The sequence below is a fragment of the Humulus lupulus genome, chromosome 2, assembly GCF_963169125.1.
Source record: "Humulus lupulus chromosome 2, drHumLupu1.1, whole genome shotgun sequence".
In the NCBI taxonomy this organism is placed as follows: Eukaryota; Viridiplantae; Streptophyta; class Magnoliopsida; order Rosales; family Cannabaceae; genus Humulus; species Humulus lupulus.
The window spans coordinates 15094513-15166601 of NC_084794.1; the positions used below are offsets into that span (position 1 = coordinate 15094513).

The 72089-nt window shown below is 42.0% G+C and overlaps 1 protein-coding gene across 1 annotated transcript; it reads right to left on the bottom strand.

Moving 5' to 3' along the window:
* Positions 1 to 39820: 39820 nt before the first annotated feature.
* On the bottom strand, positions 39821 to 40380 carry LOC133813949 (uncharacterized). The gene is made up of 2 exons (XM_062246976.1): positions 40228 to 40380; positions 39821 to 40063 (listed from the first exon to the last, which is right to left on the bottom strand). Exons 1-2 carry the CDS (start codon positions 40378 to 40380, stop codon positions 39821 to 39823), a joined length of 396 nt encoding a protein of 131 aa, XP_062102960.1.
* Positions 40381 to 72089: the final 31709 nt, after the last annotated feature.

Here is a 72089-nt window from a genome sequence, read left to right on the forward strand (position 1 = left end):
AGTCCACGAGTCTATTGTATTAAACTTTAGAGAGCTTTTGACAATGGAGTTTTCTAAAAGCTTTTGCAGAATAATTTCTTACAAGAAAAAAATTGGGATCCCCGCTACCGTGCACAATTGGCCCTGTTTATAGGCAGTCAAGTGTAGTGGGCTTGGGCCAGACTAATCCGGGCCCAATAGGGATGTAATCACAGTTTACTCACTATTGGAGTCATAATACAAAGAATGTTATATAATAAAATGTAGTAATTTGGGCCCATTGGGTCGGCTCGGGCATGGCCAAGCCTTACAGCTGCCCATAGTACTTAGCTCAGACTAGTCCGCGTAGGCTTCTAAGGAGATCTTGGGGACAGGATCTGTCAGAGTAGTGGCAGTACTGTTTCCTAGGAACAGTGTACGTTCCGTGTAACGCCCTGCTACTTAGGGTCCGTTACCAAGTGTGTTTAAAATTAGCGCTGGACTTACTAAACAAGCCATTTGGACTAAATATGTGATTAAGCCACTACGGGTTCAAGTATTAAAATTTGGTCAAGTCATAAACATTTTCATTAAACCAACTTTGTTATTTACACGGGATCCCAAAAATACAAGTTTAAAAGTCGGTTAAAACACCAAGGTTACAAAATAAGCCGACCTAGGCGGCAAAACTGGGTTCAACCTTAGCTTCCTTGAGTTTCTTGGCCGTGGTGATCGAGTAGATTGCATATGTACACGTCACCACTATCGCTCTCCAACTCATGGCTGGCCAAGCTTCTCTTTACCCTTACCTGCACCACAAAGCACCCGTGAGCCAAAAGACTTAGCAAGAAAACATATTCAACAATTCACAAAGTAATACATCAGACTTAACAATCAGTAATAACTGAAACTAGCATAAACATTAAACAGATTAACAATCATAGAGTTGCACAAGTGCGTGTTGCACTCCCTTTTCAATTTGCTTGGCATCCGAGCCAGTCAGGTGCTTGGCGCACCCCCAAGGTGGCCCAGCCATAGTGGCCTGCACTCCACGTGCGTAATGCCAGTCTCATCTCATAAGCGCAATCTTACAAGTCCTCGACTTATGAGTCGAGCCTCACAGAACCCCGACTTATAAGTCGAAGCTTAAAGATCCTCGACTTATAAGCCGAGCTTCGGAGATTCTCGACTTATAAGTCGAGGCCCCTAAATCAAATATGCCCTCGACTAATAAGTCGATCTTTAACTAGACACAACAAAAAATCCCTGATTTATAAACCGAGTCCCCTAGTCACAGCAGACAATCACGTAATCCATTTATCACATACATACAGATACAATGCATTATAACACATTTAAACAGACATACATAGGCATAATCATAATTTTGCGCATTCACACGCCCAATGCCCAAATCAAGATTATTTCAGCATTCGGGTCGATCCCCAATCATGTATATCATATTTTGGGTGCAATTTTCTTATCTTCGGTCCAAGTGCAAGCTATCAATGAACAACTTTGGAGTACGATCCCTGATCCGAGCCCCTAGCGTTGACCTAGTCACAACCATGATTAAGAATCATGTTTTCCTAGCCTCTGGGGCATCGAATTCCACTACACACGGTAGTAAGATCGATCCCGAGCCCTTAAGGTTGAGTTCCTGCACTTGAAACCCTCTCGGGGTCCAAAAACCCCTTAAGAGTCGCGACCCCACGCCCTTTCACCGTGACCTGCCCCAAGTCAGAGGCTTAGCCTCCCCATTTAACTAAACACGTGACGCAGCCCTGCCTAAGAGGCACTGTGATGTGCCCTCGCAACAGAGCCTTCCTTGGCTCCTTTGGTTCAAGAGGCCCTCGACACCCCAAGAATAGAGCCATGACCCGACCCCTTCGAACCCAGAATTCCTGGGTTTTTCCTTTAGCTGAACCCAATAAAAATCAACCCAATTATACTTAAAACTTCAACTCAATCTTCATAACCAATTTAACACTTTTCCAGCAACAAAACCTTGCTAAATACTTGATTGAAAACCCATAAAAATCCAAGATTAAATCTTCAAACCTACCTCGCATGCACACTCTAAAATTTTTACAGAAACAACAAAATTAACATAAGGGAATTCGAGTTAAGATCCTTACCTTTGAGATATCTTCACTCCTGAGCTAATTCCTAAGTTCCACAAGTTAAACCCTTCAATTTCCTAAGTTTTGTCCTTCAATCTTCTCAAAATTTTCCAAGCTATCAAGGAGAGAGAGTGAGAGAGCTTTTCCTTCTAAGTCTTTCTAAAAATCCCAGTTGCCTAACCAAGCATATCTACTTTTCCAAAAGTCCAAAATGCCCTTACCACTAACTTAAATCCTCTAATAACCTCAAGGGAAATTCAGTCAATTGCCACTTCTCGTGAATCCCTGAGTGTTCCTCTAAATCCCCAACTATCTCAAAATAATAATCATTTAATCTCCCATTACCCAATAATCCCGGCAATGTACTAAATTACCAAAATACCCCTGTGTTCACCTCGAGCCGAGTATTTTACCTTGTTGTGACTTTTTTGATAACTTGCTCACCAAGATCACTTCGCGTCGAGTAACTCAAATATATCCACATAATAATGTGGTCTTAATCACAGAAACGCGTTTGCAATTAAACCCTCAACGGGTCAAATTGCTAAAATGCCTTTCTTATAAGAAACGGGACCACACACACATTTAATATTTCTAAACAGGCAAGAATAATTATATTATAATATAATTCACATAATGATACGCTCATACCATATTAACACATAATTAAAACAATTATTGCCTCCCGACCCCCTAATCTAGGCACTAAGCCATATTAGAGAATTTGGGCTGTTACATTCTGTGTGTACCCTCTTCTGCAGGGAAGTTGAGGAGACCCACTTCCGCGTTTCTCGGGGACATGTCAACATCAGGGAAGATCAGGCTTATCCTATCCAGATGTCTTGTCCAGGTTCATTTACTCGGGTTCATTTGCCAAGATGGACATTGTGATACTGAATATCTCCCATGGATTCTGACCAGGTCTATTTCCATCAACTAGTTAGTATGCCACTTCTATTGGCATCTCGGAGGATACAGGTAGGTTAGGAACAAGAAGATGAGTCGAGCCTACATCTTAGTCTCGGTTCCCTCATTACGGTTGCGCCCATCGAATGTTGTTGGGCTCGATGACGATTGGGCTATCAGGATTTCTTCCTTCCCTGTTCATTGGGCTCAGAATGGGCCTAGACCTCTTTAAGAGGGCCCATAGGCCCATTGAGTCATGCCACGTGTTACGGGTGGAAAATAAGGATATCATTTACCCCCAAGTCTTCATCCGTGTTTTCATGGTGGAGACTTGCCTTACTCTCCTGGATCAAATCCAAATATCCCAGTTTGTTTTCCAGAAGTTGGGCTCATTTACTTGGGGGCCATTTGGGCAGTCCCCGTCCTTTCACATTCTCGATGTTTCAGACACGTGTTTCCAGGTTGATGGTGCGTTTGTGCCACTTGTGCATTAAAGATCTGGAAATAATCTTTTGATTGTTCAAGTGACCGATGGGTGTCAGCGTAATTCTCGAGGCATCCCATCTGTACGAAAAAGGTTTATCGGGTACTTGAGTGGGATGTTTAATGCCTCTGCACCATCTGGAACCGTTGGATGGGGATAGCCTTGAGATTTTCAACATGGACCATTGGATGAGGTAGGTGCGGATCGTGGATTGACGAATCCACGATTCAGAGTTCGACTAGGCCAATTAAAGCCTCTACGTCATGCAGGATCGTCGGATGTGGATAATCTCGGGATCCCCATTGTGGACCATTGGATCAAATAGTGGATTTCTGCCCTATAAATACCTCAACAGACTCATTTTCAAACTTTACACATTTCGTATATTCAGAGTAGGGAATAAAAAAATATATGTCCCATTTTGCCGACGAGATTCTTCGGTGACTAATTCACCTCCATGTCCGTCTGTTTTCGACTAGCCCTCTTTCCATTAAGCCATCAGACAGCTTTATCCCAGTTCAACTTGCAGACGAACTGCTGCATCTTCTTCTCAGATTTAAGACTGAGATTCTGCCGACGTTGACATCTGAAACCTAACGAGTTTCAAATCCAGTACTTCTCAGTAAGTTTTCTGGTTGTTTTTTCATCTGGTTATTCCTTTTTTTTAGTTGTTTTTACTGTAATGCTATTCCTGCAACCATAAAACTATTAGGATCGTGACCACCATGTAGGGTGATTTTAGGTAGGATAGTGGTAGGCCTGAATTGTAGATTTTCTAGGTGATAACTCCGATTAGTCTAGTTGTCCCAGATCAATTCGGATTCCCCCAAATTGTTTTGGGCGAGTTAGAAAACCTTTGATTTTTAGTTCCCGACTAAAGATCTGGGTCCGGAGGGGGCCTCTCCAAGCAGTTTTAGGAGAACTCCCGTACCTCAACCAATTTTCTTCGGTTTTGGTGCTAACTGCTTGGTTTTTTTTTTCTTTGTCACTTATAGGTCCCTAACCATGAGCCGCAATATCACTCTTTATCCAGAGGGCGTCGTTCAATCGAGCCCCATAGTCCTGGAAGGGCACAGACTTCATACTGGAAATACATTGGAAATGGACAGGGAGAAGAACGAGTTTCGAAACTACCAGATGTTAGACCCTTTGCAGAAACACCTGGGAGTGGAGTCGACTCTGGAGCTTTTTTACAACCGACTAGCCCAAAAAGAGGAGAAGGCCCATACCAGCGTGGGTGAGTTTAGGGCCTGAAGCATAGGCCGCATCAGGGCGGGAGCTACTCTCCAGCTCCATGATTACTTCGCGCGGTTCCTTAAGTTTGTGGGGATCGCACCTTTCTAGCTTCTGCCCCAAGCGTACAAGTTGCTCGCGGGATGGCGCATATTCTGCATGTTGAAGGAGATCCTTGCGCCTACCCCCGCAGAAGTGCTATATTTTTACAAGATAGAGCCGCAACTTAATTCTAAGGATAAGACGCGGGACGAGTTTTACAGACCGAAACCCCGTGGTGTTAGTCTGGCTCCATTCAGTACTTGGAAGCACCCTCTAGATGTCAGACATTATTGGTTTATGACATCTGGGTTCCTCCTAGAGAAGAACCCCACATTGGTGCTGGACTTCCAGCGCGTGGGAAAGTCACTTTTCTTCCTTGTTCACCTAGCTCCTTAGTTTTGTTTATCGCACAATCATGTTCCTAGAAAATGCCCAGACTCAGCTCACCAAAACCATCCTAGACCGCAAGAAATTCTATGCCACTCTCAGCGCCGAGGAACTGGACGTGGGGGGCTTCGTGACCATGGATAATCTTCGTTTGGTCAGGTTGCTTGCCGCCCACCAATCAGTAGATGCTCCCAGTTTCTGGGGGCTACAATGTGAAAGGGAACTGACCTTGCGGGAGGAGTTGTCCCTCATTCACATCGAGGCAGTGGAGGTCGTGACCCAGGCAGACACAAAGAAGAAGAAGAAAGAGCATGCCCATCAAGCGGAGAGGGTCGCATCCGAAAAATTAGATGCCCTTCTTGAGGGGAGGCAGCCAAACAATGGAACTCACGGGGCTAGTATTTCGGGGCAAGGTAAAACACCTCTGATTTTTATGTATGCCCCTCATCTTGAGGAATTAGCTAGGAATATGCAACGGTACCATCATTATCTATTCAGGACCGTAAGCAACGTGGGGCTTCCTTGCGCTATTGTCATGGATCTATTGTCCCTCATGCATTCATCCCTGTTCCTTCAATACAGTAGTTTCTTTGTTCCGGATGAAATGGGGGATCAAATTCTTGCTCTTGCCCTAGGGGAGTTGAGTCAGGCCCAGTCTATAAATAAAGGTCTATCCCGGAGGGCTTAGACTCGCTTATTTTTTCTAGATTTGTTTGTGGTCCCTATTCATTTTCACCACTGATCGGTTGTGTTGATTCCTATTTCAGGTGATTCGGAGATGTCTGATCCAGTGGCCAAGATGAAGGAGATGATCACGGCTGGGCGGCTACGGCCGAGGCTTCGCCGAAGAAGGCTGCCAAGGGGTCGTCCTGAAAGAAGATCATAAAGCTGGTCCTCGAGGACTCACAGCCATTCCTAGAGGATCCCGAGAGAGTTCCTGCAGCAGTTTTCGTTCTGACGGCACCTATCAGACCAAGCCTGCCCCAATCTGCTCCTCTCCAAGTTATTAACTTGGAACATGAGCCCTCTGAAGGTGGAAGGTCGAAGAAGAGGGAAGCAGACTCAGTCGTTGTAGAGTCCACGAAGCGGGCCAAGAGGGCAAAGACCAAGGATTTTTCCTTGGCTAAGGAGCACTCTTTTTGGAGAGCCTGGTCATCACGTAGCAGCTTCTGGATGCGCCTAGACTTCCCGTTAATCCAGCCCTTCCCAAGGAAAGGGACTCGATCCTCCGGGAAGAGAGGATGAAGATGGTGTCCCAGTCTTAGGATGAAGGTCGGGACCAAAGGGACGAAGTGGCCCAAGCTTTACTCATCCAGCGGAAAATGGAGTTTGCCACTCGTCAGGAGGCCTTTAATGCTCCCCAACCCATTATGGACCGATTGGTAACCGAGATGGGGTTTCGGCCTAAACTGGGTTAGGACACGGCTCCGTTGGCTGCGGATTTGCTGGCCCAAGTGGAGACTACCATGTCCACCTACCAACTGAAACGGTACACTACCTTGGCTAGCCAAGATGCCCTATTCGTCTCCCAGGCCATTCATCATCAGGCCACCATGCTAAATCTCATATCCGTTTTGCCTTTTCTTCCATCATCATTATTTCTTGAGGATTTTTTAACTTTGAATTGTTCCAGGATGCCTTGTCGGCCTATAGGAATGCGGGTCTGGTGACAGAAATGGCGGTGAAGCTGGAGACGGCTCAGATGGAGTTGGAGGGGGTCGCTAACCAGCAGGAAGCTGCCTGGGAAGCCCTAGCCAATGAGGCTACCTGGATTACGACTAAGCGTGAGGAGGTTGCCAGGGTTCGGGCTCAGCACGAGGAATGGTTGTCTAGGAAAGACGCCAAACATAAGAAGTTGGTGGATGATCTGGAGGCGAAGCTATCTCGCGTCCGCGGTTCGAAGGCTTCGACCAAAGCTCTTCTGGAGGCGATTGAGGCCCAACTTTGCTAGGAGCGGGAAAAGATGGCAAACCTTGGGTCCTAGAACCAGGCTATGGAGGCCATGGTATAATTGGAGATGAAGCGGAGCGAGGATGCTTGTTTGGAGAAGGATAAAGCCGAAGAAATGTTGGCGATCACTTTAGATGGGACCATTTATATGGCCTGGCTCAAAGACAAGGACATAAACCTCTTCCTCTATCCGGATCTGGCTACGAAGAGGGCTGATTTCGAAGCCAAAGAGAAGGATGATACGGCGCTGCCAACTGGGGATCAACAGGATGAGAACGCTCCAGACGCCCCAAATCAACATGAAGCCTAGGCCTGAGCCTTTGTATCTTGGTTGTGGATTCTCTTTACTTTTCTATTTTTGTAATAATCATATTTATGGATGCAGATGCATCCAAGAAAATTTATATTTATCCATTTTGTTATATTGATTTTATTTTCTGTATAATGACCGGGACCACTAGAGAAATATTGTAGAAGGTGTTTAATCTGTCCTGACACCCACGTTCGGGTCTCGACAGCTTGGACCGTTTTGGACATATCAATATAACTTAACTGATTTACCCTGAATTTATAGTTGAGGCTCCAACGGCCTGGACCGTTAGGGATTTGATTTAGGTATGACTTAATTAGTTAACTCGTTCTAAACTTGATGTTCAGGTTCCAACGGCCTGGACCGTTAAGGAGTTAATAACTGTCGTCTGGTTTATTTATCTTGACTCTAGTGTTTAGGTTCCAATGTTCTGGACCATCAGAGATTAATTGATTATCTTATTTCGAACCTGGGGTTCAGGTCCCAATGGCCTGGGCTGTGTATAAGACTAACTTTAAACAACTTAAACCTAAGACTCACGTTTCAATGGTTCTGGGCCATTATAAAGAATACATGAATATGGATTTGGTTATTTGAGACCACGTTACGTCAACAAATTTTTAGGAGTTGTGTTTTGAACCCCCAGACCATATAGGTCTGGGCTAGGACTGGGTTTAGCGTTATGTCCTATCGGGTTAGGACTGGGCTTTGTGCCTTGCACCCTATTGGGTTTTGAACCCCCCCGAACCGTGTATGTCTAGGTTAGGACTGGGATTTGAGCCTTGCGCCTTATTGGGTTTTGAACCCCCTAGACCGTGTATGTCTAGGTTAAGACTGGGCTTTGAGCCTTGCGCCCTATTGGGTTTTGAACCCCCCAGACCATGTATGTTCGGGTTAGGACTGGGCATTGAGCCTTGCATCCTATTGGGTTTTGAACCCCTCGGGCCATGTATGTTCGGGTTAGGACTAGGCTTTGAGCCTTGCATCCTATTGGGTTTTGAACCCCCTCGGACTGTGTATGATCGGGTTAGAATTGGGCTTTGAGCCTTGCGTCCTATTTTGTTGGGAGTTGGGTTTTGCACCCCCAGTCTATACGAGTTCAGATCAGGATTAAGCTCTGAGCTTTGCATCCTATTTTGTCTTCACTTCTGGACTTGTATAGATGGTCTTAATCCTCAAGTGACCGAAGAGTGTAGTCTTAGGTCACTTGTTTGTGTAAAAAAAAAAAAAGAAGACGGACGTGAACTTTTTCTTTCCTTACAACATTTCTTATGATGTTTTTTATACACAATTTTCATTAAACAAGAAATCACCCTGGGGCGTACATTGTAAAAAAAAAAAAAAGTTAGGAAGGAAAACAGAATCAGATCCCCCCGACTACTGATAGTACTGGCAGAGGTGTTCTGCGTTCCAGGCTCTTGGGACCTCTGTTCCATCTAATCACCTTAAGCGATACGTTCCCGAACATATTTTGTTTTAGATTTCATAGGGTCCTTCTCAGTTTGGTCCCAGAACCCCCACTCCTGGATCTTAAGTTGCAAGGAAGACTCTTCTAAGGACTAGATCGCCGATTTTGAACTTTCGACTCTTAACTATAGAGTTAAAGTGTCGGGCGATCTTTCCTTGATACATCTTCAACTGCAGTTGTGATTCTTCCTAGATCTCTTCGACGAGATCTAGGGATTCTTGGAGTAAGGCGTGGTTACAGATGGGATCGTATGTGTCCTGTCTGTAGGATGGGACCGTCGTTTCTACTGGGATGACTATTTTGTCTCCATACCCCATTGAATAGGGAGTATTTCCAATTGATGTTCTTTCTGTGGTTTGGAAGGAAGATGAATTGGATCCACATTTTCCTCTTCAAGAGGCTCCTCACGGACCATTAAGATTGGTCGGGCAGAGACATGATAACACTTCCGGGTGCTCTTCTGATCTCCTCGCACAATCCCTACTCCTCCATTATCGCATGGGAATTTCATGCAGAGGTGGCAGATGGAGATGATGGCACCGAATTCGACTAAAGCAAGACGACCAAAAATCTCGTTGTACGCAGTGGGGCAGTCCACCACTACGAAAGTAAAATATTTGAACGAGCCCTGAGCCTTGTTCCCCAACGTCGCGGGTAGTTGAATCTTACCCATCGAGAGCAATGAATCCCCATTGAAGGCGTAGATCTATGTCGGGCAGGAAGCTAGATCTGCCTCTGTCAGGAAAATCATTGTGAAGGCTGGCTTGCACAGTACATTGATCGAGCTTCTGTCATCCACCAACACTCAGGATACCCTTTTGTTGGATATTTGGGCATCAATGACCAAGGGGTCATGATGCAGGAAATGAACGTTCTGGGCATCCTCTTCCGTGAATTTGATGGGCAGGTTCATCAATTCCGGGCGCTGAGTTGGAGTTTGGACCAAGGTGCATACCTCGTGGTCGTGATCGAGCTCCCTGATGTATCTTTTTTTACCATTCTGGGATGGTCCTCCTAGATGTGGGCCTCTTGATATGGTGGCCATGTGGACATCTACTCGTGAAGTTGTGGTTCCGGGAGGATATGGCATTCTGGGCCCATGTATTTGCACTATTGGGGCCCCTGTGGGGCCTGTGCTCCCGAACTTGGAGTGTACCCTCCCTGAGGAGGTTGGTATGATCCAGGTGCACCTGGGGTCATTTGTTGTCTGAGAGCTGCTGATAGTCCCAGAACTCCTGTCGGCATCCTTACCCATTGGTGGAGATGCCCTAATTTGATCAGGTTCTCAATTTCGTCCTTTAGCTGACGACATTCTTCGGTCAAATGACCCATGTCCTTGTGGTAAGCGCACCTTTTGCTGGTGTCCCTCAAATTCTTTCCCCCTTTGAACATGGGGGTTGGCTTCCGGTAATGGACTACATTGCCCGTTTCTAGATAGATATTTTCCTCGGTGTCAACCAGGATGGTATACTTCGTGTTGACTGCGTTTTTGGCCAACGACGTGAGAACGTCAAAAACGACAAACCTTCAAGAGAAATAAAACGACACAGACGGTTTTTGAACAGAAAGTAAATAACACAACAATTTTTATAGTGGTTCAGCCCCAATATGTTGGTAATAGCCTAATCCACTTAGAGTTGTGATTTATAGATCTGTACTCAAGATCAGATGAACTGAGCCAACTGATTTTCTTCAGTACAGATTACAAGAATACAAGAATTTTTCTAGATACAAGCACTTTCTCTCTCTAGAAAACTTAGACCCAAAATTTCCCAAAAGTCCCAAAAGAAGGAGAAGACCCTTTCTGATCTCATAAGCCATGTATTTATAGGCTTAGGATCATACATCTGATATCCCCAAGAATCGAGATATTTTATTATATTTATTACATTTAAATTACAAAAAACATTCAAAATGTAACAAAACCCCCAATTTGTGGGAAGAATGAGAGATTCCCGCGCGTGCCAAGACTGGTTCTTGTTGAAGCCGTTTCTGGGAATCTTGACTTAGTCCTCCTCTATCTGGTCGACCCATATCTCCTACTGACCACTCATGCAAGTGTTGGTCGGACACATGCATGCTGGACATATGCAAGTGCTGGTAGGAAATGCACTTGCTGGTAGGACATGTGCATGGTGGTAGGACATGTGCATGCTGATAGGACATGCACTCCTCTCGCCTAACATGGCACTCTCCTCTAGCATGCCATGTCTCTCGTCTAACATGGCACTCTCCTCTAGCATGCCATATCTCTCCTCTAACATGGCACTCTCCTCTCTTCGGACCAGAGTCTGACCACTTCTTGGACAACTCTTCGGACCAAGGTCCGATCACACTTCTTGGGGTTCCTAGGACCAAAGTCCGACCACACCCTCCTTGGCTCTCCTCGGATCAAGGTTCGACCGGACCTCTTGGGGATACTCCTCGGACCAAGGTCCGACCACACCTCCTTGGAGTGCTCCTCGGACCAAAGTCCGACCAGGCACACCCTAGCCCAAGTACTCTCCTCGGGTGCACTTGGCTTGGTCATGATATATCTCAAGCAGTCTAAACTCTTCACTGATGTATTGGGCTACTGCTAAGCCAGATCACCCCATCATTCCTTGCCACTTGTCATTTTTATTGCCACATCATCGATCTCCAATTTTTGGGGATAACACTTCGTGTATTGGGGTTCATAACCCCTCTTTCCCTTTTTTGAGGGCTCGGATCGGTTCTTACCTTTGCCCGATCTCTTTCCCTGGAAAGGATTTATGCTTGCCTCAGCTCCTACGGCTTGAGGCGGTTAGGCTCTGCCAGGAGCAGCACTGTACCCCGCGGATGCCACTCCGTACTCGGAAAATGGGGTTGACGGAGCCGAAGCATACCTTGTTGAAGTGGACCCATGGACCGTCGGGGTCATGAATGACATCCCATGGGTCTCAGCGGATCTGGACGCCACTGTCGGATAAAGACTTGTTGGATACTACTCTTCATATCTTAGGAAGGTTTGGGCTGTCGACTGGGCCGCTGGCTGCCACCCAAAGGCTTGAATTTAAGCCTCCTCCCAGTTGATGAAACCTTGTGCCCTCCTGATGAATTCCTCAAGGGATGGTCGCCTTGCTGTGCAGTATGTCGTCAAAGAGAGGGGATCCAGCTCTGATCCCGGATTGGAGAGCCACCAGGCACTGTCCGTCATCCACTTTAGTCTTTGAAGCTTCCTCTGTGAAGTGCTGGATGTAAGCCATAAGGATTTACGTGGGATGTTGTTTGACATTGTCCAGTGCACTGATTTGCATGTCCATCTTCATGGCAGCTATGAACTGCTTACAGAATGCCGACTGCAATCCAGATCAAGATTGGATTGATCCCGGCTTAAGTCTTTTCCAGCACTCTTCTGCAGGTCCAGCCAAAATGATCGAGAAACATAAGCACTTGTCGTTGTCACAAATGTGAGCCACGATCATTAGGCGATTGTAGCTAGACAAGTGATCCCTGGGGTCTGCGTTCTCGGTGTAGGCGGGTAGGTTCGGCATCTTGAACCCCTTTGGTTGTACCACATTCATGATGTGTTTGGTGCATGGTCATTTTCCTCTTCTTCAGAATCGGAACCTCCACCTTCTTGTTTCCGGACCAAGCAATCCGTGACCTTCTTAAGAGCGACCAACTGTTCCATGAACTGTTTGGCCATTCCATCATCCAAGGGGACTCTTTCGTTCCTCCATTCATTGAGTTTATTCCTCAAGTCGCCTCCTCGGGGATGAATCATTCATTTTGAGCATTAAGAACATCATGCAAGTCTACTTGGGAAGTATCTTCTCCCAAATTGATGGCTTCTTGTTCTTCTTCACGTTTGTGCCCTCCATGATCTTTGTTCACGGAGGCATTAGGATAAAAGCGTCGTTCCCGTTCATCTTGTCTAGGGATGTTTCGGGGCTTAGTACCCTGCGGGCGCTTCCCCTGCGGATCGTTAAGATGATCCCATCCTGGGACAAGATTCATCCGCCTTTTCCTAGGCAATTGCCCTGGGTCATCCCCGGTTCTTGTAACGGGATGAGCTTTTTTCTGAGGGTTTGTTTTTCCCACAGGATCGACCATTTTGGCTTTTCCTTTCTCCTAAGTAGGATTCGACGAGCCGACTCCAGGATGTGGTCCCGGAGGAGGGCTAGTGTTGTTAGGTACGCCAGTCCTGATAGGTGGGACAGGAAGATGCATTCCTAGAGGTGGAACAGTTGTAGGATTGGCTGACAATCCTTGGGCAGCAATGAAGGCCTGAAGTGCCAGGAGGGACTCTTGCATCTGGTGGGTGGCTTCCTTTTGTTTAGCTATCTTGACTTCTTGATCCAGGACTTTTTGTCTCAGGCGGACCATCTCTGAATCCTCCTGTTCAGGCTCCATGTTTTTTTCTTTAGGATCGACGGGGTTTTTGGCCTTGTGATCCTTGTACTCCCCTTCATCTTCCTCGCAATAACCTTCGTCATAGTCACCCCTATCCCCAAAGTTCTTGGAGTCATCGGGCAGAGGCCCCTGATAAGGAATATCCTCAGGTTGGTCTTGAGGAAATGGTTGATTGTGCAATGGTTCTCCATTGTCTTACTATTGCTGGTGAGCAGGATCAAACACAGTGGGCCTAGTGTTCACCATTTTCGCAAATGATGAAGTTTGATTCAAGCTTCCTTCAACTCTGAATGAAAGCACCAAAATGTTTACCGAGTTTTTCGGAAACTAGAAATAGATTAAGAAATAAGAGTTAGAAAGAAAGGATAAAAGATGAAAAAATAGAGTTTTTATGTGGTCGGGGCGTTAATGAGCCTTAGTCTACGAGTCTATTGTATTAAACTTTAGAGAGCTTTTGACAATGGAGTTTTCTATAATTTTTTGCAGAGTAATTGCTTACAAGAAAAAATCTAGGATCCCCGCTACAGTGCACAACTAGCCCTATTTATAGGTAGTCAAGTGCAGTGGGCTTGGGTTGGAGTAATCCAGGCCCAATAGGGATGTAATCACGGTTTACTCACTAATGGAGTCATAATACAAAGAATGTTATATAATAAAATGTAGTAATCTGGGCCCATTGGGTCGGCTTGGGCATGGCCAAGCCTTACAGCTATCCATAGTACGTTAGCTCGGACTGGTTCGCGTGGGCTTCTAAGGAGATCTTGGGGAAAGGATCTGTCAGAGTAGTGACGGTACTGATTCCTAGGAACAGTGTACATTCTCTGTGTACCCTCTTTTGCAGGGAAGTTGAGGAAGCCAACTTCTGTGTTTCTCAGGGACATGTCAGCGTCAGGGAAGATCATGCTTATCCTATCTGGATGTCTTGTCCGGGTTCATTTACTAATGTCCTGGTATATTTTACAGGAGTTTTGGTTCGTTCACCAGAACTCGGGTTTGTTTGCCAAGACGGACATTGTGACACTGAATATCTCCTCTGGATTCTTGACCAGGTCTATTTTCATCAACTAGTTAGTATGCCACTTATATTGGAATCGCGGAGGATAAAGGTAGGTTGGGACCGGGAAGATGAGTCGAGCCTGCATCGTAGTCTCGATTCCCTCGTTATGGTCACGCCCATCGAACGTTGTTGGGCTTGATGACGATTGGACTATCATGACTTCTTCCTTCCTTGTTCATTGGGCTCAGAATGGGCTCGGACCTCTTTAAGAGGGCTCACGGGCCCATTGAGTCATGCCACGTGTTACGAGTGGAAAACATGGATAGCAAATAATAATATATTTTCCAATTTTTTTACTAATTATATTAATATGAATTCAAATATTACAAAATATTATTATGATATTGATATAAATTTAAATATTATAAAATATCATTATTATAATAATATATAATACATAATCTTAATTTTTATTAAAAAAAATTATCATTTATGTTTAAAAGGTTATCATTTTATATATATATTTTTAAAATCATAAAAAATATTTTGGTTTAATTTTTCATTTAATATGTTTATGTCATGCTTTTATATATCATATTATTTATTTAATTTATATAACAATGATATACATTTAATAAAATAATTAATAAATTTTATAAATAAAACTATATGTAAATGTGCATTGTATGTTGCTTGTATCTAGTATATATAAAAAATGTATAGATAACAGAATTTTTTTATTTTAATTGATTGATTTGTTAACTTTAACGAAATATTTTGAATATTTAACGAAATATACATTTAAAACTAACTAAGAATATATATTTATTAATTATATTAATATAAATTCAAATATTATAAAATATATCATTATTATTATAATATTTAATATAAGACTACATATATAATAATTATATTAATATAAATTCAAATTTAAATGTTATAAAATATTATTATTGTAATAATATTTAATATAAGAAGCGATATTTAATAATTATATTAATATTAATATAAATTAAAATTTAAATGTTATAAAATATTATTATGATAATAATATATAATCTTAATTTTTTTACTAATTATATTAATATGAATTTAAATATTATAAAATATTATTATTATAATAATATTTTATAGACTAGATATTTAATAGTTATATTAATATAAATTTAAATATTATAAAAAATTATTATAATAATATATAATACATAATCTTAATTTTTATTAAAAAATACTATTATTTATGTTTAAAAATGTTATCATATTATATTTCTATATTTAAAAAAAATCATAAACAATGTTTTGATTTAATTTTTTACTTAATATGTTTATTTTATTATTTTATATGATAATAATATAAATTTAATAAATATAATTGATAAATTTTATAAATAAAACTAACCAAACGAATTTGCTTTTATCTAATATAGGTATATGTGTGTATATTTTTTGTTTTAAATTTAGAAATAATTAGGTACGATATCAAGCATGCACGTTTATATTGTTTTTATTTTATAGACATACATCATACATGAAAAGATAATTATTTAATCTTTAATACAATTTATATGGTGCAAGTATTCAAGGAGATGACAAAAATTCGTTGGGATGTCTTCCCTCCAAGAAAAAAGTAGGTAGAAAATATATAAAATGAATATTTTATTTGCATAATTAGGTTACGTCTGTTCCAACAAGGAAAACATTGTATTTACTATTCAACACATCAAATAAAGATGGCTCATCGTGTTTAACACATCAAATTAATACAGGTGGCTTGCGAGTCGAATTTATTTGCGAAAGATACCTTTAACGCCATTGAATGTAATTTGTGGTTTGTGAAGAGCCTATATTTATGACTATATATGTAGTTAGTTCAATTATAGTTGAAGGCTATTAATAAGGGTGCTACTATGATTTTTTTTTTTTTTGAATGGATATAATTTTTTCTTTTATTTTTACATCTTTTTCCCAATAAATTTATAATTTTTTTTAATTTCTTTTCATATACCTACATAATTTTTAAGTTTGAGTACAATTATTTATTAAGGGAAATTTGGGTATTTATACATATTGTAAGTCCATATATGAAACTTTGAAAATATGTACCTACAAATATGCACCTACAATATGTATAAATACCCAAATTTCCCTTAATAAATAATTGTACTCAACTTAAAAAATTTGTAGGTATATGAAAAGAAATTAAAAAAATTATAAATTTATTGGGAAAAAGATGTAAAAATAAAAGAAAAATTATATGCATTAAAAAATATATATATATAAGGGTATTGTTTTTTAACTTTGGTGTGTTTTCAAAATTTCAACTTCCCAAATGTGTGTTTACATACCTAAACGTGTAGATCTTAAGAAAATATCCAAATTCAAAAAAAAAAAAAAAATCACCTTAAACGGACACCCGAGTGAAAAGTTATGCAATTTCTATCAATTGCATTAATTTGCATCGAGACCTATCGAGGCCTATCGAGGCAGATTGTTTTTTTCTTGAAAATCATGATTTTTAAGGGCCTATCGAGCTGGGCATCGAGGTACATCGAGTTCTATCGAGTTATATCTTAACAATCATGATTTTCATGTAAAATACCATATGCCTCGATACCACCTCGATAAACCTCGATATACCTCGATGCAATTCATAGAAAGTGCATAATTTTTCACTGGGGTGCTCGTTTGAGGTGAATTTTTTTTTTGAATTTGGGTATTTTCTTGAGATCTACACATCGAATATGTGTACACACACATTTGGGAAGTTGAAAGCTTGAAAACACACCAAATTTCAAAATAATACCCTTATATTTTCAAAGTTGGGTATGTTTTCAAACTTTCAACTTCCCAAATGTGTGTGTACACATCCCAGACATATAGATCTCAAAAAAATACCGAAATTTAAAAAAAATCACCATAAACGGACACCCGAGTGAAAAGTTAGCACTTTTTATTAATTGCAATTATTTGCATCGAGGCATATCGAGGTCTATCGAAGCCTATTGAGGCAGATGATTTTTTTCTTGAAAATCATGATTTTTAAGGGCCCATTGAGCCGGGCATCGAGGTACATCGAGATCTATCGAGTTTTCTGCAAATATTTACGTTTCAAATCTAAAAAATTGTGAAAAAATTACAAAAAAAAACCAAAAAAAATCATGCACAGACCTATTCGAAATGCATAAATTAGTATCTTAATTGATAAGGGATGGATGGGTGGTGTCCAAAGAATAAAGGTGACCCGAGAGAGAAGACGGATGGAGGCTAAAAAAATGATAAGGATATTTTTGGAAACCAAACAAATACTAGCATTATTTTGGAATGATGTTAAAGAATGATATTTTTTTATATATATGCACCTACATTATGCATAAATACTCAAATTTCCCTTTATTAATTTACAAAATATTATGTAATTGATTTATCCCCTTATTAAGTATTAATTTTAAATTAATTATGCCATTTAATTATTTATGGAATTATTGCATTTATTTTTGGGAATTTTTAAAAAATATGGCTTTTATACCATCAATGTGCAAAAAATATGAGAATTATATTTTGCTTAATTTGTATGAGAAAATTTATTAAAGAAAAAATTAAACGATAGGAAACACAATTAGTAACTAACTAAAATATGAAAATACCACATTTTTTTTTTATCATAGTTATGTTTTCTTGATTTTGAAGGTAGTGTTATTTTATTTTTTTAATTTTTGCCTTCATTTTTTTATTATTTTTTCTTCCATTTTTTCCTTTTTTTCTTTTTTTTTTTCTACCAATTTTTCCTTCATCCTTTTTTTTCTTTCCATTTTCCCATTATTATTCTTCTTCTTCTTTTCATTTTTATAATTTATCTATTTTTTTCTTTCATTTGTATTGTTTTGTATTTTTTTGTTCATATTTTGTTCAGTTTTTTTTTTTCATTTTTGCATTTATTATTTTCTCCTTTCATTTTTTTTTCTTTTTTCACACATATGAGCTTATTTTCTTTCTTTTTTTCTTCTTCCATTTTTTCTTTTTTTTTTTTCATTTTTTTCTACCAATTTTTTCATTCATATTTTTTTCTTTTCATTTTTCCATTATTTTTCTTCTTCTTCTTCTTCTTTTCATTTTTATTTATTCATCTATTTTTTTTTTCATTCATCATTTCTTTTTTTTTTTTCTTTTTTTGTACTTATTCTTTTCTCATTCCATTTTTTTTTTTTTCACACATATAAAATGTAATTTCCCCTTTATTTTTATCATACATATAAATGTAGTGGATTGTACTAATTTTGTATGTTTATTTATGTTTTAATTCATGCAATATTTATTATTAGTATAATTAATTTTGAGATATTATATGTATGATTTTAGGGTTTAAATGCATGATATATATTCCATATTTGTACTTTTATGGTTAAATACAATTTACATAATGTTATTTATATTATGTAATTTATTATATTTTATGAGTATAATTAAGTGCATAAAAATTAATATAATGTGAAACTTACAACTCCCAGCTAAGATCGAGGACTTGGATTATCGACACGTGCTCGTGGGATGTAAGTGTCCACTGACGGGGGAGGATTTCTCCTACTACTTCCATGAACTAGAGCGTCTCTGTGTGGGCACAATGGTGTATGATGTCTAACCGGTGATGGCAAATGTTTTATCGGCGAGGCTATCCTCGTCCCATCAGGTCGGACTGATCTCCCGAGTTCTATGTGTCTGTGGTTCTGATCGCAGCACAGGTGGATTCGCTAGGGCATTTTGTCTTCATGAATTTTTCCTAGCTCGCCTTGTTGGGTTGTTATGAATATTTCTTGGAATTTGTGAGGAAGGCATGGAGCTGGGAGTCGCAGTTCTGACTGATTGACTAACTTGAGAATGATGGAACCTGTGATGATTAGTAGGCTTAACACTTCGTTGATTTCGCTCTGAAGGTACAGAGCTCAGAGTTGCGATTCTGACAGAACGACTGGGATTGGGTCGGTTATTCCTATGGGACCCACTTTGCCTATTTCTGAAGTTAGCATCAGTTGTAAGAGGGGGTAACCGAGCTAGGACCTCCCCGATCTGCCTGTTAGCCCGAGCGAGATGGCTCCTTAATTGGGCATTCTCCATATCGATGGCTGTTAGATATCCTGGATTAGGATTTGGTGGGAGTGACCCTAAACTCTCAGCAATGTCTTGGCCCACCTGTTACTTTCCAGGGTGTTGCTGAACGTCTGGGCCTTTTCAGTGGGGACGACCGTATAATGCGCCTCTTGCCCACCATGCTGCTCCATTTTTTTGTCGTGCATTGATTGAGTAACCACCATGATGAATGTTGAATGAAACTTGTAAAGGATTAAGCACTAATGACCTCTCAACGAAAGCACCAAACTGTTGACGTGGTTTTTCGCCAATAGTAGATTAAGAAATCCAATAGGAAAGTTATTACCGTTCTTTTCTAAGCCGTAATGAATTATGTAAAAAACTTCTCACACTCGCAATTTTACGTGTTTCAATGGTTAAAATCCACCTAGTCCATGAGACAATGTTATTACTCTCTCATAATTTTTGTAGAGTTTATGTATTACACAAAGCAGTCCCTTTCCCTATCCATTATCCCTGGTATTTATAGTGGAATTTCCTGGACAGGTTTGGGTAACCGTGTGCATAAATATGGTAAGCATTTAATCAAGATAATTCCTACTTACATAGGATACGATTTCCTGTGGGAATTACTCCTGTTATCTTGCTTAATAAATGTGCAATACAACCTGAGAATTAACGAGCGTATAAAGAGCCTCCAAGTCTTTCGGGATCCTTCATTGTGCGTCATGAGCAGGTTTCCACGTGTTGAATATCTTTATCGAACTGAAGATTAAAGAGTGTATGAACTTTAGTTCAGATTAAGTTCAGAGCACCCTAAAGGCGATCTGGCCATTACATGTCTCGAACTGAATCATTAACCTGTGAGGCAGTCTGAAAATTTTCTACATGTCATACTGTCGAGTCCTAACTCGAGCTGCTCATATGATCATTAGCTAGATGTTATACTCACCTACATTTTCCACGTGCTTATTTGCCAATTGTACCCCTAGCTGAGTGGTTGAATCCATGCTAATTTTTAGGGTACAACACCTTTAGATTTTCAGACAAACATTTTAATATATTATATGAATCTGAATGTGTTGGGAATGGTACAATACCTGATGGTCTTTAGTACATTAATCTACAAAAGAATACCACTCACAATGTTATGCATTGCATGTCCAAACTGACATTAAGAGATATGTTATGAATGGGGATTCCTCTACATTATGGCACCAGAGATTGGGACATATCTCCATTGATAGGATTAAGTTGTTAGTAAGGATTAAGATGTTAGGAAACAAATGGGAACTTAATACCATGGATTCTACTAACTTTGAAACTGGTGTGGATTGCATTAAGGGAAAGCACACCAACGAGTCTAAGAAAAAAATGGTGTCGATAAGGGTTCTGAATTATTAGAAATCATACATACAAGATATATGTAGTCTAGATATGGACTCTGTATACCCAAAAAATATTTACCTAATGACGTAGAAAAATTAACATACACATGGGATGCACGTGACCGTTTAGGTGAGCACGAACTGTTCGACCATCGACTAGAAGAGAATTCACTCAGCAGGCGACATATTTTGTGGGCAACCAGTCTGGTCACAGCATCTTAGATATTCACTATGGATATGTAATATCGCATTTATGTAATAATTGTGATTTCTATTCTTATTGAGATACGCTTGTATTAATTGTAATAAAGGCCCATCGGCCCAAGTAGAACTTCTTGAGCCTATAAATAAGACTCAATGGGCTCAAGAGAAGGGACTTCTTTTTTCTTTCTTTGGGAGGAGAATTTTGAGAGAGAATTATAGTGTTTATATCCGCCAAATTTGTATTCATCTCTAAGCTTGTGAAACTCGTGAACCCTGGTTCATTGATCACAGTTTTTGGGATTGTACATTAATAAGAACACTAAGTGGACGTAAGTTATTACCATCTTTGGGGTCGAACCACTATAAAACTTTGGTGTCATTTATCTTTTTATTCTTGAATTCATCTAGCTTTCGTCATTTTACTTGACTCCGTATTGTTGACCAAATCAAGGTTCAACATTTTGGTGCTTTCATTGAGAGCTGAGCTCAAGACCTCCAAGAAGATCAAATGGCGGAAACAACAAGAAAGACTGGACAAACCTCTGGTACTGCACCAACCCAGCCTCCTCCGCAAAATGTGACTGAGGATGAGCCATAAGTGCAATTGGAGGAGGAAATGGACTCTAAGACTTTGAGGACAACTCTGATTGTGTTATAAGAGGAATTAGCCAATATGGGGGCTAATAAAGAAAATGTGGCTGAAATGATGGTGTTGCAGCAAAGAGAGATTGATAGGCAACGCCAAGAGTTGAATGAACGGCAAGCCGACATGGATCACCGACAGAAGGACACTAATGCCGCTCTGAAGGCAGCCATTTAGTTGGCCCGAGGACAACCTGCATCGACTTCATAAACAGATCAACCACTTAATATGCCACCGCAGCAAGGTCCACATGCAGATCATCCTCAACATCACCATACTCCGCCTCAACCGACAAACCCTCAGAGATTGGAGCAACCCCCTTCGGCTCAACAGGATAGGGCGTTTCAGGATCCTGAGCAGCAACCCCCCTCTCACGCTGGTCGAGATAATCCTTAGCAGCAAAGGCAGAATAAGGCTAGGCAACCTCCTCGAAGTCCTAGATGCCAGACTGCAAAAGAGCCAAATCCACTGAGCAGGGGACAACGTCCTTCTGCAAGTAGAAGGCAGTTTGAATCAGGCTCTACGGTCAGAGGCCCTCCTCGACATAATAATGCCCAAGGACCCACCAACCAACACAGGCCTCCACCTGTCGGTCAAGACATGCCAACAAGAGGAGGGGGAATAGTGTGAATAGCAGGTCGCACCGTAGTCGGTCACAATTTAGGGATGGCCATGACTATAGTGAGGCGGATTCTGGCAGAGGAAACGCTGGTCGGTAGCAAGGAGAGAGGGGTGGAGAACAGAACCCTCCACCAAGAGAGAACCGACCGACAAGCCAGAATGCTGGGGGGCAGCCTAGACAGCCTAACATATTTGATCGATTGGGCGCGAGCGAACAAAGGTGTAGGGATGAGGATTTTAGGGATGTTCTCAATGATAGAAGAGAAAGACACGATGAGTATGCACCTCCAGCACCAGTCGCTCCAATAGTACCGTACGCTGTGCAGGTCCAACTCGATGCTTTGAACTAGGCCGTCCAGCAATTAGTGGGGAGTCGGACATCCCACATCGAATTTGACCGGAGAAGAGGTACTCTATTTGTACAAAGAATTGCGATGGCCGAAACTCCAAGAAAATTTAAGATGCCAGTCTTACCCAACTTCACTGGATTAGAAGACCCTGTATCTCACGTGAACAAATTCGAGATACAGATGGACATCCAAAAGGTGTCAGACGACGCTTAGTGCAGAATCTTTCCAGCCACCTTGTCTGAGATTGCTCAGGATTGGTTTTTCAAATTCCCTCCAACCAGCATAGTGTCTTGGGAAAAGTTCGTGAAGGAATTTTACGGAAAATTTTATGCTGGTCGAGTGCATCCTACCGAGGCCAATCAGTTGGTCGAGATACATCAGAAAGAGGGAGAAATTTTGAAGGGGTATGTCAGGTATGTCCAATGTTTCATGTGAGCCGCTGCTGGGGCTAAGACGGTTGGCGATGAAGGAAAGATGATGACTCTTACTGCCATTCATTCCTCTGGAATAGTTTGCGGAAGAATGGGGTAAAAAATACCCAAGAATTTCTGGACCGAGCAGATAGGTACATCAAGCTTGAGGAGGCCATCGCCAACGAAGGGAAGTCACCCGCAAACGACCAAGGTCTGAAAGAAGATCCCACCAAAGCCACCAGTGGGTCTGGGAAACCCCACAGCAATGGCAAAAATAATGGGAAAAACAGAGGAAAAAGGGCAAACCACGAGCCATCAACATCTGAGAATAAGCGCCCTAAAAGTAACAGATATGAGCTGAGGTTCACCAATTATACGACCCTAGTCAATAGTAGAGAAGAAGTGTATCAAGCCACTCACACAACTGCTCTCTTCAGGCGACCAGCCCCAATCAGGAAAGATATCTCCAAGAGAGGTACAACCAAGTTTTGTTGTTTTCATAAAGAATATGGTCATGACATCAACGAGTGCAACCAGCTCAAGGATGAGATTGAGTCCCTTATTAGACAAGGACACCTGAGGAGGTATGTGCAAGAGGCTGGAGGTTCTCAGCGAGAGGCTCAAGGAGGCAACGAGCAGGCACCTGTACGCCAATTCTCAACCCCTTTACAGCCAGCTCCAGTCGCTGGAACATTGTTGACCATTTGTAGTGGCCCACACCTGGCAAGTGATAGTGGGAATGCAAGGGAAAGGTATGCCCAAACCTTACGTCACGACTAGGACATTGAAATGCTGAACGTAGAGGAGCGAACTCCTAAAAAAGCTCAAACAGTGGAAGAGCCAATAACTTTCTCTGAGTTTGATGCTGAGCATGTTCGATTTCCCCATTCAGATCCTCTGGTCGTAGATGTCTAGATCGCTAATATGATGGTCAAGCGAGTATTGGTGGATATAGGAAGCTCAGTCAACATTCTGTACAAATCTTCACTGGAGAGGATGAAGTTATCAGTGCAAGATTTGGAGCCATGCAACCAAACCATTTATGGTTTTTCCAGTGAAGGGCTCGCACCAACTGGGTCGATCAGACTCCCAGTCACAGCAGGAGTGGCATCTGTGAATAGGACATTACTCGCTACTTTCATAGTAGTCGATTGTCCTTCAGCGTATAATGATGTGATTGGAAGACCTATTCTAGTCGACCTGCGAGCCGTGACCTCGGTCTAGTACTTAGCTATGAAGTTTCTAACTGACGCAGGAGTAGGATGCGTGTTGGGAACCAGGGTGATATGTAGGAATGTTATAATTCCTCGATTACCAAGGAAAAAAGAGGCGGATCAGGGGAAAATGTTGGGAAAAGGTTGATGTTGGCAAATGAGGTACAAGCCCAATTAGGTGAACAGGTCACCAAATAAGGTGTTCCCAAAGTGAGGATAGAGACTTAGATCCTCACTTTGGGGATTTTGAAGAAAATGTGGGACCCGTGGAGGACCTCGAGGAGGTCCAACTAGAAGAGGCAGATCCGACCAGTGTTTTGAAAGTTGGTAAAAACTTAGAGACAACAACTAAGAAAAAATTGGTGGAATTTTTGAAGGAGAACCAGGAGGTGTTTGCCTGGTCGCATAAAGATATGGTTGGGATTGACCCAGCAGTTATCAGCCATGTCTTAAATATAGACACAAATTTTCCACCAGTGCAACAAAAAAGGAGGCTGCTTGACAAAGACAAATCAAAGGCGTTAAAAGATGAAGCCGATAAGCTAAAAGAGAACAGGTTCATCAGGGTAGCGTTTTATCCATCTTGGGTCTTTAATCCTGTACTGGTTCCCAAGCCGAATGGCAAGTGGAGGATGTGCATGGATTTCACAGACCTTAATAAAGCCTGCCCGAAGGATTGTTTCCCACTCCCTAGGATCGACCAGCTAGTCGATGCTACATCAGGCATGAGATTTTATCATTTATGGACGTATACTCTGGGTATAATCAAATCAGTATGCATCCACCTGATGAGGATCACACTAGCTTTTGAATAGATACATGGCTTTACTATTACAAAGTAGTGCCTTTCGATTTGAAAAATGCTAGTGCGACTTACCAGCGATTGGTCAATCATATGTTCAAAGAACTGGTCGATGTTAACATGGAAGTATATGTCGATGACATGCTGGTCAAGTCGAAGAAGGTAGAAAAGCACATCGAGGACCTGCAGGAATGCTTCAACATCTTGAACAAATATCAGATGATGCTAAACTCGTGAGGAATCGATGCTAATCCTGAAAAGATCAAGACCCTGATCGAGATGCAGTCACCTACCAAGATTAAAGATTTTCAAAGCCTGACCGGGAGGATTGCCTCTTTGAGTAGATTCATCTCCAAATCAACGGACAAGTGCGTTCCATTTTTCAACCTACTCAGGGGCAACAAGAAGTTCGAATGGACAGAAGAGTGCGAACAGGCTTTTTCAGGCACTAAAGTCTCATATGTCATAACCACCGATCTTGTCCAAACCGGTTAAAAATGAAACTTTGTTCATTTATTTGACAGTCACAGAGTATGCTGCTAGTGCAGTTTTGATTAGAGAGGAGGACCATGTCCAAAAGGCTTTGTACTATATAAGCAAGAGGTTGGTAAGAGCAGAGTTGCGATGTCCACCCATTGAGAAATTAGCCTATTGCTTGATTTTGGCCTCCAGAAAGTTGCGACCATACTTTCACCCCATCGTGGTACTCACCGACGAGCCATTATGACAAGTCCTGCAGAAACCAGAAGTCGCTGGTCGATTATTAAAGTGGGTAGTCAAACTTGGCAGTTCGATATTTCTTATTCTCCACGAGTAGCTGTGAAAGGACAGGCTCTAGCGGACTTTGTCGCAAAATTCACTGGAATCTAGAATGTTGGACCAGTGGAGGAACCTGGATTCCAAAGTCAAACTCCTTTGTGGAAATTGTTCGTAGATGGCTCTTCCAACGGGCACAATGCTGGAGCAGGTTTGATCTTGGTCACACCCGAAGGACATTGATTCCATTGTGCAATCAGATTCGACTTTACAGCGTCCAATAACGAAGCTGAAAATAAAGCTCTACTCGCAGGATTAAGATTAGCCAAGGACATGGATATAAAGTCACTTGAGATCTACAGTGACTCCCAGCTGGTGGTTAATCAAATTATTGCAGAGTACCAAGCCCGAGGTCTCAAGATGGTTGCTTATTTAAACAAATCAAAGGACTTATTAGGACAATTCGAAAAGTATACCCTCCAGCAAGTACCTCGCGATCAGAACTCAAATGTCGATGCCTTGGCCAAGTTAGCAAGTGCGAAGAATGCTGACACCTTGATCCAAGCGACAGACACATGGATGAAACCTTTCATTAGATACCTTGAGCAAGGAGTGTTGCTAGTGGAAAGAAACAAAGCAAGGACCCTCCAGAGACAGTCAGCTAGGTTCATTCTAGTTGACGGAATTTTCTATAGAAGAGGGTACTCGATGCCGGTGTTAAGATGTGTTTCTACAGAAAAGGCCAATGAACTGATGCAAGAAGTCCATGAAGGTTTCTGCAGGGATCATGCTGGGGGGCAGAGTTTGTCAAAAAAGATCCTAATGCAAGGATACTTCTGGCCAACCATGAATGAGGACTCTATGGGTTTTGTTCGAAAATGTGACAGGTGTCAAAGATTCTCCAAAATACCTCGAGCAGCCCCAAATGAGCTCATACAGATGTAAAGCCAGTGGCCATTCATAGTATGGGGGATTGATATGATCGGGTCTTTACCCACGAGAAAAGGAAATGTCAAATATGTAGTGGTTGCTGTTGATTATTTTACGAAGTGGGCTAAGGCTGAGCCACTTGCGGCAATAACGACCAAGAAGGTTTTAGACTTTGTGGTCAAGAACATCATGTGTCGATATGGATTACCAAGAAAAATTGTCTCAGATAATGGCACACAATTCGACAATGATCTTTTCACTGATTTTTGCGAGACATATGGGATTATCAAAAGTTTTTCATCGGTAGCTCATCCGCAAGCAAACGGACAGGTTGAAGCTGTCAACAAGACCCTGAAGGACACCCTGAAGGAAAGGCTTGAAGAAGAAAATAGGGCATGGCCAGAGGAACTACCAGAAGTCCTTTGGTCGTATAGAACATCCCATCAAACAGCAACATGACATACTCCATTTTCCCTGGCTTATGGATATGAAGCCATGTTGCCTGTCGAGTTAGACCCACCATCGCATAGAAGGTTGGCAGACGATCAAAGTACTAATGATCAGTTATTGATGGAGTCTTTGGACTTGGTTGGTGAAAGACGCGAGCAAGCTCAACTTTGAGTGGCAGCTTATCAGCAAAAGGTGGCTCGATATTTTAACTCTAAAGTACGAGAAAGAAAGTTTAACATGGGAGATTTAGTAAGTAGACAAGTTTTTCTCAACACTCGTGATCAAACTGCCATAGTGCTTGGACCTAACTGGGAGGGTCTGTATCAGATTGAGGAAGTCCTTCAGCCAGGCACATATAAACTTACTCGCTTGAATGGAGATGTCATTCCTCGCTATTGGAATGAAGAACACCTGCGCAAGTATTATCAATAAACAGTTCTTTTTAAAGAACTGGCTTGTATTAATTTCACTTTTTACAAGTTTACGAATAAGGGCTGGTCAATTTTATGACTGGTCGCTTACAAGTGTAAGATCAATTCTTGATCACGCGTACAGACATGATTTTGTCCATTTATTACGAGAAATAAAAGGAACTATGTATTATATTTTAATATAATGTTTTGATTGATTAAATAAGTGTTACAATAGATGACTATTTAATCTAGTGGGGGAATGTTATATTATTTTATAATATAATGTAATATTATATTATTTTATAATATAATGTTTTAGATTAAATAAATGTGATATAGAGTGTCACATATTGTAACATATAATAGAGAGTTACATTATTTGGATATATGTGAAATATCCAAACATGTAACATATTTGGTGTTACAAATTCATCACAAATTTGTAACTCCTAAATATCACTCATTATTGTGTAGATTTGTTGTTACACAATATTGAGATGAATTTCTTAAAGCCATATAAGAAATGGCTGATAGAGATGTGATTTTAACTCCCATATTGTGTATGGAAGTTACAAAATCAAGTGGGAATAAATTGGAACGTTTTGGTAAAAACTTAAAAAATTGGTTGCTGAAACTGACCAGGGCCGCGGCGCTTGAAACAAGCGCCGCGGCGCTAGTGGCTGACAATTCATACTAAGTCGGTTTTTATCCAATTTTGAACGTTTCCAACAGCCAAGTAACTCCCAAATCTCTATTTTAATTCCATAAAACACCCAATTTATCATTGGTAACAGCCATGGGGGTTGGTGGAATTTGAAATTCAAAGGGTGTCTCTAAACTCTATAAATAGGAGCCTAATGCTCACTTGTAAGACACACCATTTTTTCATCCACAAAGCACTTGGCTGAAAAATACACCAAAAGGCTTGATAATTCCAGAGAGCTATTTCCTAGAGAGATCCCTTAGTGCTTAGAGAATAGGGGGAAATATGCTTTTGGACAAAGGTCTTGAACCTTGTTCAAGTTGGTGATCCCCACTACTCTACACTTTGGTTGTGTGAGAGTTTTTTTGTGTTTTTCATTCTTGTGTTCTTCTTATTTACTTGTATTGTTATAGTATTGAGTTTGTAATCTTCTTCTTCTACATCTTTTTATTTACTTGTATTTTGAGCAATTAAGTTGTAATACTTATTTAATAAATATTATCTTGTCCATTGTATTGTTGCATAGAGTTGTAATTGGTTTTTCCATATTTCCATTGAGCAATAATATATATTCTCTAACACTATGCACAGCCAGTTATTCTTGCCAATTATTGTATTTATTACAAGTATTTGCTAATTACGTGTGTTGTTCTGCTATATAATCATTTTTATAAATTCGCGAGCAGTAATGTTCGAATAGGTCTTGGTCATGGCAAGTGACCGAGGATCTTAAGCTCCTTAATCACTTGGGGGGCACATAAGGTACTAAGCAAGCAAAGCATATCAACAAGCATATGTAAACACATGAGCAAAATAAGGGAAAGCATACTACGACACTTAGATTATTTTTCAAAAATTTTCGATTTTGTAAGATAAAAACAAAGTGCTATGCTAAGTTCGGTCATGCGAGTAGATGTTATAATAAATAGCAAATATTATAATGTCAAATTGAATTGTTTTACACCGCGAGCAGTTACTGCTCGGATGTAATTTGTAATTAAAAGAAAGCTTCCCTACGCATCAAAAATTGTCTTGACATCATGAATCGTGATTCGTGTGTCCCAGTTACAAATAAAAAAAATATATAAATGAAAAATAAGAAGATAAATCATTGAGCAATAGGAGGATCTAGCTGAGATTGTTGGTCAACGATAGTCCTCGCCTCCTCTTCAACACCCTCGATGCCTATTGCCAAGGAGATTTTAGGAGATTCCCAGGCCTTCTCCCCTTCTAGGCGAGCAGCGCATCTCGTCAGTTTGAGTTGCCTCGCATGTTCAGGAAGATAGTCAAAGTTCACTTCTAGATTGTTCTTCCATAAGAGGTAGAAGTAGTTGAAATTCGCCCCCTTGAACTTCTCCAGGTTCCAAGCATTCGTTTCCTCGAGATGCTTTACTTGCCTCTCCAGCTCAGTGACTTCCTGTCACCTGGCCACCAGCTCATTCCAAAGTTTGGATGCTTCTCTGAAATTGATCTTCAAAGCTTCCATGAACTGATTTTTGCTGGCAGTAACCTTGGCCACCGCTTCTTGGCTTTTTCTTAGCTCTTCGCTCAGATGGGCGACCTGCTCCTTGCATGCTTTGGCATTCTCTTCACCTGCTTTGGCCCTCTCCTCGCACACTTTGATCTCCTCAGCATGCTTAGCATCAATTTCCTCAGAACGACGCCAACCAGTACTCATGGTCAGGACGCCCTGCGATCAGAGATAAAGTAATGTTGTTAGTATAAATAAAAGGGCGAGCTAGACAGCTAAAACGCACCAAGGGTTATAACTTACACTGAGTATTTCGTTCAATGCACGGATGAGAATCTTGTTGGTCTTCATAGAGGGGATGTTGCTGAAAGCTTCCTGGCTACCTCGATGTCGTGAAAATTTCTTTAGCTTATTATTAGCCGAGTTGTAAGCAGCGTTCAAGATAACCTCGGCCTGAGTTTTTTCTGACTGCTCGGGAGGAGGTGGGTCGTGAGGAGCTGGAGGAGTTGGGTTGAGGAGAGTTGGAGGAGGGGTCGTTTCCTTGGAGGGTGGTGGTGCTGGAGGGTCCTCTATTCGAACCCTTTTCTTGGAGGGGTCGCTACTGCTTTCCCCAGGGTGTCGTCTGCTTCCTTTCTTTCTGCTCGGAGGAGCTTCGACATCGATGTTGATGTAGATGTTGAAGGCTTCTTTAGAAGGCATGACTACAAAACAGAAACAAACGATCAGACAAGGAGATTAAAGAAGCAATAAAATTGTAATGACCCAAATTTCCTAATAAGATTTAAGACTTTGATTAGGAGGCCAGGAGAGCCATAATTGATTTATTATGCTATTAAATGATTATATGCATGTTTATGTGAATTATATTTTTATATGATGATAAATGCATGCATATGGGTCCACATTTTATTATAAGGGCATTTTGGTAATTTGGCCTGTTGAAGGCATAATTGTGTATTTTCATGCATGTTGATGAATTATGAATAATACTACATTATATGTGGATTTTTTCGAGCCATTCGACATAAGACGATCTTTAAAGACAAGTTATCGATATGGTCATAACGGGGTTAATTTTGGGGCTCAAGGTGAGTCTCGGGGAATTTGGTGATTAGAACATTACCAGGAATTAAAGGGTAATGATATATGATTTATTAGTATTTGACGATATTGAGAATAACGAGAATTTGAGGGCGTTAATTATGATTAATGAGATTGGCAGGAAAGGACGGTTTTACCCTTGGTGGCCTTAAGAGGATTTTAAATGACCTAAGGGTATTTTAGTCTTTTGACCCTAAAGGACATATATCACCCATTAGAAGCTTAGAAGGCTGTAGAAAACAGAGCGCTTCTTCTTCTTCATTTTTTCATCATTTCTTCTTGAATTTTGAAGCTCTTTTTGAGGAACCAAGCTAGGGAACCAAGCTTTGATGATCTAGGGTTATGTTCTACCAATGAAGAGGGTGTGATTCTCATATCGAGGTGAGTTTTTAGCCATTAAAACTATGGTTCTTGCTCTGTTTTTCTTGTTGAGTTTCAGTTGGGATTTTTGGTTGAAAGTTCAGAATTTAATGGGGTTTTTGGAAAAGTTTGGTTGGGTTATGATGCCTAGGACATGTGGAGTGGATATTTGGGTTCATTTGGGGGGTTTGGAAGGAGTTTGGGATCATGTTTTTTAGGTTGGAAATGGAAAACTTGAAGGAAGAAGAACCAGCGTTGTTCCAGCCTGGTCCTAGCGCTATAGCGCTCAAGGGAGGGCGCTACAGCGTTGTCCAGGGCCAGACTGCCCTGGTTGTAGCGCTGGGGCGCTAGGGGGCAGCGTTGTAGCGCTACCCTATTTTTCTTGATGCATATTTTGGGCATTTTGAGGGTTTGTGGCTCGGGGTTTCAATCCTATGGCTCGGGATAGAATCTACTCACCGTCTGGGTACGATTCTGGGTTCCGGAAGTGAGGTTTAGGTCAAGAACCTTTCATTGCTCATTTTCATTAATTGAGCACTAGTCGTATGGTATTTACTTATGAGTCAAGAATGGTATTAGCCGAAAACATTAGATCTAATCGATATAAGCATTATCATCAGAAGCATGAAATGCTTGACCGACCTTAAGTTTGATGAAAACCAAAAGCGCTTGTCTAGTCTAAAGGCTAGTTATTTAGAGCTAGAGCCAAAAGGCTAAGGTGACGTACGCGTCACATGGCTAGGAGGGTATGCGACCTCCGAGATAGACTTATCAGTCATTTAACCGAGATAGACTTATCAGTCATCTAATCGAGATGGACTTATCAGTCATCTGACCGAGATAGACTTATCAGTCATCTAATTGAGATAAACTTATCAGTCATCTGAACGAGAAAGACTTATCAGTCATCTAATCGAGATGGTATAGTCATCTCACCGAGATGGACTTGTCAGTCATCTGACCGAGACTTATTAGTCATCTATTTAGAGAGTGACTTATTAGTCAACTATTCAGAGAGACTTATTAGTCATCGACTCAGAGCACAGGACTCCACAAATATTTATTTGTACCTACTTGCATGCATGAGTAAGGTTATTACTGCTAGGCATGCCTATTAAGACTTAGTAACATGTCATTACTTGTTCATGAGCATATTGAGTTTTCTTGCTGGGCTTTGGCTCACGAGTGCTATGTGGTGCAGGTAAAGGAAAAAGAAAACTGGACCATCTTTGAGTTGGGGAGCTTAGGTGACGATGTGTATATATGCGGCTGCTCAACCGCCATGACCGATGGTTGACAAAGGAACACGGGTTAAACCCTACTTTGTCGCTTAGGTCGACTGGTTGTAAATACTTTGTTGTAATTAACCTTTAAATTGTATTTTTGGGATCCCAATGTATATGGTAAACGTTTTAGTGAAACGTTATATCTTAACCAAAATTGTTAATCCTAAATCACTAATCATACTTAGTTACACGATTATGACCAAATGACTCGATTAGTGAGTTTAGCACTTTTAAATGCACACCGTAACGGTCCCTAGAGATTAGGGCATTAAAAAAATTATAGAAATAGAAGTTCTAAGTAGTATACCCGAGCAATTACTACTGGTCGCTATATTATCTATGGAGCTACAGTTACACTCACTCTTTGTCTCGAAGAAGTCTAAATTAAAATTTCTGGTTGAAAAAGTAAGATTGCCATCTCTATCGAATAGATGATAAGGGATGGGCAAGGTATCTAAAAGCGAGAGATCTATATCATTCTCATCAAAGGATTTGGATATATCACTGGTGTATTCCGGCATTTTTTGTTTCCCCCTCCCTTGAGGGGTAAGGACAACAGCAGCTCGAGTGTTGCCTGATGATTCTCGATTGGTCACTCCTGTTGGTTGTCGCCTTCAGGATTGTGACACATCTTACTGCTGCTCGAGAATTTTTGGTCTGGTACCCTCTTCGGTGGCACTCCCCCCAGTGGACTCCCTCACTTCCTGGTGAGGTGCCAAAAAGCCTTAGGTTGCTTTCGATAACCAGCTCCTTGATGCTTTCTTCAATGTTCGTCATGCAGTATAGCGCTTCAGCCCTGATCTCCATCTCTGGAGTAGGGTCTGGTTGGTACCATGGGCCTAGATACAACATTAATGCTCTAAGGATAATGAAGGAAAAATCGAAAGGAAAATACACGACCAGAAATTGAGAGATTTACCTCTTCGCGTGAAACTAGGTCAGTGACCAGGTCTGTCATGAGGAAGTACTCCTAGAAGTATTTCCCCACATTGGATTTGTGGGTGACGTCACTCAGAAACACTCGGCCAGTTTCCTTGTGGCAGAAATGGAAGAACCCCATATAATTTTGGTTGGGGTTAGATTTGAGATCAAAGAGATAATTGATCTCGTGGACTGTTGGCACATGCCATTTTTTGTGGTTGTAGAGGATATAGAGTGCTGAGAGCACCCTATATCCATTGGGGTTATTTGGAAAGGGAAGACCTCAAAATAATTGGCCACCCCTCGGAAGTAGTCGTGCAAGGGTAGGATTGCCCATGCCTCGATGTGAAACCTTGACCAGGCGTTGAAGGCACCCCTAGGCAAGTTTGCTCATTGGTCGGGTGTAGGCTTAACTAATGTGACCCCAGGAAGGTCGTACTTCCTGAGATACTTTGTTACTCTCCTAGCCGATATGACACTAGGAGGTGCAATGTACCACTCGGCTTCGTTTTCTGCTCGAGTGCTATCGTGAGGCCTGACTTTGGGTTGAATGTCGGGCATTGCGAAGTTTACAGGTTGAGGGTTAGTTGAAGGGTCCTTGGTGTGAGTGGCAGGCTGGTTAGAAGGAGAGCTGGTTGTTTTCTTGTTTCTATGAGCAGTGTATTTCACGCGACCCATGTTCGGTTGACTGGTTGGAGGGTTGGTCGGTGGGTTTTGCTGTGAAAATGGGACTTCCAAAAATAACAGTGACGATTGTTCTTGGTCCTCGAACAACACCGCGAGGAGATCATCTTCTATTGGACTCTCACATCCCCAAGGATTGTGCATGAAGATTTGAGAAGAATAAAGGGGAATGAGAATCTACGACCAATAGGTAGAAGAAGAAATATTGGGATAATGTTTCTCGTGTATAAAAGTTAAGCTTTTATACGACCAGCAACATCCTAATATAAACAACCTAAACATGCGAGCAGTTTGGGAAAACATATTAAAAAGTGGAAGTGAAAAGTTTTTCCAGAAAGAATTTTTGACTCCAAAAACAGGTAGGAAAAACCCAGATTTTTTCAAAAGCATAAAACTTGTATTTTCACTTCGATTTTGGGCCCTAAACAGTATTCTTACTCCCCCCATCAATTCTAAGCCTCACTTAATGTTTTTACCACTTAAACTCCTATCCTATAATACTTTTCTAAAAAACATTCAAAAACTCATACCAGAAAATTCGTGAAATTTATTTTGCAGGGTATAACAAAGACAAGGAGTTCGAGAACTTATTGGATTGTAGATTGTGTAGAAATCACAGATGTTGATGCTCAAGGTTTGTCAGACACGCCTTGGATCGCCAAATTTTTCTGGGCTTCTCTTGAGAATTTTTCTTTTGAGTTCTTGAGAGAGGAAGGTTTGGTAAAAGGTAAAAAAATGAGAAAAGCGATTTATTTATACTAATCGTGGCACAGTAAAAGAGATAATGATGGGAGTAAGTTTTCGATGCCTGGGAAGTGTGTTGGCCGTCAAAACGTTTTTGGGAAACTACAACAGTCATGATTATTTACTTTTTCGAAAAGGTGCTGACAGACGTGCCAGGTCAAACAGAGAGTTGGTCAATTAAGTTTCTTGTATGTTGGTCGCAGTAAAATAAACTTAGGGGGCAAATGTTTACACAAAAAAGATTTACCTGATGACGTGGCAAAATTAACATACACAAGGAATGCACGTGACCGTTTAGGCGAGCACAAACTGTTTGACCATTGACCAAAAGAGAATTCACTCAGCAGACAACATATTTTGTGGGTGACCAGTCTAGTTGCAGCACCTTAGATATTCACTATGGATATGTAATGTCGCATTTATGTAAAAATTGTGATTTCTATTCTTATTGAGATACGCTTGAATTAATTGTAATAAAGGCCCATCAACCCAAGTAGAACTCCTTGAGCCTATAAATAAGACTCAACGGGCTCAAGAGAAGGGACTTCTTTTTTCTTTCATTGGGGGGGGGGGGGGGGGGGAGAATTTTGAGAGAGAATTATAGTGTTTTTATCCGCCAAATTTGCTTTCATCTCTAAGCTCGTGAACCCTAGTTCATTGATCACAATTTTTGGGATTCTACATCAATAAGAACACTAAGTGGACGTAGGTTATTACCATCTTTGGGGCCGAACCACTATAAAACTTTGGTGTCATTTATCTTTTTATTCTTGAATTCATCTTGCTTTTGTTGTTTTACTTGAATCCGTGTCGTTGACCAAATCAAGGGTCAACAGACTCATATGGTCAGAAATACTTCATCTCATTTATAGATGATTACTTATGTTATATGTTTCTCAGCTTACTTCATAACAAAAGTAAAGCATTGGATGTCTTTAAGACATTTAATGCTGAAGTTATAAAATAATGCAATAGACAAATTAAGATAGTGAGTTCAGATAGAGGTGGAGAATATTATGGTAGATACAATGAAGATGGATAAGCATCTGGTCCATTTGTGAGGTTTTTTGAAGAAAATGGGATTTTTACCCAATACACCATGCCAGTACACCTGAGCAAAATGGTGTCCAATTGTTACCCAAACACTATTGGACATTGTGCGTAGTATGCTTTGCAACAACTTCAAACTTTCTAAATCCTTGTGGAATGAAGCTCTAAAAATGGTTGTGTACATATTAAACCGTGTTTCAACCAAGGCAGTCTTAAAAATGCTTTTGAATTATGAAAGGCTGGAAACCGAGTTTGCAACACGTACACATTTGGGGATGCATGTCTGAAGTTAGGGTATATAATCCACAAGTAATAAACTGGACCCTAAGACCATTATTAGGTATTTCATTGGATATACTGAAAGGTCCAAAGGTTACATATTCTATTGTCCATCTGATAGCACTAGGATTGTGGAATCAAGAAATGCAAAATTTCTTTAAAATGACTTGATTAGTGGGAGTGATCAATCAAATGACTCAAATTCTGAGAAAGATCATTCAGAACCTTATACCTTAGGATTAAAATTAATTGTGGTTTACAGCAACTTTTAAGTTCAAACGGATGTTGAACACCCATATCAAGTCATTGAAATCTCACAAGTCAATGATGAAGTTCCAATGGATCAAGTTGTTCGCGAATTACCTACAGTTAATGAACAACAACCAGCTGAACCACTTGCTCCCCAAGAGCTTCCTGGTGTAGCTTTAAGAAGATCCATTAGAATGACAAAACTGACAATTCATAGAGACTACATTGTGTATTTGCAAGAATCTGACTACAACATTGGAGCCGGAAAAAATTTAGAAACATTTTCACAAACCATGGATAGTCAAGAATTGAAACTGTAATACAATGCCATGAATAAAGAAATGAATTCTATGAAGAACAACAAAGACTGGGATCTTGTGGAGTTGCCTAATGGGGCGAGGGTCATTGGGTGTAAATTGGTCTTCAAACAAAGAAAGATTCATTAGGAAATATTGAGAGACATAAAGTGAGACTTATTGCTAATGGATTTACTCAAAAGAAGGAATTGATCACACGGAGACCATTTCTTTTGTTTCTAAGAATGATTCCCTTAGAGTAATCATGGAATTAATTGCTCATTTCGATTTAGAGAAACGACAAAAGGATGTGAGAACTATTTTTCTGAATGGTGACCTAGAGGAGGAGGTACACATAAAACAACCAGAAGGATTCTTCTCTAGTGATGGTTAGCACTTGGTATGCCAGCTTAAAAAGTGTATCTATGGATTACAACAAGTGTCCCGCCAATGGTATTTAAAATTCCATGATGCCATCTCTTTCTTTGGATTTGAAGAGAATGTAATGGATCAATGTATATACCAAAAGGTGTAACACCCTCACTTATTTTAAATAAAACCATATCTGAGGTGTGATGTTTCAAAACTATATCATAATTAGTTTCGGCGAAAGTGTGGATTTTAAAAAAAAAACTTATTTCACATTATTTACATTAAACATAAAGTGTGTCTCAAACATATTATACATAAGTATTAAATAACCTAATTTGTTTTCAAAACATAACTTCACACTTTATTACAAACATACACACTGATAAATTGAAATAACCCACAAAAGGTCGATATATTCATATGTACAGATCAGGGTTAGGACCATGCTTCAGTTCTCCTTTGTCATTCACTCATTTCTTTCTCTACCTGCAACACAAGACAACTGTGAGCCTAAAGCTCAATAAGCAAAGTAATGCATGCAATGCAAATGATTACTCAATGTCAATGGGCATACACAACTTCTTTTTAAATTTTGGGCCCCTTAATATTGCGTACACTGTTTGATTAGGCTAATGCCTGCAGGGCTTGTTACATATATACTATAAAATCCCATGGGTTCTCCTCCGTCTAGCCATCACCACAGTAGAGTGCATTAAAAACCTTATTCCATCGTTACCCCGTCGGGCTGAAGAGTTAAGGCGGCCACACACTGTGGTGTCAATACATATAACAATAACTCAAATGGAGGAGAAATAAAAACGGGAACATGGCAAACAATATAATTGGTTCACTAAAACCTAGCCCAAATTATTGGGCTGCCACTATGAGCCTAACTATAGGCCTTTGTTTACACTTACACTTTCATTTGCCTTTTCAAAATAGTGGCACTGAACTTAAACTTCTTATTACAACTTACTTTTATGTTGCATAAAACTTGCTAAGGCATCACATAATTAATCATCATAATATCATGCATGGACTTATATCATACAATAATTCACCATATCACCATTATGCCATGCATACAAATTTATGATGAAATGTCAATGTATGTTAATACCACTTACTCACAAAATATTCATATAATGCATACTTTCACATAACATGTAATTCTTGTGTTGCAATTGAGTACTTTACTTACCTTCTGTCCAAAATATATTTCACCGTGTAACAAGTGGTGTCTTATGTGTTGATGTGTTTATCCTGACAATGGCATGAATTTCACATCATAATGATGGCAGTAAGACATTGAACTATCATTTAATATATCCATAAAACAGTATATCAAATTTCATATCCAAATCATGCCTAAAATGCCTTAAACCACTTAGATCGAGCGTTAGATTTATCTTAGACACTTGGAGAAATTTTGACAGAGTTTCCCCTTAATTTTAGGTATCTCCAAATATTAAAATCAATCAGTAATCAACATCAAATAACCTGCTATAACCATATATCCCAAACACCAACATAATTCATCACAAAATTATCATATACCGATTTTGATAAAATTCTAATTTCTAAGATCATTACCCAAATTAAATGAGTCTCCATGTCTATTAAAACATTTATAAACATATCTACCATATTATAAACTCAATCAAATAACCAAAAATTAGTTTGTACTCCAAGAACCACAAAAACCTCATAAAACACAAAATTTCACTTATCGAGCAACTTTTCGGCGAAAACAATCTCTTCTAGCTTTTCTACACCTCAAACCACTTGGAAACCACCAAGAAATATATTAAAAATAAATAAAACACCATAGATAAGCTCTCAGTAAAATTAAAAAATGTGGTCTAACTTCCAAGTACAAGAACTTACCATAAAAAGGCCAAAACTAAGCTTAATCCACTTCTTTGGCTTTGATTTAACTTGGATCTCCTTAGAATCTCTTCAAGCCAGCCAATAAATGTTTTTGGTTTTCTTTTCTCTCTATTTTTCAGAGTCTTGGTTGTGAAAAGTGATAAGGTTGATGACAATCCTTTATTTTCAATGATTTGGCCTTATTGTATCAAAATTTGACACATTTCACCTTATCATTTCACTTTTTTACTTATGAAAACCTTATCACTTCAATAATTTCGACTTAATCATATGCTAGGTATATTCTCCTTATGTGTGAAATACTCACACCAAACCTTAGGTCCATATGAGTGCATACCCAATAGTTATGTTTACTCGATTGAGCGTAACACAGTTATGCTGAGCTCGTTTTGACTTTGCATCAACACCATTGATTATGTATACCTCCCATCAAAACTTGATCTAATGGTTCTAAAAAAAATTTTTACTTCATCAATGAGACCTTAATCATACCTCAATTATATGTCGTAAATCTACTAATACTCAATTTTACACTAAAATGCCAGTAATCGAAATTGTACTATTTTTCACCGCTTAACATCTTTTGCCTTCTATATCTCACTTTTCTCACTTGATTTCATTCCCTGTCCATATTTTTCATCCTTTATTATATCTTGAGCACATTAAACACCCATAAAAGACAACTCAAATGCCACAAGGTTAATAATATTGAACATACACATAGACATCATATACACAACTTTTATACTTATACATGAAAACACTTATAAGAATATGCATATGCTCAAATTATACATATTGTATGATATGTAATGCAATGCAATCATGTGATTATTGGCTATATTATATCAAAATAATGTGGGTGCTACAATCCTCCACACCTTATAAAAATTTCGTCCTCGAAATTCTCTTACCCAAATAACTCTGGGTATTTGGATCTCATTTCATCTTCCCGTTCCCATGTCATTTCCTCAATATTTGAACTTCTCCACAAGACCTTAACCAGTGAAATATTCTTATTTCTCAACTCTTTCTCTTTTCTATCAAGAATTTTCACTGGTTTTTCTTCATATGTTAGGTCTTGTTCAACTTCTATTGACTCGTAGTTTAGCACATGTGAAGGATCTGGAACGTATTTTCTCAATAATAATACCTGAAAAACATTGTGGACATTCGACAATGATGGTGGTAATTCCAGTCTATAGACTACCTTTCCCACCTTTTCTAATACTTCAAAAGGTCTAATAAATCTCGGGCTTAACTTCCCTTTCTTTCCAAACCTCATTGCTCCTTCATAGGGGAAATTTTCTGAAATACCTTGTCCATAATATTGAAATCCACATCTCTTCGCTTTCGATCAGCATAACTATTTTTTCTACTCTGAGCAGTTAACATTCTTTTTCTTATTTTCTCTACTACTTTAGTTGTCCTTCTGACAAGATCTGGACCAAGATACTTTCTTTCTCCCATTTCATCTCAATGAATTGGTGACCTGCATTTTCTACTATATAACATTTCATATGGTGCTACACCAATTGTTGCATGAAAGCTATTGTTATAAGAAAACTCTATCAGACAAATACTTCTCCCATGATCCTTGAAAATCTAAGACACAAGCTCGAAGCATATCTTCAAGAGTTTGAATGGACCTTTTAGATTGTCCATCAAATTGGGGATGATATGTCGTATTAAACTTCAATCTTGTGCCCAATGCTCTTTGCAAACTTTCCCAAAACAATGAAGTAAATCGAGCATCCCGATATGAAATTATAAATACGGGCACTCCATGTAATCTAACAATCTCCTAAATATATAATTCAGCCCACTGATCCATAGTATAAGTCATGCGTACTGGAAGAAATTGTGCCCATTTGGTATATCGGTATACTATAACCCAAATGGCATCATATTGTTTAGAAGTATTTGGAAATCAAACTAAAAAATCCATAGTAATCTCTTCCCATTTCCACTCTGGTATCTATATTTGTTGTAGTAAACCAGCAAGTTTTTGATGTTCAACTTTCGCTTGTTGACAGGTTAAACACTTGGCTACAAACTCGACCACATCCTTTCTCATGTTGGGCCATCAGTAGTGTCTTTTCAAGTCATTATACATCTTTTTCATCCCTGGACGTACTGAATACAAAGTATTGTGAGCTTCTGTAAGGATTTCTCTCTTTAGCTCTTCATCATTAGGGACACAAATTCTTTCCTTGAACTTTAGCATCCCATTACATGACACACTAAAACCATTGACCTTCCCACTTTCCAATTCACCTTTTTGTTCCACTAAGTAAGGATCCTCACATTGACCTTGTTTGATTCTTTCTAACAAGGTAGACTGAATAGTCATTACTGATAATCTTCCTGCGACTACCTCAATCTCTACTCCACACATGTCCTCCTGAAGTGGTCTTGTCAATTTCCTCATAAATGACACATTACCATGAGACTTTCTACTGAGTGCATCTGCAACTACATTAGCTTTTCCTAGATGATAAAGTATTTGACAATCACAATCTTTCACTAGCACCAACCATCTCCTTTGTCTCATATTTAATTCTTTCTGAGTAAAGAAATACTTGAGACTTTTATGATGGTATATATTTTGCACTTCTCATCATAAAGATAATGTCTCCAAATCTTTAGTGCAAAAACAACTCCTGCCAACTTCAGATCATGTGTAGGATACTTCTGTTCATAGTCCTTCAATTGTCTAGAAGGATAAGCTATGACTTTGCTATTCTGCATCAACACACACCCTAATCCTTGCTTTGAAGCATCACTATAAATCACAAGTCCTCCTGATCCAGATGGAATAGTAAGTATTGGAGCAGACACCTATCTTTGCTTCAACTCTTGAAAACTTTTCTCACAAGTTTTAGTCTATTCAAACTTATGATTCTTCCTCGTCAGTTGTGTCAATAGTATTGCTATCTTGGAAAATCCTTCAACAAATCTTCGGTAGTAGAATTCTAATCCTAGAAAACTACTTACTTCTGAAACATTTGTTGGTTTATTTCAGTTACTAACAGCTTCAATCTTTGATGGATCCACTAAAATACCATCTTTTGAGACTATGGCCCAAAAATACCACATTCTCTAGCCAAAATTCACATTTCTTAAATTTTGCATAGAGTTGCTTTTCTTTTAATTTCTCTAGCGTCAACCTCAAATGTTCCTCATGTTCTTCTTTGGATCGAGAATACACCAAAAATTCTTCAATAAAACACTATTACAAACTTATCAAGGTAGTCCTTAAACACCCTGTTCATTAAGTCCATGAATGCATCTAGAGCATTAGTTAATCCAAATGGCATCACAAGGAACTCATAATGGCCATATCGAGTTCGAAATGAGGTTTTTTGGTACATCCTCTTCTCTAATCTTTAATTGGTAATACCCAGATCTCAAATAAATCTTTCAAAACACTCCTCCTCCTTGTAATCGATCAAAAAGATCATCAATTCTAGGAAGTGGATACTTATTCTTGACTGTCAACTTGTTCAATTCTCTATAATCAATACACATTCGCATTGACCCATCATTTTTCTTCAAAAATAGCATCGGAGCTCCCCATGGTGAAAAACTAGGCCTGATAAACTTTTTATCCAGGAGTTCTTGCAATTGTATCTTTAATTCTGTTGACGTCGTTTTTCGTCAACTTAGAAAAGAAGAGTAAATAAACGAAAAATATCAGAGGAAACAATATGAATAGACACTATTTTTTACGTGGTTTAACAATTAAAATCTACCTAGTCCACGAGTCTATGTTATTAACTCTTTGGAATTCTCTTAAATCTTTATAGAAGCAATTATACAGAGTTTTCCCAATCTCAGTTTCTTCGTCCCACTCTATTTATAGAGTGGTTTTCTAAATATATTCCCACATAATTCGGCTTGGTATGATACAAATAAATTAAAATAAATGTCATTAAATGCATTAGTTACTATGTATGCAGTAATATCCCATGATATTTGGGATTTAATAACAGATCACATCAGATCCCTTAAACATAGGGATTTTACAACAATAAACATGTACACATACAACTTACAAGCTTAGGCATTTGACTCACACACTTTTGAGACTGTTCACCCATTGCGAGCTCATCACCTTGGTTCGCCTCTGTTGTCGACAAGTAATGTTGACGAGACCACCCTCTTCGAGCTCACAGTACTCGAGCTCGAATCGTCTTGTCGAAAATGAATCAAAAGATTTATGCAAGTGTTGAACCGTTGCCATTGTGAGTTTCAAGCCTAACTTATAACCTCGGAACATCTACGAGACCACATTTACATGACGACTATGCTTGTTTCGAGCTAACATCTTACGACCCTAAGTTTCGAGATCAAAATTTCCATTTTCAAAATCAGGGTGAACATTTTGCCCCGTCAAAAGTATCAGTTCAAATCCTATCAGAAGGAAACTTTTGAACTGCCACCTTCCAATATCAAGTCACCTACCACACACCAGTGTGGACACGCGTCAGCCAAGGATTGCGCAGTCAGCGTACTTGAGTACCATTTATATCTTCCCACGTCCCTTCGCATTTCAGCTTTTTTTCGCCATCATCATGTTTGTACCTGACCGTTCGATCATAGATCGAATTCAACCAAAGGCCCTGATAGTCTCGACCCTTGACCTCCTTTTGGGACGTATATATAACCTACCTCACTCTCTCTTCTTCACTTTCATTCTTACATTTTAAGCTTCAGAGAGAAAAGAAGAAAAAACCAGAGCCAAAAATTCTTCTTTTTTCTTGCATGTTCTCAAAATCGAAGAATTCCAACACTTTTGGCATTTTCGACTCCGTGAGAGCTTCTTTGCAACGGCTACTACAATCAACAATCTCCCTTTATCCGCAAGCTTCAGTGTGTAATTTTCTTATTCTTGACTCTTGTATTTTACATGTCTTCGTGCATTTTTATGTTTTTTATTCCCGTATGAATGTATGCTGTAGATGGTAGTCTTTAGCAATATTGCTAAGCACAAACTTTCGATTCAAAGTCTTTGACAACATAATTCTGAAACCCAGATTTAGTGTAAAAAAAATGCAAACATAGGGTTTGTTTTAGATTATGGGTAGTGTATCGTGTAAGCCAAGAAATGGGGTTCTGAATTAGGGTTTTTAATTTCACCAATCCCAAAATTATCACCTTTTTGGGTAACTGTCAACTTTACCCTGAAAAATTTGGGATTCTTAAAATGAATCCACACTTTCTCACCCTCGCGTCAAGTACATGCACGAAGCCCGAACTTTACAATAGTTTGGGGTTCCTCCTTGAATTCGATCTGTCCTTTCGAGACCTCAATCTCAATTGAGCTTACTCTGTGATCTCGGGTTTTCAAGCTCGAATCATCAAAATTGTATTATGATTTATTTTATGCATGTCCCTCACCCTTTTCTTTCTTGCTAGATGTCGCAGAACTCTGAGAATTGGTGGGGGTCAGTGCTCGCAATTCCTTACTCTCCATCAACTCCCAGTCCAGAGTCTCCCTTCACTTAGAACTAGCGATTGATATGCGAGCACAACGTGAGGTGCGAACAAGAGGACATCCGAGACCATTTCCGACGTCAGATTGACGAGGTTGAGGAAGGAAAACGGAAGAAACTCCAAGTCGTGATCTACCCAGATCCAGACCCCGAGAGCAGGCCTATCCCGTTCGATCCCAAACTTAAAGTCACCGTTGCTTATGAGCTTGGTGCATTTTCCTTTTCACTGATGGAGGACCCTTCAAATCACCCTTCTAATTCTCAAGCGGCATCTATCCTGACCCTGTAAGATGGTTTTTTCGAGGTGGAGCATTACTAGAGCTCGGTCACCTCAATATACCAAATCTCTGTGATTCTCGCCTGCCACGGCCTGAAGCTCTCGAACATCCTGAGGTGTCGACCTGTGACCTCAAACGAGCGCAGCTGTTACACCCCGGGTGATGGCAGACCCGACAACATGATCAAACTCGCGGCCTAGAGTCGCAAGCATATGAAGGCAGTGGCCCTACTTCCCCTTAAATCTGTTTTTAAGGATTTTCTGGATTTTGTTGGGCTCGCCCCATTCCAACTCTAGACCAACTCTTATAGGGTTCTCTCTGCCCTCAGATCGTTATATCACGAGCTGGAGCGGGAAAGACCCACACCAAAAGAGATTCTTTATCTTTTTTGTTTGAAAAGCAACCCCTCCCGAGCTCGGGGTGGAGATGGCTTCTACTACTTGTCAACGGGCCCCGAGGTGACTTATTAGTCCCATATCCTAGGGCGATGGGCCCCAGTCTCACTTATTAGCCAGTTAATTAGGACAATTGGCCCCATATGACGCTATAGTCATTTATATGAATGGTATGCATGCATGAGTAGTGTTATTACTGCTACACATGTTTATTATGATTTGGTATCGCGTTATGAAGTGTTTATGAGCATGTTTAAGTTTTCTCGTTGAGCCTTGGCTCACGGGTTCTATGTGGTGCAGGTAAGGGGAAAGGGAAGTTGGACCAGCCATGAGTTGGAGAGATTCGATTACAACGTGTACATATGCGGCAACTCGAGCACCACAGCCAGGATTTCTCAGAGGAGCTAGGGTTAAACCCTATTTTTCCGCTTAGGTCAGTTGGTTGTAACTTTTGAGTTGTAATTACCCTTTTGGAACTGTAAACAACTTTGTAAACGTTTATTATGGGATCCCATATACAACTTAATGTTTTAACGAAATAATTATTCCTTTTGATCGAAATTTTTAACACTAAACCATTAATCACATTTAGTTGCAGGTTTATGGTCAGATGACTTGATTAGCGAACCTAGCACTATTTGAAATATACAATGTAACGGTCTTGGCTATCCAAGACGTTACAATACTCCACCGCCGCCATAAATAGGTATTTAAGAAAAATCTATAGGTAAAAAGGAAAATTAGATATTTGTTAAAGAAATATTGTTTCTTTTATATATGTACTCGTATTTATTTTATTAAATATTAAATACCACAAAATTCTATGGTTATAAATGTATATTTATATATATATATAAAATTAATAACACAAAATTATTTGTAATCACTAAGTAAAACTGAGAAATTTTTTTACCTAGGATTACAAAAGTGATCTAATTCAGTTTGCAACATGCATTCTATATTAGTTGTGCCTGTTTATAATACCGTATGAAAAGGACAATAACACAAAGTATATGGATTTTTTAGATACCCTGTTAGACATATAAATTTATAATATCTTCATAGATTTTTTTTTTTTGAACAAATAATATCTTCATAGTTATATATGAATGGTATAACCCATTAATAGACTCTTATTTATTGTGTAACTTTTTTATTTTTCAGGTTATGTATATATAACCACATATTTATTATCAACTTTTTTTTTCTTTTTGAAAGGCCAATTTTGATTTATCATTCCAAATACTTTGGAATGAATGTATATAAATAGAATGACTGCGTTCTATAAGAAAGATAAATTCCTTATATGGTTAATTTCAGCATGTTGATTTAGAGCACTCAATTATTTTTAAGAATAGAAAATAAATCTATGACTTGTTTATAAATTATTTGTCCAATAAATTATCAATATATATATAAATAACTTTGTTAACTTGTGAAATTGGCCAATAGTCGTATGTATAGTATACGTCACATTTTGAAAGAAATAAATTTAATAAACGACAGAGGACGATTATCTTAAATAAATACACATGAATTTTATAGTGGTTCAGCCCTGTTCTGATGAATAGTAATGACCTAATCCACTTAGCTTTTAGTATTGAATTACTCGACAATTACACTGTTGAACCAAAATATTCACTCATTCTCACTTGCCCAGAATTTATCCTAAAATGTTCTTTAGATCTCCCAAAATCCAGAAAAAGCGATCCAACAAAGAGTCACAAAGTACCTGTAAATGAAGCCCTGGGTCCTTTATTTATAGTACCCAGGGGATGTTACATGACCAGTAGTACTGGGATCGTGGTTTGGTACATGATTATCATGTAATGGAGAGACGTGTCCACCTTCCCATGATTATGAGATCGTGGGTCTTCTCGTTGTTTTTCTATATCGTGATAGATAATGCACGGTTGAAACTTCTGGGAAAATGTTAAGTCTCTATTGGTATATGAGACTTAGGTGCTAGGCCCGACGACCAAAGCTTGGGTGCTGAACCTATGACCTTCTGGGTGCTGGACCTGTTGATCCTCTGGGTGCTAGGCCTGTTGATCTTCAGGGTGCTAGGCCTATTGATTTTCAGGGTGCTAGGCCTATTGATCTCAGTTTGAACGAGAGTGATTATTTCTCAGTGAAGTGTACTTGGGGGTTTAGGCCGACCACCCTATGAAAAATAGGGTGGGTTGAACACCGAGGTGGCTGTTGGGCCTTCTTAGGCCAACCACCCTAGGGATTGAGGCCAGGCCGACCACCCCTAGGGGGTCCTTGGGCATACTGGGGCTGACCACCCTAGGGGTTGGGGTCAGGCCAACCACCCCTAGGGGTCTTTGTGCATGTTGGGGCCGACCACCCCCGGGGTAGGGGGTCAGGCCGACTACTCCTAGGCCCTTGGGCCTGCTTAGGCTAACCACCCGTATGGGTAGCGGTCAGGCCGACCACCCCAAGGGGTTTTAGGCTTGGTCGACTTCCCTAGGTCCTGGACCTATCTTTTTTGCATGTCGGTCTTTTCTCAATACTTTGTCTTTTTTCCCTGATTTGTGATGTCACGTGTCACATTCTCATTCGGCACGTCATCCTCGTATTTTTTAGGGATAACATTTTTCTCCCCAAGTTTATTGTAATGTACTCAACATTACGGTAAACTTGATCCAGGCCTGAGAAACATACCGTAGCACTACTTAGATAGTCAAGTCCATCGGGACATTACATAATACTTTTTTTACTATCGATACTTTGCTCGGTACGAATTTTTTCAGGGAAAATTAGTAATTCATAAAAATAATTAGGTTTTTCAAGGAAAATTAATTTCCTAAAAATCTAATATATTTTTTAAGGAAATTTGGAATCCTAAAAATATAACATATTTTTCAAGGAGATTTTAAAGTCCTAAAAATATAATATATTTTTCAAGGATATTAATTTCTAAAAATAAAAAATATTTTTCAAGGAATTTTAATTCCTAAAAATATAAGATAGTTTTTTTCAAGGAATTTGATTTCCTAAAAATATAAATATTTTTCAAGGAATTTTAAATTCCTAAAAATATAGATATTTTTCAAAGAGTTTAAATTTTAACCATATCAGATATTTTTCAAGGAAATTTGAATTCCTAAAAATATCTTGTCTGCCTGAGAGGTTATATGTAGGTCTTCTCTTCTCATTCCTGCTCCATGCACCACTTTCAAATAGGATCCAAGTCTGATTTCTCCAGTTCCTCATCAAACTCAGATCTTTGGTAAGTATTTTTTTCTAATCTCACATCATGTAATTTAAATGTGCTTAGATTCATAAGAAACACTTTGCATTTTTGAGGAATTTTTGTCTGAATCTTCTTGTTGTATCTTGATCCAAAATAATTGAGTTACTCGAATCAAGATTTCTTTGTAAAATTCCTTAGCCTGGGCGATTTCCAAGGTTATAAACCCCAGACTGGACGATTTCAAGGGATGCAGGACCCTAGGCCGACCACTTCATAATCCTAGCAATTTTTGGGACTCCAACCTAGTGCCTGCGATTTCCAGGGATAGGCCCAAGTTTGGGTCGAGCACCTCCTTGGCACCCAATCATGGGTCAAGTACCTCCTACTTCTCCTTGTGTAATTTCCAAGTATAGGAACAGGTTTGGTCCGAGCACCTTTAGAGTTTCCAACCTTTGCCTTAGGCGATTTCCAAGCTTAGGAACAGTGTTTGGGCCGAGCACCTCCAGGGCTCCTAATCCTTACCTTGAGCGATGTTTACCCGAAAATGATTGCTGATAACGTGGCAAGAATTTATTACACGTGGTTGGCACGTGGCAGATTCAAAATGAAGGACTGTTGTTCGATTATCAACCAGGTGTTTCTAGCCTCATCAAATCTCTCGATTAGATGCGACCAGTCTGGCCGCATTCTTTGGTTTATTTCTTTTAAAGATATGTAATCTTGTAATAACTACATTTATTATATTTTCTCTTTATTGCCTTGATAAGCTAATATTAAGGATAATTAAGGCCCATTGACCCATGTAACCCCCTTGAGCCTATAAATATGAATGAGAAGGCTCAAGGAAGGGACTTTTGAACCTTGAACCTGAATACTCATAGAAAGAACATAGTGTGATTATCCACCAAAAAGTTGTAATTCTCCTAAGGCTAGTGAAACTCAAGAACCCTAGTTCTTTGATCACGGCATTAGGATTCAACATCAATAAGAACACTGAGTGGACGTAGGTTATTACCACACAGTTGGGGCCGAACCACTATAAATCATCTGTGTCACCTTCTTCCCATTTGATTTCATTCTTGATTTCCTTTTTGTTTCTTTGTCGTTATTTTGAGTCCGTGTCATTGGCCAAATCGAGGGTCAACATTCTGGTGCTTTCATTGAGAGTTGAACTCAAGAAGCTTAAAGAAAATCAAATGGCGAAGACATCCAAGAAAGCTGGACAGGTTGCTGGCATTTCATCGTCTCAACCTCCTCCTCCAAATGTGGCTGAAAATGAACCACACTTGGATTTTGAAGAGGAGGAAATGGATTCTGAGACGCTGAGGGCAACACTAGGCGTGTTGTAGGATGAGTTGGCCAGTCTGAGGGCCACTCAGGAAAATGCAGCATAGACCATGGCGCTACAACAAAGGGAGATTGAGCGTCAGCGCCAGGAGCTAAATGATCGGTAGGCGGAAATGGACCGTCGGCAAAGAGATGCCACGGCCGCTCTCGAAGCAGCCATTCAGTTGGCCAAAGGACATACTATGCCGGCCTCTCAACCGGATCAGCCGCCAAATGTGCCACCGCAACGGGCCCCTAATCCGTGTCCTCCGATCCAGCGAGCAAGCTCACAAAGGCCGGAGCAGCCATCTGTTGCTCAAGATGATGTCCCAATTCGGGAACCTGAGCAACAACCACCTTCTCAGGCTTGTCGCGGCAACCCCCAGCACCAGAGGAAGAATAAGGTCGGGCAGCCGCCTCGTAGCCCTAGACGCCCAGGGGACGATGAGAAAAATCCACCAAGCAAGGGGCAACGTCCTTCTGCTAACATAAGGCATAACGAGTCAGGCTCTGCAGTCAGGGGCCCCACACGGCATAATAATGCACAGGGACCCACCGACCAGCGCAGGCCTCCCCTTGACGCTCGGCAAATGCCAACTAGAGGAGGAAATAGCATGACCAGCTGGTCGCGCCAAATTCGGCCACAATTTAGAGACGGCCATGTCTACAATGAGGTCGATTTCGGCAGGGGGAATGTTGGTCGAAGGCATGAAGAAAGAGGTGGAGACAGGAACCCCCCACCAAGAGACAATAGGCCTAGGGGTGTACACGGTTTGGTTTGGTGCGGTTTAGAAGAATTTTGAAACCAAACTGCTCATGCGGTTTTTTCAAAATGAAAAACCAAACCAAACCAAACCATAAATAAAGGGTTTGGTGCAGTTTGGTTTGGTTTTAACCATATAACCAAATTATTAAAATTTTAAACTTTTTTTATTATAAAATAATTAACTAAATAATTGTATTTAATTAATAATAACAATTTTAGCTTTACTTTTAAGACCATAAAAGTCTACAAGAAGCTTATTTTCTTTGTTGTTGTAAGTGTAAGTATTTTGAATCATTTTATAGAAGTGAGAAAAATAAATGTTTACTTTCTAAACAATGTGGGACTTTACATTTCTCTTTTTTTAGTTTTGGAAACTTGTGCATGTATTAAATACTACTAAAAACATATCCTAAACAATTAAATTGTTTGGCTTGGATGGTTTGGTAAATTTATATTAACTTAAGTGTAGGGGTTCAAATCTTTGAACCATCATTTCTAAAGTTTATTTTTTTTAGAAAAATCACGGTCCAGTTCGGTTTAATTGGTTTTAAAAAATTAGAAACCGTGACCAAACCATTAAAGTTGAGCGGTCCGGTTAAAACCGAACCATCAAAAACGGTTTCACCGGTTATGGTTTTTGGAGGTTTGGTGCGGTGCGGTTTGGTTTCAAACCACGGTTTGCGGTTTATATGAACACCCTTAAATAGGCATGTAAGCCGTAACGCTTGGGGGCAACCCAGACATCATAATGTCTTTGATCGGCTAGGAGTTAGCGAGCAAAGGTGCAGGGATGATGACTTGAGAGACGTACTCAATGACAGGCGTGAGAGGCACGATGAGTACACTCCTCTAGCACCAGTCGCCCCGGCAATCCCTGATGTGGTTCAGGCTCAAATTGATGCTCTAAACTAGGCAGTACAGTACCTGGTCGGGAGCTGGACATCCCACATAGAGTACGACCGGAGGAAAGGCACTCTGTTTGTGCAGAGGATTGTTGTGGCAAAAACCCCCAGCAAGTTCAAAATGCCAATATTGCCGAACTTTGATGGGTACAGGGACCCACTATCTCATGTCAACAAAATTAAGATACAAATGGATATTCATAAGGTGTCGGGCGATGCCCGTTGCAGGATCTTCCCCGCCAAACTGTCTAACACCGCCCAGGATTGGTTCTTTAAATTCCATCCTGCTAGTATAGTATCCTAGGAAATGTTCGTGAAGAAATTTTACGGACAATTCTATGAGGGTCGCGTACACTTCACTGAGGCCAACCAGCTGGTCGAGATACGCCAAAGGGAGGGAGAGCCATTAAAGGAGTATGTCCAGTGCTTTATGCGAGCAGCGGCTTCAGCCAAAACAGTGGGCGACGAGGGAAAGATGATGGCCCTAACTGTCGAGGTTAGATGCCACTCCCTCCTCTGGAGTAGCCTAAGAAAGAATGGAGTAAGGAGTACCCAAGAGTTCCTGGATCGAGCTGATCGGTACATCAAGCTCAAAGACGCGATCACCAATGAGGGGAAGTCGCCTACAAAAGACAAGGGACCAAAGGAAGATCCCGCCAAAGCCGCCAACGGGTCGGATAAACCCAATGGCAACAACAAAGGCAGCAGGAACGGGAGTGGCAGAAATGTTGGAAAAAGGGTGGGCAACGAGCCGTCAACATCTAAAAATAAACGCCCCAAAGGCAATAGATACGAGCTAAGATTCACCAACTATACGACCCTTGTCGAAAGTAGAGCAGAGGTCTATCAGGAGACCAACTCTAATGTCCCCTATAAGAAACCAACGCCTATAAGGAATGATATCTCCAAGAGAGATACGACAAAATTTTGTCGTTTTCATAACGACTACGGACATGACACCAATGTGTGTAACCAGTTGAAGGACAAGATCGAGTTCCTGATCAGGCAAGGACACCTAAGGAGATACGTACGAGCCGCAAGTCTCAGCGAGAGGCTTAAGGTGGCAATGAGCAGGCGCTTGCACGCCAATGCTTGCCACCTTTACTGCCAGCTCTTGTGGCAGGTACATTACTCACAATTTGTGGCAGCCCAGACCTCGCAAGGGATAGTGGGAAAGCAAGAGAGCGATACGCTCGGATCTTACACCATGACCAGGACATCGAGATTATGAGTGTGGAGGATTGTACACCAAAGAAAGCTCGAATAGAGGAGGAGTTCATAACCTTCTCTAAAGACGATGCTCAACACGTCTGATTCCCACACTCCGATCAGTTGGTCGTTGACGTACAAATTGCCAACATGATGGTTTAAAGGGTGTTGGTTGACACATGAAGCTCAGTCAACATCTTGTACAAGTCCTTCTGGAAAAGATGAAGTTGTTCGTCAAGGACCTGGAGCCCTGGAACCAAACCATATACAGTTTTTCTGGCGAAGGGCTCGCCCCGACAGGGTCGATTAGACTCCCAGTTACAGCAGAAACTGCGCCTGCAAACAGGACATTGCTCACTACTTTCATAGTAGTTGATTGTCCTTCAGCGTATAATGTTGTAATTGGAAGGCCAATTTTGGTCGATATGGCACCTTGCCATGAAATTCCCAACCGACGCAGGGATATGATGCGTGTTGGGAAACCAGCGAGAAGTGAGGGAGTGCTATAATGCCTCAATATCTAAGGCAAAGAAAGGAGGGTCAATGGAAGCTGCCGGAAAGGAGTTGCAAACGACCAATGATGTACAAGCCCAATTAGGTGATTGTGTCACCAATTAGGGTGTTGCCCAAAGGGAGGATAGGGATTTGGATCCTTGCTTTGGGGATTTTGATGAAGAGATAGGTCCCATCAAGGACCTTGAAGAGGTCCAACTTGATGAGACAGATCCGACCAGGGTTGTGAAAGTTGGTAAAAACTTAGAGACAACAACGAAAGAAGAACTGGTGGAATTTTTAAGGAAAAACCAGGAAGTCTTTGCCTGGTCGCATAAAGACATGGTTGGAATAGACCATGCGGTTATTAGCCATGTCATGAACATAGACAAGAGTTTTCCACCAATACAATAGAAAAGGACGCTGCCCGACAAAGATAGATCGAAGGCTCTAAAGGACGAAGTTGAGAAGCTAAAGGAGAATGGATTCATCAGGGTAGCGTTTATTCATCATGGGTCTCCAATCCCGTGCTTGTTCCCAAGCCAAATGGCAAGTGGCGAACATGCGTGGATTTCACAGACCTTAATAAAGCCTGCCCTAAAGATTGTTTCCCACTCCCTAGAATTGAACATCTGGTCGATGCCACTCCAGGGCACTCGATTCTCTCATTCATGGATGCATACTACGAATACAATCAGATTAGTATACATCCCCCTGACGAGGATCACACTAGCTTTCGGACTGATATAGGGCTCTACTGTTACAAGGTAATGCCCTTCGGTTTGAAAAACGCTGGTGCGACTTACCAGTGACTAGTCAATCACATGTTCAAGGAGATGATTGAAACAAACATGGAGGTATACGTCGACGACATGCTATTTAAGTTGAAGAAGGCAAAATGACACATAGGGGACTTGCAAGAGTGCTTCAATGTCTTGAACAAATACCAGATGAAGCTGAATCCCCTCAAGTGTTCCTTCGGAGTTGGATCAGGGATGTTCTGCGGATTTTGTAGTAAACTCACGAGGAATTGAAGCCAATCCCAAGAAGTTCAAAGCCCTGGTCGATATGAAATCACCAACAAAAATCAAAGATGTTCAAAGTTTGACTGGAAGAATTGCTGCTTTCAATAGATTTATTTCCAAATCGACAAACAAATGCGTCCCATTTTTTAATCTACTCAGAGGCAACAAGAAATTTGAATGGACGGAGGAGTGCGAACAAGATTTTCAAGCCTTAAAGACTCACATGTCACAGCCACCGATTCTATCAAAGTCGGTTGATAAAGAAACTTTGTCCATCTACTTGGCGATCACAGAATACGCTGCTAGTGTTGTCCTAGAAAGAGAAGAGGAAGGCGTGCAAAAGGCTATTTATTATGTCAGCAAGAGGCTAATAGGAGCGGAGCTACGGTATCCACCTATTGAAAAATTAGCCTGTTGCCTGATCTTAGCCTCTAGAAAATTGCGGCCATACTTCCAAGCTTACCCGATCACAGTTTTGACCGACCAACCTCTACGGCAAGTTCTGCAGAAACCAGAAGCTGCAGGCCAATTATTGAATTAGGCGGTCAAACTTGGGCAATTTTATATCTCTTACTTGCCACGAGCAGTGATAAAAGGACAAGCTCTGTCCAATTTTTTCGCAGAACTCACTGGGCTTCCAGACAGCGAGCAGGCAAAAGGGCCTGAAAAGCCTGAGTCTCAAAGCCAAACTCCTTCTTGGAAGTTGTTAGATGGTGCTTCTAATGAGCACCAAGCAGGAGCAGGAGTGATTTTGATAACGCCTGAGGGGCATTGATTTCACTGCGCAATCATATTTGACTTCACTGCTTCTAACAACGAAGTCAGGTATGAAGCACTGCTCGTAGGATTACAGTTCGCCAGAAGCATGCACATAAAGTCACCTGATATCTATAGTGACTCTCAGTTAGTGGCCAATCAAATCATTGGAGAATATCAAGCCCGAGGTTTAAAAATGGTCGCTTACTTGAATAAAGAGAAGGATCTATTGGCGCAGTTTGATAAGTACACTCTTCAGCAAGTACCTTGCGACCAAAATTCAAACGTTGATGCTTTGGCCAAGTTGGCGAGTGCCAAAGATGCTGACACCCTAAACATAGTGCAAGTTGAACGACTATCTCCACCAAGCATCCAAGCAGAAAGGGCCTCTTTGGTGATTCAAGCGGCGGATGCATGGATGGAACCTTACATAGAGTACCTGACGAAGGGTGTGTTTCCAACGGACAGAAACAAAGCCAGAACCCTTCAGCAGCAGACTGCTAGGTATATCCTGGTCGATGGAATCTTGTACCGAAGGGGATGCTCAATGCCACTCCTCAGGTGTATTTCGAAAGAGAAGGCCAAAGAATTGATGAGGAGGTCCACGAAGGCTTTTTTGCAAGACCGTTACACTGTGTGTTTAAAATAGTGCAAGACTTGATAATCAAGTCAATTGGTTTAAAATGTGAATCTAATGATACAAATAGGTTAGGTTTAAAAGATTTTGGTTATAAACGAGTAATTTTCATTAAAATACATGTTTGGTACATGGGATCCCAAATCAAGGTTTAAATATCGTAATTACAGAATTTCCAACACTTATAAACAACCAAGCCACTCTAATGGCAAAATACACGTTTTAGGTTCTCGTTCCTGTACAAACCCTCGACCGTGGCGGCCGAGCAGCTAACAATGTACACCCCACCCCCAGAGCTCTTACCCTTTCCTTTACCTGCACCACGAAGCACCCGTGAGCCAAGGTCCGGCAAGAAAACATAACATTTAAAACACAATCACTAATACTATCCAACTATTTCACCAGACATAACTAGGTACACAACAGTGCACAACATTCACCCGTTCAACGATAACATTCAACAAGCTAACAAATTTCCATTCAATTAACCAGCATATCATAATTATCATAATAATTACAATCAAATCACATGATAATTAAGGCAGACAACTTAGGCCGCACCCTCTGTTTAACCCACTGACTCCGGCCCGCTTAAACCGAGCTCAGTGCATAATAAGCTATCCTCAGCTACCAGTGGCTGAGCCGTGCCCTGTGTGCATGTGTACACTCCGATGCTCTTAGGTCGCTCGTTTACTATTTCCATATGGCGAGATACCATCCATTTACATTATACATGGCATAATACCTCTTTCAAAGCATACACAATTGACATGGCATAATACCATTCTTTCAAAGCATACAAGATAGGGAACCTTTAGTCCCATTATAAATCCACAACCGGGTGCAGTTTTCTTACCTTTAGTTCCAAGTGCTTAAATTAGGGAAGACGACCCCCGAGCACGATCCTGCCCCGAGCCCAAGCGTACACCTAGTCACAACCATGATAAAGGATTCCAGTAATATTCGAGTAACGGTTTCTGGATATAGATCCAGTTCCCGGGACATCGAATTCCACCAAACACGGTGGTGGAATCGATCCCGAGCACCCTAGGTTAGGTTCTCACGCTTAAAACCACCATTTAGCCAAAATTTCCCTTTTGAGTCGCGGCCCTAAGAACTGGCGCCGCAGCCCGCCCCTAAAAATAGAGGCTAAACCTCTCTAACGCCCATTTGAGTCGCGGCCCTGCACTGTGGCGCCGCAGCGCACCCCTATGGCAGAGCCTCCCTGGCTCCTCTGCTTTGTAGGGTCGCGGCACTCAAGAACAGAGCCGCGGTCCAACCCTTCGTGCCCAGAAAAATCACCATTTTAACATCCTAATCTTGCTCAAAATCACCCAAAACAAACTTAATTCTAAAACCCATTAACCACAAAACTTCTAACATGATTCTAGTAACATAATCTAGTGAAAACCTAGCTTAGAAACTCATTAAAATACCATTTTTAATTCTGAAACTCAACAGCTCAAGAACACAAGAAAACCAGTAAAAAATGCTCAGAGTTCAAACACTAAAATGAGAATTGGAATTTACCTTCTCTGTTGAACCAATTCTCTAAAGGATTCCTGGGCTAACTTCCAAGTTTCAGCTTCAATTCAACCCTTCAATATCAAAATCCATAAACACCTCAAAACCCAGCCAAAACATAGAATTTATCACCATGCACAAAGCTAATATCTTACCTCAGTTCTTGATTGAATTCCTTAGCTAATCCTTCAAGACTCCAGCCCCAATCCACTGAATTCCCAGCCCCAAATCCTTTGGTTCCACTGAGTTCCTTGAGAGAGAAGGGGAGAGGAAGAGAAGATTCAATTTAGCTTTTGTTCCACTGCATTCTAAAGTTTACTTAGTCTATCCTTAGGTACTTAAGTCAATCCCAAGGCTCGGGGTACCGAAAACGTCCCCGAGGGAAAAATGGTAAAAGTCCCCAATATTCTCGCCTAGGCTTCCTAACCTCAAATATATCTCCAATTATTTATTTCCATAACCCCATAGCCCAAATAATCATCTAATACCTGGGACACCCCTTGACTTGCCCCAAGTCAAGTACCGAGTCCCGTTGTGACTCTCCCGCTACTTGCTCCCTAGGATCGCCTCGTGCCGAAAGCTGCAAACGCATATATCCACATAATAATGTGGTCTTCACAGTTTATCACAAAATCACATTTATGCCCTAACGGGCCAAAATTACAATTATGCCCTTACAACCAAACAGGGCTCACATGCTTATCCAATACTCATAAACATGCATTTCACACCATTAATTCACATAACTTCCAATTATGCCCTCCCGACACACTAATCAAATCCCTTAAGCCTTATTAGTAATTTTGGGTGGTTACAAAAAGACTTGAAGAAGCAAAAGGTGCATGGCCAGAGCAATTGCCTGAAGTCCTTTGGTCATACAGAACTTCCCATCGCACAACGACAGGCCACACCCCATTTTCCTTAGCTTATGGATATGAGGCTATGTTGCTTGTTGAGTTAGATCTGCCATCGCATCGAAGAATAACATACGATCAAGGCTCTAATAGCCAGCTATTGATGGAATCTCTAGATTAGGTCGATGAAAAGTGAGATCAAGCCCAACTCCAAGTAGTAGCTTACCAGCAAAAGGTGGCCTGATATTTTAATTCTAAAGTACGCGAAAGGAAATTCAATGTGGGAGATCTAGTACTTCGAAGGGTTTTCCTCAACACCCGCGACCAAGCTGCTGGAGTATGCGGACCTAATTGGGAAGGACCATACCAAATTGAAGAAGTCCTCCATCCAGGCACTTACAAACTTGCTCGCTAAATGGAGATCTCATTCCTCGCTATTGGAATGGAGAACACCTGTGCAAGTACTATCTGTACGCCCTAATTTTCCACGAGCTATTAGCGAGCTGAGATATGGCATAATTATATCAGCCACGTGGATGCCACGTGGCCAGAGCTGCTGTTATCAGGTCCTACCTCTTTAGCTCGTGGTAGCCAAAAGTTTATTAAGATTACTAAGGAGCCGAGTCAGAGGTATGAAGATCGCGAGTTAAGAAGGTATCCAGCTCGAGGCACGAGCTTAAGTTGGAAGCTGTGACCCTTTATAAAGTCAACCACGCAATGTAAACGTGCATATATCAGACATCACGTGTGTGATATATCCCTGAATTCTCGGATACGCAGCATAAACGTGCGTGTTCAGGCACCCACGACTGGGTTGGGCCGTGCCCTCTCCCGGTACCAACCCCCAGGTGCCCTCTCCTATAAATATGGAGACCCTAGGAGTTGTAAAGGGTTGGATTCTATTGTGTAAAGAAATGCCCTGTAAAGAATACCGGAAATATAGCAATAATATTGGTTGGTGGAGTAGAAGGATTTTAATCTTTGAACCACCTAAAAAAGTATTCGTATCATCAGTTCATTTTAAGATCATTCATCTGTTTCGGTTCATTACTTAGCATTAATCCCATTCTCTTATTTTCTTAATTACCTGTTGGCGAAGAACTGCGTCAACAGTTTGGTGCTTTCATTGAGAGCTGGTCAGATTGGTGCTATCGCAAATACCCAACCATGGTGGTCACTCGCTCAAGACACGGTAACAAGGTGGACCAACATGATGGGCAGGAGGCCCATCATGCCGCCATCTCCGGTGAGCAGAACCTTGAAGTTCAGCAGCGGTCGGGCAAGCAGCCAATAGTCCAGGATGACACTGAAAGTTCGGCACCCCGGCCACCTAATCCGAACCCATATTTTTACACAGCGGTAGAAATGGAGAATGCTCAGCTGAGGAGTCAGTTGGCGAAAGCTAACCAGCAGATTAAGGAGGTGTTGGCCCGACTATCCCCTTTTACAACCGACGCTAACGTCGAAAAGAGGCAAGGCGAGACTCATAAGTCCCACCGGGGTAATCGGTCCAGGCCTAGCCGATTGGCCAGACCCCTGACATCCAACTCTACTCCCTCATCGCACCGCCGAGAGACAACCTTCGAAGAGCTACCCAGGGCCGAGCAACAGTATAGCCGATCGGTCCGAACTTCCACTCCCAGCTCACTACCACCCTCGAGTACACCCAGGAGGGCTCAAGGGAATTCTAGAAGGAGATCTGGGGAAGGCTCACAGCGACAGCCCATCCCAGCCAGCCATCCTGCGCCCCGCTCAGACCACCGAGCGCAAGACCCGAAGGTTGGCACAGTCGAGAGGCCCCTACCTAACCTGATCCGCCCTGACGGGACCAGGATTGCATCCCCAATCAGACATCCTCCTTCGTTGATAAGATATATGTCTCTTCCTTGGTCAGTCCGAGATATTCCAGCTTATGGGAGCAGTAGGAGAAACCCACCTTCTGCAGGACCTTCCCATCGTAGCAGAGCGCCCAGAGAAGTCCCGGATCCTCATCCCTAGAGGCGGGCTCCGAGCTTCTCAAACGGGAGCTATTGGACCGGGAGCCGCCGAAGTGACCTTTCTGGCAGAGACCTGAGCCAATGCCTAAGCTCGGTGCAAAGTCCTCAAGCCACCCCGAGGGGCGACATCCGAGATCGTCTTACCTCTCAAAGGGGAAACCCAGTAGGAAATGGCAGCCGTGCTCGCCCAAGGGAAGACTTGTCCGAGGTACATGACAGTGGGAATGTCCCATATAACCTATCTCAAGATACGAGGGACAATAACCCGCCAAACGTGTACAATGGATCCGGAGCTGTTGAACATCCCCGGAACAACCAAGGAAATCAGGACAAAACCCTTGAGCGCCTGGCTCAGATGGAGGAGCTAATGAGGAAGCTCCTGTCAGAGAAAGAAAAAGATGAATATGATTCAGGGGACGAACTTGAGCTCTTCGCCCCCAGCATAGCAGCAACGGCATACCCACCCGGTTTCCATATGCCGCACCTGTCCAAATTCAACGGAGACGGAGATCCGTCAGATCACCTAGGTATGTTCAATACCCTGATGATGGCCCACAACATTGGCCCGAAGCTGAGGTGTTTAATATTTCCCTCCACATTGATTGGGCTGGCCAGGCAGTGGTTCAAACAAAGCAAGAAGCAGTCAATCAGCTCGTGGAAAACTTTCTCTACTGACTTCAAGAGAGCATTCCGAGCTTCCCAGGCTGCTTGCGTCAAGGCCGACACCCTGACCAACGTGAGGCAACAACCCGACGAGCCTCTGAAGGCTTACTTGAGCACGTTCGCGAACGTCGCTGCTCGGGCCAGAGACGCAGATGACAGTTCCAAGCTCATGGCTTTGAGAACTGGAATCCTCGTCAAAGGGGGACTCTGGAATGAGATACAAAGGAAGGGAGTCACCTTAGTAAACGAATTCCTGAATAGGGCCCAGGGGTGGATCAACTTGGAGGAGGCACAAGCCTCAGCTACAAGAACCAGCCAGGTCCCTGAGCAGCCCGCAGGAGTGGGAATGGAGGTCGTGACAACGACCCAGAACGTTACACAGAATAACCAGTTTGGAGGCAAGAGAAAGGGGAACAGCGAAGGCAACCAGCACGGCCCAAAGAAGAATAAGTCCGTAGAAAAATTTAAGCCGATCTACGCGAATTATACGGAGCTCACCCACTCTAGGGAGAACATCTTCCTAGCAAACTCTGCTCGCCTTCCCTGGAAGAAGTCGGAGCCATTAAAGCACCATAAGGGAAAGCGAGACCCTTCCAAGTTTTGTCGGTTCCACAACGACGTTGGCCACAATACCGATGACTGTAGACACCTGAAGGATGAGATAAAGACTCTCATCAGAGCTGGACCTTTGGCTCAGTATGCACGGAACAGAGTTCCCACAAGCCAGCCAGCTCCGGAAATCCCGGTCAATCAGCCCGAGCCTCGGATAGATCAAGACGTCCCTCCTCCAGTGATAGGAGGAGATATCTCCACAATCTTTGGAGGTCCTCATTTGGCTGGCACGAGCAGAGGTGCCCAAAAGAGGTACGTCAATGAACTTAAGGCTCATAATGGAGTGGAGTTCGTCCCCAAACAACATCTTCCACAGCAGCAGCGATTGGAAAGGCAACCAATCATTTTTACTGAAGAAGATGCCAGCCACGTTCAGTTCCCTCATAACGACCCTCTGATCGTAGAAGTGCAGCTCGCTAATCGAAGGGTTAGGAGAGTGCTGATCGATAATGGGAGCTCGGTAAACCTTCTATTCCGGTCCACGCTGGAGAAGATGGGTTTATCTGTCGCCGAGCTGAAGGCAACCTCCATGATGCTTTACGGTTTCTCTGGAGAAGGATCAGCGGCTATAGGGACGATCGAGCAGGTGATCACCTTAGGAGAGGGACCTCGGACAATCTCAAAACTCCTTGAGTTCGTGGTCATCGACTGTCCCACCGCATACAATGTCATTTTGGGTCGACCTACACTTATAGCTTTTGAAGCCATCACCTCCATTCGCCACCTCGCACTGAAATTCCCTTCTTCCACAGGGATATGCACAGTCCGTGGCGATTAGCTTGCTGCCAGGGAATGCTACAGCATTTCCATGAAGGGAAAATTAAAACCCAGGCAGATAACGATGACCGTCCAAGGTGGAGAAGAGGAATCTCAGGAACCTTTGCCTAATCCTGAGATTGAAAAACCTCGGAGCGCCGAAGGGAAAAATATCATCCTAAGTGAGGATATTGACCCCCGAATCGGCGAGGATAAGTCCGAGCACCAAGCTATCGAAGAGCTCGAGGAAGTAAATATCGATCCACAAAATCCCTCACGGATGGTTAAGCTCGGGAAAAATCTCTGTGGCAAGAGGAAGGCGGAGTTGATCAAGTTCTTGTAGGAGAACCTGGATGTGTTCGCATGGTCACCCGAGGACATGGTGGGAATCAGTCCAAGTGTCATCATGCACACCCTTCATTTGGATAAGAGTGTTCCTGCGAAGTCCCAGAAACAGAGGCGCCTGGGAACAACTCGAGATAAAGCCCTAGAAGAAGAAGTAGCCCGGCTCAAGAAATGCGGCTTTATCCGTGAAGCCAAGTTTCTTATTTGGGTCGCCAATCCTGTGTTGGTCCTGAGCCCAACGGGAAATGGCAGACCTGCATTGACTTCTCCGATCTGAATAAAGCATGGCCCAAAGACTGTTTTCCCTTGCCATGGATCGACCAATTGGTGGACGCCACGGCGGGGCACGAGCTCATGTCCTTTATGGACGCGTACTCAGGCTATAATCAGATCGCCATGAATCTGGCGGACCAGGAGCACACTAGCTTCATGACCCCAACTAATGTCTATTGTTACAAGGTCATGACATTCGGACTGAAGAACGCTGGTGCTACATACCAGAGATTGGTGAATAGGATGTTCGCCAACCAGATCGGGAAGAACATGGAAGTGTACGTTGACGACATGTTGGTCAAGTCGAAGACTGCCTTTAACCATGTTTCCGACCTGGAGGAATGCTTCAAGATACTAAGAGAATACGATATGAGGCTTAACCCGCAGAAGTGCACTTTCGGGGTCCCATCTGGAAAGTTCCTGGGTTTCATTGTCAACACTAGAGGAATCGAGGAAAACCCCGATAAGATCAGGTCATTGCTCGAGCTCCCCTCACCTAGGTCGTGGAAGGACGTCCAAGGCCTGACAGGAAAGGTGGCAGCCCTTAATCAGTTTATTTCTAAATCCACCGACAAGTGCCTGCCATTCTACAACCTGCTCCGGGGAAATAAGAAGTTCGAGTGGACAGAGAAATGCGAAGTGCCTTCCTCAACCTGAAAGCACATCTGGCCGAGCCACCCGTATTTTCCAAGCCAACGGCAGGGGAGACTCTTTTCCTTTACCTAGCTGTCACAAAAGATGCAGCTAGTGCCGTATTGGTCCGAGAAGAAGACTGGGTTCAAAAACCAGTCTATTACATCAACAAGAGACTTCTCGGGGTCGAGTCCCGATACCCGTTGATGGAGAAGATGGCATTTTGTCTTATCATGGCCTCCTAAAAGCTCAGGTCGTATTTCCAATCCCACTCAATACACGTCATGACCGATCAACCTTTAAGGCAGGTTTTGCAGAAACCTGAAGCATCAGGACGCCTGTTGAAGTGGGCTATTGAGCTCAGCCAGTTCGAGATTTTGTACACCCCATGAACTGCAATAAAAAGCCAGGCTCTGGCCAATTTTGTGGCAGAATGCACAGGATCTAGAAAAGATTCTGTGGAAGATTCACCCTAGGTCACCTCGGCCCGGGCGTCATGGAAGATCTTCGTGGACGGCTCATCTAATGAGAACAGCTCCGGGGCTGGAATAATTTTGATATCCCATGAAGGGCATAGATTCCACTCAGCGCTGAGATTCGAATTCAAGGAATCCAACAACGAGGCCGAATGCGAAGCTTTGCTGGCCGGGCTAAGGGTAGCCCAGGAGCTGAAGGCCAGCTCCGTTCAATGCTTCAGCAATTCCCAGCTCGTTGTAAACCAGGTGCTAGGTGAATATCAAGCACGGGGAACCAATATGGCTGCTTACCTAGCAAAGGTGAAAGTCGAGCTGTCCACATTTGAACGGGGCTCAATCAAGCAGATACCTCGAGAGCAGAACGCTAACGCAGACACCCTCGCCAAGCTCGCTACCTCTGGGGAGACAGAGGCTTTGGGGTTAGTACTGGTAGGGTTTATGGAGAAACCAAGTATAGAAGAGGTTGGGGCAGAGGTCGAGATGATCGACGCTAGGCCGACCTAGATTACCCACATCCTCGAGTATCTCGCCGAAGGAAAGTTACCTGAAGGGCGTAATGACGCACGGCGGATATTGTACCAGGCTCCAAGGTATACGATGGTAGACGAGGTGCTGTACCGGTGTGGGCACTCCCTACCCCTCCTATGATGTGTTCTGCCAGGCAAGGAAAATACCATTTTGCAAGAACTGTATGAGGGTTTTTGCGGGGACCACACTGGGGGGAAAAGCTTGGCCCTGAAAATCTTGAGGCAAGGATATTACTGGCCCACTTTGTCAAAGGACTCGATCTCCTATGTCAGCAAATGTGACAAATGCCAGTGATTTTCCATAGTTTCCTGAGCTCCCCCAGTCGAGTTGAAGAAGATCTCATCCCCGTGGCCATTCGCGGTCTGGGGAATTGACCTGGTTGGCGCCCTCCCTACTGGAAAGGGCGGGGTCCGCTACGTGGTGGTGGCTATCAACTACTTCACAAAGTGGGTTGAGGCAGAACCTTTGGCAACAATCACTTCCAAAAAAGTCCTCGACTTCATGGTCAAAAGAATTATCTGCCGGTTCGGGCTGCCAAAGAAAATCGTATCCGAAAACGGGACTCAATTCGACAGTGACCTCTTCGCCAAATTTTGTGAAAGGTATGGCATTGTGAAATGCTTTTCCTCCGTGGCCTATCCCCAGGCAAATGGCCAGGTCGAGGTTGTCAATAAGACGCTAAAGGCGAGTCTTAAGAAGAGGCTGGATGAAGCCAAGGGGGTCTGGCCAGAACAGCTCCCCCAAGTACTGTGGGCATACCGGACCTCGCATCGGACTCCTACAGGTCATACTCCTTTCTCCCTGGCTTTTGGGAGTGAGGCAGTCCTTCCTGTCCAGATAAAGGTATCTTCGCATAGAGTCCAGGCGTATGACCAGGACCGCAATCACGAACTGCTTTGCGCATCCCTTGACTTGATTGATGAAAGATGAGAAGATTCGCAGCTCCAGCTCACGCATTACCAGCAAAAAATCACTCGTTATTTCAACTCAAAGGTCAAAAAATGCGCCTTTAGCATTGGCGACCTAGTCCTCAGGAAAGTCTTCTTAGCTGGTAAGGATCCCAAAGATGGAGTATTGGGACCGAACTGGAAAGGGCCGTATCAAATAACCGAGGTCATAAAAGAAGGAACCTATATGCTGGCTCGGCTAAACGGAGAAGTAGTCCCATGAACTTGGAACGCCATCCATTTAAAGAGATATTATTGTGTATATTTGCGAATGTAATCTCAAGTAACCACGAATGACCCTTTCCTAATTACTTGGGGGGCATATGGTGCCTGGATTTAATCAGGTCGCCTTAAAGGCTTAGAAGTTGATTCAAATCGATTGATCGATGCTTTTCTTAAAAAGCACGAGATATTGATAAAGGATTAACGCGAACTAAGTCATATCCTGGATATAACCAGGTCGTCCTAAAACTTAGAAGTTGATTCAAATTGGTTGATCGGTGTTTTTCTTAAAAAGCACAAGATATTAATCAAGAATAAACACGAACTAAGTTTTCAAATTAACATCCTGGATGTAACTAGGTCCTTAAACTTAGAAGTTTATTCAAATTGATTGATCGGTGTTTTTCTTAAAAAGCACAAGATATTAATCAAGAATAAACATGAACTAAGTTTTCAAATTAACATCCTGGATGTAACCAGGTCCTAAAACTTAGAAGTTTATTCAAATTGATTGATCGATGTTTTTCTTAAAAAGCACAAGATATTAATCAAGAATAAACACGAACTAAGCTTTCAAATTAATGTCCTGGATGTAACCAGGTCCTAAAACTTAGAAGTTAATTCAAATTGATTGATCGTTGTTTTTCTTAAAAATCACGAGATATTAATCAAAAATTAACGCGGACTAAGTTTTTTAAAGTAATGTCCATGATGTAACCAGGACTTATCTTAGAAGTTGGATCAAAAACGATTATGTTTTTTCCTAGAAAAGCATAAAATGTCAATCGCAGCACCAACAAAAGCTAAGACCATTACCAAAATGCATAAAGGCAGAAGGATATAAATCAATTAGAAAGCAAAAAATTGATAAAGCCAATTGTCTCAAGGTTAGAAAACCTCATACAAAGATACAAAATATATATATATGTGTTCGAGGGGTGGAAAGAAAAGAAGTCCTAGGCCCCGCCAGGCTGCTCCGATGAGGTCACCACCTCGCCCTCCTGCTCGGTGGCGACGGAGTTCTACCCGGTCTCGGAGGGTGCCTCGTGCTGAAGGCGAGCTTTGAATTTCTCCAAGAAGCTCTCCCATGCATCTGCCCCTGTGAAGGAGAAGTCACCATCTGGGTTGTAGACCCAACAATGGTACAACATAGCCTCCATGGAGGAGCAGGAGGCTGCCCTCTCCGTCACCAAGGCGACCTTGGCCTCCTCGGCCTCGGCCTTCGCAGCGTCCAGTGTGGCCCGAGCGGCCCTGGCCTCCTCGAGCTCAGTCCTCGCAGCAGCTAGCGCAGCCTTGGTAGCCCCAGCCTCCTGCAGCTTAGGCCGGGACACATCTAGCTCGGCCTGCACGGTTGCCAGGGCATCCTTAGCCTCCTGCGCCTGTTTCTTGGCAGTCTCAAGGGTGGCCAGGGCAGTCTAGTGTTCCCCCCTCATGTCATTGAGCCTAGCCCAAGATCAGGATATGCTCCGGTGGAGAGCCAAGGCACCCTGCAAGAAAAAAAGATGATAAGGCAACTGCCTTAAAGAAAAAGAAAAACAAACATGTAATGCATAATGAGCATAAGATACAAATGGCGAAGTCAACTTACCATGAGAGCCATCCCTAGCGAAGACTCCATCACATTCTCCAGACTCCTTGTCTCGATCACCCTCAGGTCCCTCTCGGCGGCGTTGTAGTAATGGTCCACGGTGTAACTCGCCGTCTCGTAGACTGTTCCCTGAAAGACGTTGGGGATCTTCTCCAGAGCCCGAGGGTTCACCGGGACGCGCACCTCGGGGGTTGTGGCTGCCAGGGTCCCGGGGGGCACCTCCGTATCCCGAGCTGAGTCGGGAACTCGCGGGGGAGGAGGAGGCATCTTCATTGCAGGAGGTGGCAAAGGCATTTTCTCCTGAGTTGCCGGAGCCTGGTTTTTTCCCTTTGCAGGGGACTTAGAGGCACTTCCAATGGCCTTCTTCGCCATCCGGAGCTTTTTCACCATGGGCCCAGAGGCCCCCGAGGAAGGGTTCCCTCCAGGGAACATAACTCGCAGGTCGTTGCTCCCGGGTTGAGACATCTCCTCTGAGAAAGCAAAGGCAAAATGCTAATATACAGAGAGAAATATTTGTGCAAGACAACAAAAGTTAAAGGGAAAACAGATCTTAAGTATATTGAAAAGGATCCTACCCTCCGAGCTAGAGGAGGAATCTATGGTCACGACCACCAGCCCCGGAGCTGCAACGGGTGAGTCTAGGACAATGACTTCACGAGCTGGAAGAGGTTCTGGGTCCGAATCTGGCTCGGGACTAGACTCTTCTACATATTTCCTAAGGCCCGGAGCTACTATACCCTCCCGAAGAGAGGGCCATGACCGAAGATTGGGGGACCTCTAGCGCCCGCTTCCGCCTCACGAGGGGCACCTCGTCCTCCTCGTCCTCTCCTTCCCCCGTGGCCTCCTCCTCGGGGATGGGTGCTATCTCGTGGGCTGGAGGGAGGCCCCGAGGTCTCCTTAAGGCCAAAGTCTGGCCTAGAGAGATCAGCTTGCACGCCAGCATCGTCTCATCTGACACGAGCTAGCGATAGTCCTTTTCGCTGGGGGGCAGCCCCGCCAACGTCTCGTATTGACCCCCGAGGGTCACAGACTTGGCCATCCTCGCAAAAATGGCTGCATGATTGTTTCTAAGTCAGGAAAAAATAAAGGGAGCTATTCAATAGTCAACTCACGAGCTAAGAGTAAAAGATACTTACGAGGACAGTTGAAGTAATGAAGTTTGCAGTTGGGAAACCCCTTGGACATAAAGACTGGGTATTGCTCGAGAACTCCTTCATTAGTGGCACTCCCCGCAATGGTTTCCCTCACATCTTGGTGAGGTGCCAGAAGGCCGACCAGCCTTAGATTGGCCTCTGTGACCAGCTCTTTGATGCTTTTCTCCACGTCGGTCATGCTGGCCAAAAGATCCGCTCAGAACTCCATCTCTGGAGTAGGGGCTGGTCGTAGCCATGGACCTGAACGGCATAAAAGTTCTAGTAAACGCGTGGGAAAAGTCAAAAGAATTTAAAGCGACAAGAGAATGAAGAATTTACCTCCCTCAATGAAGGCCAATTTGTTAGCGAACAGGTCTGGGGTTAAGAAGTACTCCTGGAAGTACTTTCCTACATTGGACTTGTAGGAGGTTTCACTCAGGAAAACGCGAGACGATTCCTGGTGGCAGAAATAGAAAAACCCTGTGTTGCTCTGATTGGGGTTAGACTTAAGATCGAACAAGTAGTTGATCTCATGAGGTGTGGGGACAGGCCACTTTTTATGGTTGTAGAGGATATATAGGGCAGAAAGTGTCCTATACCCATTTGGTGTTATTTGGAAATGAGCGACCCCGAAATAATTGGCCACTCCTTGGAAGAATGAATGAAGAGGTAAGGTTGCCCCTGCCTCGATGTGATACCTCGACCAGGCGCTGAAGGCACCACCAGGAAAGTTTTCTCGCTGGTCGTTGGTGGGACAGACTAAGGCTACCCTACGAAGTCCGTACTTCCTGATATAATTGGCTATCATCCTAACTGTGATTTGGCTAGGAGGAGCAACGTACCATTCAACGTCTGGTCGAAGGACGTTTCAGAGTTGGGCTTGATTTTGGATTTCTGGATTAGGCTTCTCTTCGTATGATAAATTCTAATCCAGCTCCAAATTCTCATAGATCAACACATGAGTAGTATCTGACACATACTTCTGGAGCATGGATACATGAAATACATCATGAACCCCTGATAGAGCTGGAGGCATCGCTAATCTATAAGCTACCTCACCAACCCGTTCCACAACCTCAAAGGGGCCAACAAACCTAGGACTCAGCTTGCCCCGAACACCAAATCGCTTCACTCCTCTCAGGGGTGAAACCCTGAGGAATACATGATCGCCGACCTGATACTCCACATTCCTGCGTCTCAGATCAGAGTAACTCTTCTGACGACCCTGGGAGGCGAGCATACGAGCTCTGATCTTCTCAACTGCCTCATTGGTCCTCTGTACCATCTCAGGACCTAAATATCTCTTCTCACCGGTCTCATCCCAGTGTATCGGTGACCTGCACTTTCTCCCATACAGCATCTCATACGGAGCCACTCCGATAGTCGCTTGATAGCTATTATTATACGAGAACTCAATCAATGGGAGACACTTACTCCAAGATCCCCCAAAGTCCAACACACAGGCTCGTAACATATCCTCCAATATCTGAATCGTCCTCTCAGACTACCCATCTGTCTGAGGATGATAAGCGGTATTGAACCGTAGCTGTGTGCCCATTGCCTTCTGCAGGCTCTCCCAAAACTTGGAGGTAAAGGTGGGGTCTCTTTCGGATACTATCGACCTCGGAGCCCCATGAAGTCGAACAATTTCCTTCACATAAAGCTCAGCGTACTGCTCCATAGTATAAGTTGTTCTCACAGGTAAAAAGTGTGCGGACTTAGTATACCTGTCCACAATCACCCACGCGGAGTCATGCTAACCCACGGTCTTTGGTAATCCAACCACAAAGTCCATGGTAATATCTTCCCATTTTCACTCGGGAATCCCTAGAGGCTACAATAACCCTGCTGACCTCTGATGTTTAGCCTTGATCTGCTGACAAGTTAGGCACCTTGCCACATAATCTACCACATCCCTCTTCATGCCTGACCACCAGTATAAAACTTTCAAGTCTTGGTACATCTTCGTAGTACCTGGGTGTAAAGAGTAGGGAGTGGTATGAGACTCATCTAGAATCTCTCGCCGAATATCTGGATCAATCGGAACACAAATCCTCCATTGTACTTCAGTAAGCCCACCTCTGAGATAGAGAAGTCCCTAGTCGTTCCAGCTAGGACACTCTCTCTATGTTCAGCTAATTGGGGATCCTTTCCCTGTGCTTCCTTAACCCTCTCAAGGAGCGTGGACTGAAGAGTAATGTTGGCTAACCTACCAACCACTAACTCTATACCTGCTCTGGCTATCTCCTCAACTAGTCTGTCTGATATCTGCCTCGAACTAAACAACTGTCCTGGACCCTTCCGGCTCCATGCATCATCCACCACATTAGCCTTCCCAGGATGGTATAGGATATCACAATCATAATCCTTTACCAACTCCAGCCACCGCCTTTGGCACATGTTTAAATCTTTCTGGGTAAAGAAGTACTTTAAACTCTTATGGTCAGTGTATATCTCGCACCTTTCACCATACAGATAATGTCTGCAAACCTTAAGTGTGAATACCACTGCAACTAACTCCAGATCATGCGTGGGATATCTCTGCTCGTACTCCTTTAACTGCCTTGATGCATAAGCTATTACCTTCCCAGCTTGCATCAGCACACATCCCAAACCCTTTCTGGAAGCGTCACAGTAAACTACAAACTTCTCATTGTCTGTCGGCAAGCGCAACACCGGTGCAGTAATCAACCGCCGCTTTAATTCCTTGAAACTATTCTCACACTGATCTGTCCACACATACTTGGTCTTCTTTCTTGTCAACCCTGTCAATGGAGTAACAATTCTGGAGAACCCTTCTACAAATCGTCGGTAGTACCCTACTAATCTGAGAAAACTTCTGACTTCAGGAACACTGCTCGGTCTAGCCAATCTCTCACTGCCTCTATCTTACTTGGGTCAACCAGTATCCCCTCCTTACTAACAATATGGCCCAGAAATGTAACTTACGGTAACCAGAACTTGCACTTGCTAAACTTAGCATATAACTTGTGCTCCCTCAATCTCTGTAACACCAGGCGCAGATGATGCTCATGCTCTGTCTCTGACTGGGAGTATACTAGTATATCATCAATAAACACAATCACAAACTTATCCAGGTAATCCTTGAAAATTATATTCATCATATCCATGAAAGTTGTTGGGGCATTGGTTAATCCAAAGGACATAACCAGAAATTCATAATGCCCGTACCTTGTCCGAAAAGCAGTCTTTGGTATGTCCTCCTCTTTAATCCTCAACTGATGATAGCCTGACCGAAGATCAATCTTTGAAAACACCGTACTCCTCTAAAGCTGATCAAATAAGTCATCAATCCTAGGTAGTGCATACTTATTCTTAATGGTCAGCTTATTCAACTCCATGTAGTCAATGCACATCCTAAGCGACCCATCCTTCTTCTTAACAAATAGCACTGGAGCACCCTATGGTGAGAAACTCGGTCTAATAAACCCCAAATCCAGTAACTCCTGTAACTAAATCTTTAATTATTTTAACTCTACCAGAGCCATTCTATAGGGTGCCCTAGAAACTGGCTCCACCCTCGGTGCCAACTCTACGACGAACTCAATCTCGCGCTGTGGCGGCAACCCCGGCAGGTCCGCTGGAAATAAGTCTGGAAACTCGCATACCAATCTGGTTTCATTCGGTCCCACTGTCACCACCTTATAGGTATCTACAACACTTGCTAGGAATCCTATGCAACCTTCATGCATCAGGTCTCTAGCCTTCAGTGCTGAGATCATAGGCACTCGCGGTCCATTCACCGTCCCCACAAACACAAAAGGTACCTCACCTTCTAGTTCAAAAGTCACCATACGCCGCTTGCAATAAATTGTTGCTCCATACCTCGTTAACCAATCCATCCCTAATATCATATCAAAGTCATCCATGTCTAATTCTACTAGATCAACAAACAATTCTCTACCATCTATCTCTACTGGTAATGCTCTAACCCATCTCCTAGAGACTACCAGTTCTTCTATTGGCAACAAAGTCTGAAAACCCCTAGCATACACGATACTAGATCTACAAAGCTGGTCTATCACCCTAGCAGATACAAATGAGTGGGTAGCCCCTGAATCAATCAATGCAGTATACAAAGAACCAACGCTAGAGATCTGACCTGTCACAACTGAGGGACTAGC

Excerpts from the sequence above, each read along its gene's own strand:
- LOC133813949 (XM_062246976.1), bottom strand. The coding sequence starts at position 40,380 with ATGGGAGAAAGAAAGTATCTTGGTCCAGATCTTGTCAGAAGGACAACT. Across the intron at positions 40,064-40,227 it reads ATTTCAATATTATGGACAAG|GTATTATTATTGAGAAAATA; the intron begins GTATTTCAGAAA and ends AATGTTTTTCAG.